At 37.9% G+C, this 72,089-nt stretch overlaps 1 pseudogene; it reads left to right on the top strand.

The window, feature by feature from the left end:
* The first annotated feature begins 8,141 nt into the window (after positions 1-8,141).
* Positions 8,142-56,345, top strand: LOC149142596 (uncharacterized; annotated as a pseudogene).
* Positions 56,346-72,089: the final 15,744 nt, after the last annotated feature.

Raw genomic sequence — 72,089 nt, forward strand, 5'->3', positions numbered from 1 at the left:
CCTTCAATAGCCACTAATTTCCATTTTGTTGTTTTAGGAAAACTGTACCCATTCCAATGATTTTACAGGGTTTATCATCACCCAATCGAACCTGTCCAAAATGTCCTTGAACATAATCATAAAAATGTTTCCGATCAAGTGTGGCATGGAATGAGGCCCCTGAATCTACCACCCAGGTATCAATAATATTTTTTAAAGAAAGAATCAAAGCATCTTGCAACACATCACCTGTTAAATTCTCTTCATGATTAGTTTCTTGTTGTGCATCTCCTTCTTTTCCCTTTAGATACTTAGAGTCTTTCTTCAGGTGTCCTTTCTTCCCACATTTCCAGCACACTATCCCCAATCTAGACTTAGATCTGCCTTTTCTTGACTTACTACAATATCCAGGGCTCTTTCCTCTTTCCATTTTTCTTCCCCTAGTCTCTGCAGTCAAAGGCATTACTTGATGTCTCACTAGAGCTTTTCCGTCGCATTTCCTCGCTAAGGATTGCACCAACAACATCATCAAACTTTAAAGTACTAGATCCAGACACAGAGTTACTAATGGCCATAACTAAACCATTCCAAATTTCTAGCAATGAGCACAGAAATAACAGAGCCCTAACTTCATCATCAAAATTTACTCCTACAAAAATTAACTGACTAGTAACTGTATTAAATTCATTTAAATGATTAGTAACAAATCCACCTTCTGACATATTCATATTAAATAAACGCTTCATAAGGAATACCTTATTTGAGGCCAAGGGTTTTTCATATAGTTTGGCCAATGTTAAACCCTCTGTTGTTGTTTCCTTTGAAATATTAAATGCTACTGACGCCACTAGGCATAGCCGTATTGTTCCAAGTGCTTTTCTGTCAAGAATATCCCATTTTGTGTCTGTCATACTCATCGGCTTCTTTGTCTTTCCACTCAATGGTTGGTACAAATTTCTCTAGTACAAATAATCTCCATATGCATCTTCCATAGCTAGTAGTTTTGGCCATTAAATTTTTCGACCCTAAACCTACCATCTTCCACCATTGCTCCCACTCGAACCAGGAACCCTTCTCACTTACGAGTTTATCAGCCAAAAAAACCTTTGGATCTGATACCAATTATTAGAGAATTATATATTACAGAGCAATGAAATACATAAATTATTGCAGAAATATAAACACAGAAAACACATAAAACAAGAGAGACAAAGATATACGTGGTTCACCCAGTTTGGGCAACGTCCACAAAGAAACAGGCAGTCCTTCTTTTTATATTATGCAGCAAATTGAAGAGATACAACCTACAGCAGATCCACTATAACTCCCTCTTTGCTCTCAATCTCCTCTCTCTTCCTCAATCAGAATATAGATATACACAGACACAATACAATTCCCTCATATATATCGAGGGGTTGCCTTCTAGGGCAAAAAGCCCTAAATTAAACATAACTTCTACTGTCAGATCTCTGCCTAATGAATGGGCCAAATTGAATACGAAATTACAACATTTTACAAGGTAATTTTACATCTATTCTTAGCTTTTGGAGTGTTTCCCCTATCCCCCCGCTAGGGAGGGGCTCCCAAAAGGTCACAGCCACCCACCCCTGACCCCCCCCCTACAGCGAATATTTTACGGCCGGCGTTGCCGCCCCATTTCAAACTGGGGTCCAATGCGGTGATACCTTTGAATACATAAGATAATCAGGCTCCACACCCAACACATTTTCCTTTGATGTCATGCTTGACAAAGAATGAACAAAAATCGTGGAGCAGAGATTTCTCTTCTCAATATTCAAAATAGTTAAATATAATACATAGATAACATCAACAATAAATTACTAGAGTGAAACTCGACTAAACTAAAGTAAAATTGAATTTTCTATGACACCTAGTAGACCGTGACATTAATATCTATACATACTCTCCTAATCTCAATTGTTACAATTAAAGGTATTTAAAATGCCTAATTGCTCACTTTGAAATTCAAATACATTTTTTCCCAATGGATTTGTGAAAATATCTGCAAGTTAATCTTTGGAACCATAAAAAGAAATTACTATGTCCCCATCATTGACAAGCCCACGGATGAAATGAAAACTCATGTCAATGTGCTTGGTCTTTTTGTGATAAAAAGAATTTTTGATAAAGAAATTCCTAAACTATTGTCACAATAAATAGGAGTTGGCTCATTCTCAACATTTGAAATATATTTCAATAATATTATCAAGCACACTACTTGACAAGCTACTGAATTTGATGCTACACATTCTACCTTTGCAGAAGATATTGAAATGATTGAATGTTTCTTTGATGCCCATGAAATTAGATTGGTTCCAAGATGAAAAGCATACCTCGAGGTGCTTTTGTGATCATCTAAACTCCCTACGTAATCATTGTCTATATAACCTGAAAGTGAACAATTTTCAGAACATGTATAGAGAAAAGCATAGTCTATGGTCCCTGCAATATACCTTAAGATCCTTTTTGTACCCTTCCAATGACAAATATTAGGTGATTGCATAAACCTAGATACAAAAAAAGTAGCAAACATGATATCACATCTAGTTGCAGTGAAATATAATAAACTACCATCTAGACTTGTATACAATGTGGGATAAACTAGTGGTGCTACATCTTCTTCACTCAACTTGCCTTGAGAAATTAGTGTATCAGCTAGTTTGCAATTGGTCATTCTAAAGTTTTGGATGATGTTAGTGGCATATTTTTGTTGACCAAAAAAAATGCCATTAGCATATTGTTGAATTTCAATGCCTAAGAAGTATTTCACGACCCCTAGCTCAGTCATATCAAACTCTATTGCATTGATACTTTGAAATCTTCTAACATCATACTTCTTGTATAAAGAAGATCATCTACATAAAGGCATACGATAAGAATTTTACCTTCATGATTTTTGGTATACAAAGTTGGTTCTGTTATCACTCGATTTTCCTTGAAGTTATTGGGAAGAGGAAAGGGTTTCGAGGTAACCACAAACCAATCTTTTCGGTACAGAATCTAGCCAATCTGTACCCAGAGAGGGAAATCTCTTTAAGTTTTAGCTTTTTTTTGAAAGATATTAGGCTAGTTATGAAAGTTTAGGGGTTTTGATTGTATTTGGCGGTGAAATTCAATAGCAAAGGTAGGACTGATTAGTTTAATCCATTGGGCTAATGGAGTCAAAGAAGATGGCTTAACTGGCTTTGGTTTCTTAACAAGGGATGGTTTCACAGGGCAAGATAGTCAAACAAGGAGCAAATAAAGCCTTAAAATAGATGGAATGGATTCAACATGGGTGAAGGGCAGTTAAGAATCCTTCAACACATTCGAAAGAGGGAACTTGAATGATTACTAATAAAGAGCATTTAAGAATTCTTTACTAAATAATCAAAGTGAATAAACTAGGAAACATGAGCAATTAAGAATTCACTGTTTATCCTAATTCAGAGGAAAACATTAAGAATAACAACGATTGAAAACAGATTGTACTTAAGCACTTTCTGAATTATTCTTTTTCATTTATCATTCAGATATGAAACACAAATGACATAATAAACAAGGAAAACTTTAAAACATGAGATATAGAAAACTTATTGATACGGTGCCTGCCTCAAGAAATTTGTGAAAAGTCATTTGGATCAATTCTTTATCCAGCTAGCCATACAAAATTTTGTCCAACAACACTTTATTCCAAAATGATCAGTCTTACAACAATGTCTAGGAATCCACCCTCTATAGTCCAATTGAGGGAGCATTTATACAAAAATTTTACAAAAAATATCTCATAACAGAGTGAGATATATTCTAGCATGATTATGAATGAATTACAAAAAAATAGAGACAAATGGTCTCGTAGATAGGAGAAAAGGTAAACTGATGTTGTGTTGTTCCTATTCTTGTGAATGTGTTGGAGGCAAGCTCTATGATTTGGCTTGTTGTTGTCTTCTTCAGTAACTGTGTGTTGGATGCCCTATTTTCACTGATACTCTTTACCTATTCTGATACACTTCGACCTGTTTAATCTCTATTTATCTTCTTTACCATTACTTGTTGCAGTAAATAACCAAAATTTACATTTTACCTAGGATAATTTTACAAAATGTCTAACATTTCTTCCCACCACTGTGCTTCTGGTATTCTGGTTTTTTGAAGCTTTCTTAGGTTCTCATCAGTTTTTGTGTACCTGAAAAAGGTAGACTGAATTGGAAACAAGTGCTTTATCTCATGCTTGACAAAGAACAAGTCCTCTAGATTGTCATAGAGAACTTTGCCTGTAGGCAATGCTTTTGTTGTTGACGTACTCGTTGATGGACCTTCTTGGTTGCCTACATACTTATTCAATTTCTCCACATAGTCTTTATGACTCATTAGTTTATCATGAATAACTGAAGGACTTGGCAACCCTTTACTCTACAAAATGTCAAATCTCTTCATGAAAGAATTAATTTCTTCTTGCATGTCATGGCATCTTCTTTCTAAGTTTTCCATCAAAGTTCTTTTAGTAAGAACCCTTTTGACTTCCAAATTGTGCCTGTTCTATCTTGAATGCCCAGCTCTTCATCTGGTACTTGTTCCTGGTATTCAAAAACTATATAAGCCTGCTAGCTTCCTCAGACATTTTTCCTAACTCTTCCCTTGCCTTCTGAATTTCTTCTTGAGCTAGCTTCACTAAATTAATTTGTTCAAAAATTATTTGAATTGCTGGCTAAACATCATTTATTGATTGAGTGATGTTGGCCCAAATAATGTTCTTGATTTCTGTCAGAGGTTTATGAAATGTGAGATCCTTTTCTAATGATTTCACTAGGTTTTCTAACCCTTTGATCTCTCTTGTCTTTTCTACAACATTTATCTCTGAGAGATCATACCTCTGTTTCAAGTTGGCATACTGTTCTTGTACCTTTTTAAGCTCTGAAACTTGTAGTTTCACATCCTCCATTGATTTTATTAGTTCTTCTGTGCTCAGATTGACAGTACTATCCTGTGCTACTCCAGCTATTCCTGTTGTTGTTGTGCCTGTGACCATCTCTGCAGTGACCACTGGAATGTTTGGTGCCTGAGCTACTCCAAGGGTTGAAGGGACTATTGTTGAGACCATTGGTATCACATTAGGAGGCTGAGAAGTCGACTCTCGGCGCTTTTCCTTCAATGCTTTTTCAAGTTCTTTCTCAGTCTCATTCAATCTTCCATTAAGTTTTAAGAGCAAATCCATCAGCTCTTCTTCAAATTTTTGCTTTATAATCTCAGCATTCTGTGGATGCCTTGAAGGTGGTAGCTTTAGTTGCTTTCTGAGGGTAGCAATATCTTCATCTTTCTTTTTGATGAAGGCTTCTGTAGCCTTTACATCTTTGGGATCATGATCCAATCCAATAATGATTTCTTCTAAAGACTTTATTCTATTATATTTGGCCTAGGAGGAAGCTTTCTCCAAATGTAGTTGGGCAGTTGTGTTATCCAAAGAATTTTCCAGCCTCTGGGCCATCATAGCCTTGCTAGTCAATGTGGAATAAATCATTTCTGCAATTTGTTTATGTAGCTCAATCTGATCCAAAGGATGAAAATCCTTTGCCATGATTCAAAATTTGTTCTAAGATAATCTGTTGTTGTTTGGGGTTGTTGCACTTTAGGTTTGAAATAGCTCATGATCATCTTACCTTCCTTGATGTCATAGGCTGACATCAATCTGTTATGATTTGAGGGAACCACTTTCAAAAATTGATTTTAGACTTGAAGTCTTAGTGGATCATTTCTGGCTTTTATGTCAATAAATGTCTCTTTGATATCTGAAGTTTCCTTTACTAGTGGTCTGAAAGATGACACCATTGCACTTTGTTGTCTCTCTAACTCCTTTCTCTATGAGCTTGTAGATGTCCCCCCTACTGCAAAAGTTTGATTGTTGTCTACTCCTTCTCTCCTCTGACTATCAGTGATTTCTTCAACAAATTCTTCCTCTGAAAGGGGATTTAGTCTTTTCCTGTTGGTAACAGGTTTTCCTAAAGTTATATTGGCAGGGGTAGCTCTTTCCCTGTCTCTCTTTTTATTTATTTCCTCATTTAGAGGAGTTTGTAGAATCAGAGGCTCTCCCACGTTGCCCTGAGTGGGAGGAGTGTGTATTTGGGCCTATTCTTTGGAAGTCTCAGGATATTTTGACATTTTGTATTGCTCAGTGGCCTGTGTACTGGTCTCTTTTTCCTTGCCTTTGGATGTTCCTGTGGTTGGTGTGTTGATTTCTTGTGAATGTTGTTGAGAGGTTCTAGCTGAGAAGGGACCACTCCCTGACCTCTGTACCTACCCAAAAGAATCCAGGTCAAGTGTTTTCTCAAGATCTCTCATAACATTTTCAGTATTGACCTGTTCACTATCTTTTTCTACTTGCCTTCCACCCATTCATCCATATTTGCGAATTGTTAAATCTCTGGAATCCTATGGTGAATGTATGGTGACAATTTGTTCTTAGTTATTCTATCACATATAAAGCTATTAGGGTCATATGGTACCTACCCAAAACTCTTTTGCAACTTAAGATGATCTTTTAAAATTCTTTCTACTTCTTTCCATGCTTCCCTATTGTTACAGACAAAAGGGCCTAACTGATTCTTGATTCTAAGCTGAGCTTTCTTTTTCGCATTATAAAAATGGACCAAGTTTGACTTTATCATTTGCCGGAAATATTCCAATGAAAAGAGCCTCACTGGAACATACTTTGGTAGCTTAAAAGGGCATATCTCACACCCATAGATCCTGAATTCTGTATGGTTCTTGTATAGGTACAAATCACCTATCCTGTGTTTCTTGGAGAGCTAGAGGATTTTCTTCATATCACCATTGATCCTAGGAGGGGAAACTCTTGTCAATAAGGTGGGTTTTGGGTGAACAAATAGGTCAATGAATTCATTGTAGGAATAAGGGGTTTCAAAAGAGCTATGGAAGACTGCAAACCAGAAGATTACATACCTAGGATTTCCTCTGGTGTCAAGTTTCATGACAGGGAATGGAAAGTTTTCTGACTGGTAATACAACATAATATGATATATGAAAGTGGTATATTTGAAAACTCCTTCATTGTCCAGTCTTAAGAACTACTCATGAATCTTATTAGCAATGTAGGAAGCATAGTCTTATTTGATGGCAGGGGGTTGTCCAGGAGTGAAAATTGACAACAAAACAATGGTAATCTCATCAACATACTCACTAGTGTTGAATCCCATGATCAAAGATGTCATATCAATTATGAGTTGGCCCATACCTGTGAAGAAATTTTGCATGGAAGGAGGTGGGCCATCAGGCTGATGCTTTGGTGACATGAAAGTTTGACAAATACATTTCAGTTATGACTAGGACAATTGAGTGGATTTCTCAAGAAAATATCGCATGAAAATGGGGGTGAGAGCTTGACTAGAGTGGAATTGCAACATTTCGTTGATGGATTGAGCAATTATTAGAAAGAGGATTGTTTGGCTTGGCGACGTAACTGCTCTAAGGTTAGGGTCATAATTGGCCTAGCAATGATGGATTATATAAGGAAAAACATGGACTGAGGGGAGAAAATACATGGGAAGGTTGGATTCCCATAGTCCCAAGACGTCAAATCCATTTAGATAGTTATCCCTACTTTGGCAAAAGACTTTAAGGTGGTTTTTATCAGTGAATAAGTCTTTTATCTGAAAGTCTTTATCTGCAGTAGGAAAATAATCTAAATCTTTATGAGGGGCATTCATGGGTACAACAGACATAGCCACAGGGGTTTCCATTTCTAGTTCTTGTGGATTCATAAAGGAATTTGGTTTTTAGTGAAAAATGGGCAAATTCACAGGTCTGGGAATTTATATGGTGGAATAAAGACTGAAGTTGCAGTGAATTTTGGTCTTTTATGCAGAATTATAGTGTAAAATGTGAATTTGCAGGGTTTTGGTGGAAATTGGATAAATACCTATGTTCGGGGAGTGAACAGTGCAGAAAAAGGTACAGGCAATTGCTGACAAGTTCTGGACTGGTTCGGTTGCAAATTTCTTGGCAAGGTGGCGGTTGGAAATGTTCAACAGTTTACCTCGATGTTCTTTGCATGGGAACACTGATATACAATAAAATACAAAGAAATTGGCATTCACTTGTTTTATTAGCAAAGTCAAGGTTGGCTGGGTTTTTGGAATTTCGAGCGGATGGCATCAATGGAGAATGAACTGACGTTTTGTCACATATGGAAAGAGGTAAGTGGTTTTATCGCACTGCTTTTGGGGACGAGTGGTATTTAGTCTAGGACCAACGATTCCATAGATCGCTTGACGCGTGGCGAAGGTACGGGGGAAAACCACTTAATGATTGCGCGTTAGCACGTGGTCACTGAGGGGTGCACGATATTGATTAAGGTCGTTGGATCTAGAGAGCATGATCGGACGGCTGAAGGGAGGCATGATATGGCGGGGTTTAACAACGGTGGGTCCAACATAATTAAGTATTAATTAATTATATCGGGGGCGATATGATTGGCTGGGAGACTTATTAATTAGTCCAGATGACTAATTAATCCTCATTAAATGATGGCGGCATCAGGCTCTTAATTAGTTACATATTAACTAGTTAATCCCAGTTTAAAACGTATTATAGTTATAATTAACCATCGGGGTGGGATATATAGACTTTTGGGTTTTTTAATATATTTACAATAATACGAGATTGGGTAGTTTTTCTTTTATTTGAGAATTATATAATAAAAGTTAAAAATTAATATGACCAAATGAATGAAAAGAGCGCTAAGTCTAAACATTTCATGTATATATTTAAAACTTAGGCTAAGTGAGAAATGAGGGTTTTATGGGAAATGTTTTAATTTTCCTAAGTAAAATAGGATTTTACTTAGGGAAAAGACTTATGAAAGTAAATAAATGACTTTATGGATGATTTTAAGTATTTAGGCCTTTTAAATTATTGTGTCGAGGGTCCAGTCCCTCTAGAAGTCAGAGAAATGCTCTGAGGCCCTTTAATTTTCAAATGCCTTAGTACATAGGGGGAATTAGTGAAAATTAGGGAAAGATGAGAAGGGGAGTTAATAAATTAACCTTGTATTGCTTGAAATGCTTCCAATGTAATGTCTGCCTTGCACTTGTCATGAAAGTAGAGATTTAACACATTTAGAATCATTATCCATCCCAAGTAATTCTGCAACATCATTTACCTACCCTACCCACTTCAACCTAATATTTTTTTCTTCTTTATTTGGGTGCACTTAAATTGACAACCCATTATCACATTTTTTTTCTTTTACATGTAGAAATCTATCTAAGTTAGATAACCTTATTACACTCAGGGGCTCAAATTAAACTGTTGAGCTCCTTTTATTCACTCTACCTCTCTAATTATCTGCCAAGATTAAATAGTTTGGTCAAATTTTATTCTCTATCTCTAAAACATAAAATTCAAATATGAACTAGCCAAGCTTAAGTTGTTTGATTGTTCATCAATTGTGGCAGAATTACAAATTGCACACAATTTTGTCTATTACATAAGAGTAAAAAGTAGTGGCATTTACACTTGCACACTTTCCTTGGTCTTTCTTTTGGTGGGGTTCATTTTCTTCACTTTTTTGACTATCTTTTATTCTTTTCACCCTTTGATTTTTATTTTAGGGTATACCCTCTTTACATTTTTTAATTTTTTTGTTTTTTTTTTTTAAATATGGAAAACCTTTGCAACAAGTAAAGGTATGAACATATTCATAGCTCATCAAGTCAATCATGAAATATGACACCTATTGGTATAGGAGCATAACAGGTTCATGACTCCTTCTGCAAAAACCACTTTTGATGAGATAGGTGTGGATGTGATTGTACCAAGCTCTTGGAGCTTGCATCAAACCATACAAATATTTCATCAATCTATATACCTTATGCTCCTATCATGGAACTTCAAAATGAGGAGGTTGCTCTAGATAAATTTCTTCCCACAATATACCATTTAGGAAAGCATATTTTACACCAATTTGATATACTTTCCATTTGTGTCGATATTTTGTGGAGAAAATGACTGTGACAATGTCTAACCTTATTATTGGAGCAAAGGTTTCACCATAGTCGACACCACCAAGTTGTTGTGATAATCCTTTGGAAACGAACCTTGCCTTATGTTTCACAATCTTTCCTTTTTCATTTAACTTGGTCTTCTATAACCGTTTTACAACAATTCTAGTTTTTCCCCTTGGGAGATCAAATAATTCCCAAGTTTGGTTCTTCTCTATGGTAGAAATATCTTGGTTAATTGCATCAACCCAATTCTTTTCTTTAATTTCTTCTTTCAAATGGGTTAGTTGATATGAAAGAAAGAAAAATATATTCTACTAATCAGACTCATGCTCTTGCTCATATATTTCTCTAATGCTTCTTGTTTTATGATTGTCTTTTTAAGATGTTGAATGATCAGTGGACTCAGTGCTTGAAGATGTACCATTTTCAGAGTGGTATGGCTCTTCTTGAACTGACAATCTTGTCGATTTGGTGGATAAAAAAACTTATTTGAGTCTTCATCAACATGATCAAAGCAAGATTTATTTTCAAACAATTTAACATCTTTGCTTAAACTAAACTTCTTGATAATTGGATTGCAAAGTATGTAGGCCTTTGAATTCTCAATAGCTGATGAAAATACATATTTCACCCATATCATCAATCTTTTTTCTTAGCTTCTCAGGAACATTTGAAAAGCTACTACTCCAAAAAATTTAAAATGTGATACATTCACCTTCTTACCATCCCATGCTTCTTGAGGTACTGCATCTTGGATACTGGCTGTTGGATATCTATTGAGAACATACACTTCTATCGAAATTGCTTCAACCCAATAGTCATTTGAAGACTTCTCACGAAGCAAACATCTGGCCATGTTCATGATTGATTGATTTTTCCTTTTTCTATTCCATTTTGTTGTGGAGTATATCTTATTATGTTATGCATTATGATTCCTTGTTGTAAGAAAAAAACAAAGTCATTGGAATTATATTCTCCTCCTCTGTCTAACTTGAGGACTTTTAAAGTCTTTCCACTTTTTTGCTTCTACTTTGAATGACTTGAACCTTGAGAATGTATCTGATTTATTTTTCAGAAAATAAACCCATACTTCATGTTATAATCATCAATGAAGGTTAGAAAATAAAGACTACCACCAATGGACTATTGAAATATGTAACTAGGTTCAATCTTCATAAATGTATTTGCGTCACAATGAAATGCATTTATAAAAAGAATAAAGAATATATTTATTATTATTATTATGACTTATTAAAGCATGGGTTTCATGCTTGGATGATCATGTTTTAGGTCAATTTCCCCATTCAGTACTTCTAGGCTTTATTCTGAGTCATTAAAGTCATTGTCCATTTAAATATACCCTTCTTGGGCATTTGAATCATGTAAAAATAATTAATATTGAGTCAAATAAAATATTTGTCACCTCCACACCAACTGAGACTTAAGAATATCAAGTCAGCTTCAAGAAGGACAATTCGACCTCACTAGAAGGTTGTATATACAAAGAAACTTGAATTCATTTGAAGCAACCCACTCTCTCTCTCTCTCTCTCTCTCTCTCTCTCTCTCTCTCTCATAATTTGATATCTAAAAGGAAGAAGTTGGGAAGTACAAAGTCAAAAAAGAGTTGGAAAAAGGATGGAAAAGGGTGCGAAGTTTCAAGGGAAGAAATTGTTGGAAATAATACTGGGGGGGCTGAATCAGTATTATCAAATTCTTTTCAATATGCCTTCCAGATTTATACTTTAATTTATTCTTTAGATATTGATCATTAATTTGTAAGTCAGTGCCATATAATAATGAACAAGAACAAGAAAAATAGATGAGCACACCAAAGAACACCAGATATAAGGTGGAAACCCAATGTGGGTGAAAACCACCTACTGCAATATGTCTCTATCTTCTTTCAATTAGAAACTTCTTTTACAAGGATTTTTTATTGGTGCAGTCCTTTACCAGTACACAGGCTACAACCTGCAGAGAGTTACAACTCTCTCTCATTTTCCAGTCTCTCTTAGAAGGTAGCTACAATCCCCTTGCTCTTTTACTTCTTTAGGGACCACGTTTCATTAATTTTCAAACTGGATCCAAGAATATCAAGTACATAAAAATCACCCAATCTCCTTATACAATCAACCAATGAATCACCCAACTTCTCAGAATGCTGTAAATAGAAAAGTAATACCAGAAATCTAAACCCAGAACTCTGCAGCAATAGATAAAAGATAGCCAACAAATGTTTCAAGATAGGTCTGCAACTTCACCAATAGTGGCATGCGAATACCCGCAGCTCTTCTGTGTCTAAACTACGCATATCCACACCTGGTCGGTCTACTGCTCTGCGTATCTCTGCACCACTTCTTCTATTGCCCTGCATACCTATGCTCAGATCCGCACCTGCACTACCGCCTGATAGCGTACCTCTGCGACTTGTTCTTCTGTTTCCCTGCATACCTCCGCACTGCGCCTTCTCCTGAGCTGCGTATCTCACACTGCGCCTTCTGCTGCGCTGTGTACCCCCACACTGTGCCTTCTACTGTGCTGCGTACCCCCGTACTCATGCCATCGATCGCCTGCAAACCTCTGATTAGGGCCAAATTAAGAGTCCTCCAATGTGCCATAGTCAGTCAGATCCACAGATCTGATCATGCACCCGAGAGATCACAACTTATCAATAGATTTGCCTTAAATTTTCTCCTTGATTAAGATCTAGCCTTTAAAACCAATCACCCAAACTTTCAGATCTTAAGATATTCAAATTTCACAAGTGTCTAGTGTTGGGCTCCAGTATTGCAGCAATAATGCTGCAACTCCTGGGACTCCCTTCTTTACTTTTATCAACCCAGTAGTTCGTAACAAACTTGGAAGCGACGGTGCTGTATGCACAAGTACTAGCTCTTGCTGCAGCTGTCACTTGGTCAGTTGGCACAAGTCCGCTAGGGGCTTAAGCCAACTTATATGGGCTCTTAGAAGAAGCTTTTTAACTGATAGATGGAAGCTAACTCAAAAGAACTGATCTACTTGCAGAAAGAAACTAAAAGCCAAAAAGTAGCAAAAACCCTAGCAAACCCTAATGTTACCAGCTAGTCCTACTAATGCATAGGAGAAGATGCGAACTATTGAAAAAGATGCCATTACTCCTACAAAGGCAAAATGCACATGCCTATGTTGTCCCTATCTGAGGAACATATCTTTTTGTATTTTTGAATAAGTTATTTGAGTTATCATGCAGATGCTTTTAACTGGCTTTTCACTGTGCAAGGGCGAATCAAGGAGGAAAAAGGCTTGGAAAAGGTTGGGAAGGTTCGGCAGGGGTCTAAGCAGTCCCTAAAACCCTTCTGGAGAGTCTCACAAAGTTTGGCTACCAAGAAGCCTCATTTGTGAGCTTCTACAGGAAGTCTGCAGGGGTTCTATAGGATGTTTCAGGAATTTCTACAGGATGTTCAGAATTTCTACAGGATGTTCAGAATTTCTACAGGATGTTCTAAGGTTGGATTTTGGATGATGGGTGAGTGAAAGAGGATTCATGAATGGATAGGGAGGTAGGGTAGGGGTCTGAAATGACTCGGTGACCGAAGGGTGAAGTGATGAGAGGGTGTGGGAAGCTAACTTGTCTTAAGGAAGGCTGAGGCAATGGAAGAGCAAGAAGGTAGGGTTACGTGGGTAGAAAAGTAGTTGTGAGACGAGGGACCTAACTTGGAGAGGGAGTAGTTGGCCTGGACGAAGCTTAGATGGACGAGAGAGTGATGGAGATGCACAACACAGTGGATACTTAACCAAATCAACCACGTCCTGCACACAATCAAAATATTAACCAGTCTATCCTAACTGTCAATGAAACCACTGAACATCAGCGTTATTTCTAAAGAGAACCATGTACAGTACTGAAGCAAAGAAACATTCCAAGAGGTCTGAACGCATGAATAACTCCTACAAATGAAAACATTGCACCAAAGATTGCATGGGTAAGCAAACTAGTGTTTTTGTTGGGCAGCACTGTCTGCAATTCCAGCCCCTAGAAAGAGGTCGAAATGAGAGTGCAGGCAATCCTTTTATGAAGCTTTTATCAATTCTTATCTCATTAATCTATTCTAGACATCTGAAGCAACTCTATTATTCAACAATAACCTATTTTAACCACACAACGAGATCTAGCTCAACAAACTGTGTTTCAAATGCATACAAGGAAAATCATAATGCTGAAAGGAAAGATATCAATACAAAGAAGGAGGCCCTAGGCTCTCAGGTTGGGCCCAACCCCGAGAGCTATGGCTCCTCAAAAAAACTCAGAGCTGATATCAAATCTGACTGCTTCACATTAAAAAATAATAATCATAAGTCAAGGGTCATGCCAATAATGGCTACAAAAGAACAAAACAGAGCTAGCAGCTTGTAGTGCAGAATGTGCAAAAGTTTTTCAAAAAGTCCCTCTCGAAGGCTGAAGCCCTCACATTTATACACCACGAGGCCCTAGCTGGCCTCCTAAATCCATGGGACTTGGCTGACCAAACTGGGAGTGAACAGCTGCTTCCACAAAAGTTGTTTGGCTGCCTTCTAGATCCGGTTTTGGTGGCCTTTGGAGCTCGGAGTTGGGGCTGAAGATCTCGAGGAAGGCTATTTAATGCCATAGACAACCCCCCTATGAATCCTCAACCCAAGCTTGGCTGTCTCCTAGCCCTTGTCTGCTTGGTTTTACTCCACATGTGTCAAAAAATCCTGAAATGAGCACGTGTTAGCCACCTAGGAATAGTGACTACCCTTATTCGTACAAATGACATAAACATACTAAAAAATGATGCAGAAGTTATGAAAAATGAAGGATTGAGCAAAGGTAGTTAGGCCAAATGAGCCCAAAATGTTACCAAATTTGGGGCTCATCATCACCCCCCTACTAAAATGATTGCTCATCCCTGAGCAACTAATCCAGCTCCTCGTCCTTCATCGCTTTCACTGCCACTCTCACATCCTAGGCTTCTAAAGTAGTATCCTCCTCACTGCCATGGAACCCAGCCTTCCTTTCCACCTCTTCCCACTGCTTATGCTCTTCTTTCTCTGTGCTGCCTTCCATCAATCCCAAAAGCAAAGGTGGGCTTAGCTTGAGGCCAATCCAACTGGCTTGGAGGTTCTGTATGGACTTCTTGTAGAGGGGCACCCGTACTAGAGCTTCCCTCATTCGAGTTGGAGTGTGATATTCCCTAATTTTGAGGCTATGGGACAAGGTGTTCCACCGGCGGGTGCAAACATGAACATAATTGTCCCCTAATAATCGCTCCATATCCTCGAAATGTGCTATGGCCTGAGCCTGCTGATCCATGTATTTCAATAAAGCCTGAGAGTCGGTTGCTAAGTGTTGGTGGGTTGATATCAATGCAGTGGGGTCCCCTGGCTCTGCTCTAATCAGCAGTGGTTCATGTAACTCTCGGTTCATGACCTCTTTGACCTCTGCTGCTCTCTTTTCTTCATGGTTGAACCATGAGGAAAATGCCATCAATTGCATATCTCCCATGCCTGTGTTGGGATCCCATGAAGTTACATTAGGAAGGGCCATTGGAGATATAACTCTGATAGCTTGGCCTTGTCCTCTGTTGAACTGCTATTGCATAAATCTGTGAACTGCTAGGGGTCTTAGATTTGGGAGATACCCCTCTGTGCCAATGCATTAATTTGGAATTGCAGCCACTGGTCCCATAGGTATAGGCCATAAGATTTGGCCGGTTGTCTACATTGTAGAGCATCCATGGCCCAACTGGCCATGCAGGCCAGTTGTGCCTCTTTTTGTTGCAACTGCTGTTTGAGAGCTTGTATCTCGATTTGTGCTTGCAATTCCCTTTCCTGTAGATGTTGGTTTAGCTCCCCAAGACCAACTTGCATTCCTTCTCTGCCTTGAGGTTCTGTTGTAGTGTCCTCTGATGTTGTGCCCCTTTCTTTCCTCTGTTCCTGTAGCTGCAGTTTGAGTTTCTCATTCTCTTCCTGTAGAAATACCCGCTGGCAGTTTCCCACGTGTTTTGCCATAGCTAATTCTCTTCTTGCCTCCTTAAGTTGTTCCTCCAAGGGGCCTATATCTGCTACTCCTTTAGATTTAGCTATCCTCATCCATGTGTGGGTTCTCACTCTTTCTTCCTCTAATGCAAAGAAAAGCGGCACCGTGAATTTCTGTGGTATAATTTTTCCAACCTCAAAAAAGTTATAATAAGAGCTCAAGCTTGGCTAGGGACTAGGTTCTGGAATATGCTCTACCTCTTCTTCCCTCTGTGGCTCTACCCCTTCTTGGTGGTGATGTGGCTGCCTCTCCCTCCATCCTCTCGGTCTCCTTGAGCCTGGCTAATGTTTCCTGTAGAACGGCCTCAACATCCTGTAGAGGGGTTTTTGAAGCTAACCTTTCCATTCTCTCCTTCCAGGCAGTTATCTTCGGGCTCCCTCGCTCATAACTGACTGATATTTTTGAGGGGGACCTCTCCCTTGGTGAGGTAGGGGTGTCTTCTATGGTAATTGGGTCGCTGGATGGAGGTTGGGGCCTGCCTGTTTTGATTCTTACACTTCTCCTTGCTTTGAAATACAGAGGGGTCTCCCTCTTTCGTTTTTCCTTTGGCTTGGGAGGGGTACTTAGGGTGGCCAACACAGCTGCTGCCTCCCTAGCAAGGATTTCGGCCGTCTTCCCCCTCTGTTTTCCTTTCTCAGGGCTTCCTGTAGAAAGCCCTGCAGTGGCTGATTTCTGGATTCCTATAGAAGCCATTTTTAATTTTCCTTTAGACACAGATGGCACCGTTTTAGCCTGCTTGGCTAAGGGTGCTTTGTCTTTTGACTTTGCTGAGGCTGCCTTATAGGTGCCTTCACTGACATGGACTTGTTCAGTCCTTTCCACCCTACTCTGTAATCTTTTCTCCCTGGGTGTTAATGTGGGTTTGTCATCCTCTGTTTTGGCAGCCTGGTGTTTCTCTTGTTTCCCCTTGTGCTCTTTCTTTGGTGCTTTGGCCATGGTTTCTTGGCCCTTCCCTTTCTTTTCTGTTTGAATTGGTTCCTTCTCCTCGCTGCTGGAGGAGGTGAGCTCCTCAGCCAAAATTCAGATGTCATCATCCTTAGTCAAATTTCGAAAGGCTTCCCAGGAGAGAGGGACGGTGTACATGTGGATTGCATCCTCCACGAGGAGCTTAATGAGCCCATGATGGGCTACCTGGTCTTGCATTCCCTCTCTTAATTTGGTGGCACATTCAGTCATGGACTGCAGGAGGAAGTAAGGAATGCTCAACTTTTTGTCTGAGGGTAGGTCCATTTGGTGCCTAAGTTCTGTGAGCAGCCGGAAATGGTATCCATACACAATGCTGAATTGCCCCTCGCACGTGATATATTTCATAATTTGGAGGCTGACCTCACTCCAGAGCGGTTGTAGGCTAGCTCTTCGAACTCCGTTCTGTCCTCTGAGAATTGCTCGTCCAGTAGAAAAAACTCCTTCTTAGCCTTCTGGCCCAGTTTTCTCTCCTTCTTATCCCAAGGTACCCCCATCGGGAGATCAGTGACCCTGCTAATGAACTGTGGGGTGAGTCTAAGGGTCAAACCTCTGATATTGACAACGGCCAGCATTTTTGACTTTGGCTGCAAAACTCACAGGAATTCTTTTGCAACCTTGTCATCATAACCTTGAAGTTTGTCACAGAATGACATCCACCGGGCACGAGAGAACAGTTCTACCACCTCAGGGGTTTCCCGTAGCTTCTTTGATTCTGTAGGCTCTTTCCTAATGAACCCACCCAGCATGGTAAAACCTTGTTATGGTCATTTTGGATTTCCTTAGACAGAGCGCAGAGCTACGCCTCTATCATGCACAAAGTTGATAAATTCACGACTGTCTACAAGTGAGCCTTGACAGTGGCTCAATCATGAACCAAACCCTGTAGAAAAACCCCGCATACACACTACGACGACAACTCTCATGCAGAAGTAAGACGACGCTTGAAAATTCATGCACAGACTGTAATTCTACCCTTTTAGGACATCGACTTCACCACCCTTCGAACCAATTGCATGGGAGCACTATGTTCAAGCTTACCTCATTCCAACTTGCCACCTTTGACTTGAATAGTTTAATTTCCTCCGTAGCAGTGAGCTTCCTGTAGCACAGCTTCCTGTAGAAGTCGTGCACGGGTTCTTGAGAGCGCGTCAGTGGTTCTGGGCCTTCTGTGCAACCACCGGACGTTTGAACAGGCCGAGGACTCGGAGTAACAGTCTTCAGGAAATTTCGGATGCTTACTCGACTGCAAAGCGGTTGAGGATAAATGAGTGGAGTGCCATACAGGATCTAGCCGGTGGATTTGAATCCCTGCGGAACTCGTGGCGCGGGGGTGAGCTGTCCCCGCCACCCCGTTGGACGACGTCACGTGCTATCATTCCACTGTAAGTCTGCCTGACCGCCGAATCATTCCCTGCATATCTACCGCCGCCATTTTCTGTTAGATCGCCACTTCTCTCCGACTGGACGCTTCCCACGTGTCCATTTCCTGTCTTGTTTGACACAACCAACGCTTTTCGGATCAGACAAGACCATCGAACTGGTCGTGGTGGCCAGTTGAATGGCTACCCGACTTGCTCAACCCATTCATTTTCATACTCGCACACATTTTAGAGCATTGTTCATGTAATTTGATGAAACAAGGTGAGGCACTTACCTGTGCGGCCGTGACGTTATTTTCATGCTTTAGGAAGAGGGTGACGGACCCGCTTGCTGCTGCTTCATGCACAAGCACGGGAGCTCCTTCTTGCCGACTGCTTCTGGTTACGAGACCGGTTGCCTAGCTACGGATGGTGCATGCGCCAAATTTATGAGTTGCAGGTGCCTTCATGGCGTATGCTCTAGCCGGATCAACTGCTACAGGATTCCTGTAGGATATCGTGTAGCTGTTTCTCCTCCTAGGGTGCATGCCGAAACGGTGGAATTACGGTTACGGTTGCAGGGTGCTTGGATTGCCTTAGCGCATTGGCCTCCGCGTACTTTATTCCATTTGAGAATTGTTTCTTCTGAGAATCCAACGTTCTGGTTTGATTGTGCAGGTATTTCCATTGTATGGCAGCAGGGGTGGTAGAAGGAGGTGACAGCAGTGGGTGATGGAGAAAAACATTGGTTGCATGCCTCCTGATTGGACTTCGGGCTTCACATTCTTCTACAGAGTCGGTCCTGGGTCATCCAAAGATTCTACAGGAATTTTCCTGTAGAAATACAGAACTTCCTATAGAAAGTCCTGTAGCTTCCTGTAGAAGGCTAAACTATGACCAAATCATGCCCAGACCTTGGAAGAGATGGGTGTTTCTGGAGGGAGTGCTGGTGAGGTCACCTGGTAGCATGGTAGGGACCCTTGTCCTTGAGTTGAGAGACCTCCTTTTCTGCATGGAATACCTGCAACCTGCATGAATTGTCAAATCTTGAGCCTGTTTTCCTGTTTCTGCTTCCTTCTTTTCTGTTTTCTTTTTCTTTGTTTGTTTTTTTTTTCTTCTTTTTTTTTTTTTTTTTTTTTTTGAAGACAGCAGGGGTGCCTCAATGAGGTTTTCACCCCTACCATCTGCCTTGAGCGCCTCAGAGAGGTTTTCACCCAAGGGTCTTTTTTTATTCAAAAATTTTCAGAAAGACAGCAGGGGCACCTCAATGAGGTTTTCACCCCTACCATCTGCCTTGGGAGCCTCAGAAAGGTTTTCAACCAAGGATCCTTTTTTTTTTTTTTGCTCAGGGTATGCCCAAAATAGAGGCAGAACCCTTCTCTATGACCAGCACTGATTTTTCCACAGTTTTGATGAATTCTTGCCTCGAAAGAGGTTTCCTGTAGATCTTTAGTCGATGCCCATTGACGAGCATGGGGATGGCTTCCTCATCAATGGTCTGAATAAGAACAGACCCATTGTCATTACACTTCTACACTGCATATGGTTCCAGCCATCTTGTTCTTAGCTTCTCCCTTAAATCCTTCTGTCTGGAATCGTACAAGCGCCCAATCTCCCGGTTGGAATTGCTTTTCATTGAGGTGCTGGTCATGCCATACCTTCCTCTGAAGTTGAACCACTTCTGAGTGGAGAAGGGCCTGCATTCGGTGCTCGTCTAACCCATTCAGCTGCAATAACCTTTCTTGCTAGGCATGGCTGAGATCTAGGTTCAGATGAGCTGCCATCCTTAATGTGTTGTATTCGAACTCAATTGACAGCAAAGCTCTCTTCCCATAGACCAGCCCATAAGGTGTGAAGCCGGTTGTGGTCTTCCAAGTGGTGTTGTAAGCCCAAGTGGCCTCAACCAAGCGATCTGCCCAATCTTTCCTACTGCTACTCACCACCTTAGTCAAGATCCCTTCTAATGCTCTATTGGTGACTTCCACCTGCCCATTTGCTTGAGGATGATAGGGGGTGGAAGTACTATGCTTGATCTTGTGATGAGCGAGTAGGCCTTCAATTAAGTTGGAGGTGAACTGGCTTCCTTGATTGGTGACTAGCTCTCTTAGGTAGCCAAATTTGTAGAAGATGTTTTCTCTTAAAAACTCAGCCACCTTTTCTTCTGTCGCTGCTTTGATTGCCTTGGTTTCTGCCCACTTTGTCAGATAGTCTGTGCACACAATGATGTAAGACCTTTGCCTTGAAGGAGGATTGATAGGACCCACAAAATCCATACCCCACTTCTCAAATGGCTCAAGATTCACTTGAGGTTGGAGAGGCATTTCGTCCGTTGGAGTCGGTTTCCCCATCCTTTGGCATCGGTCACATTGGCTGATATATCTTCTGACATCTTGATGAAGCGTGGGCCAATAGTAGCATGCCTGTAGAATTTTGAAGGCAGTTCTTTTGGCTGCAGAATTTCCTCCACAAGGCCCGTCATGACAGGTTAGGAGGATGTCAAAGACTTCCTCCTCCCTTACACACCGCCTTAAGATCTGATCGGGGCCAAGCTTGAACAGGTTGCCCCCGATCCAAGTGAATGAGGCACTCTTCCTTATGATTCTGCTCTTCTCTTTTGAGCATAGGTGCGGAGGGAACTGTGCTGAGACAAGGTAGTTTGCTATATCAACAAACCATGGAGAGAGTACTGAGATAGCAAACAGATGTTCATCTGGCATCTGGTCATCCACTGTTCCATCCTCACCTGCAGGTAAATCCAATCTAGACAAGAAGTCAGCAACAACATTTTCTTTACCTGGTTTGTCAACGATAGTCAAATCAAACTGCTGCAATGAAAGAAACCATCTAATAATACGAGCATTCACATCAGTATGTACAAATGTTTGATATCCAGTGATGTAGTGTCGGAACTTGTTCAGGGCATGGACCACGGCCAAGAATTCTTTCTCAGTTACAGTATAATTCAGTTCTGCCTTGGATAAGTTTTTGCTGACAAAGTATATGGTATATGGAAGTTTTTGTTCAACTTGTCCTAAGGCTGCCCCTATGGCTTTGTTCGAGGCATCAGTATGGATGTGGAAAGGTAGGGCCCAATTTGGACCTCTCAAGATAGGGGCAGACACCAACTTATCCTTTAATTCATTCAGAGCCCTCTGACAATCGTCAGTCCATTTAAACTCCACATCTTTTGCTAAGAGGCCAAACAATGGCGAGGCTAGCTTGCTGAAGTCTTTAATGAATCTTCTATAATATCCTGCCAAGCCTAAGAAACTTCGAACATCTATTACCTTCTGAGGGGGTGGAACCTTTTTTATGAGAGCAATTTCGTTAGGATCCACCTGTAACCCTTGGCGAGAAATGGTATGTCCTAGCACGGTCCCTTCAGTCATCAAGAATTCACATTTTTCAGGACTAAGGGACAGGTTCATCTCAATGCACTTGGTTAGGACTTTTCCCAGATTGGACAATGCTTCCTGGAAGTTGGACCCATAAGGAGTGAAGTCATCCATATAGATCTCCACCGAATCATGGACCAGCTCAGAAAAGATTCTCAAGACAGCTCTCTGGAAGGTGGCAGGAGCGTTGCATAGCCCAAAGGGAAGAACTCGGTAAGCAAAGGTACCCCAAGGACAAGTGAAGGTGGTCTTATCTTGGTCTTCTGGGCTGATTTGGATCTGATTATACCCGCTAAACCCATCCAAGAAAGAGAAAAACTTCTTCCCTGCCAGTCCATCCAACACTTGATCTATGAAGGGTAGAGGAAAGTGGTCTTTCTTGGTGGCTTTGTTCAGTTCTCGGTAGTCCACACAGATTCTCCACTTCCCATTTTTCTTGGGAACCAACACCATACGGGACACCCACTCGCTATCCGAGATGGGGTAGATGAATCCTGCATCCAACAATTTTTGCAATTCTTCTTTGACAATGTCCTTAAGGGCTGGATTCATTCTCCTTTAAGGTTGCCTGACCAGTTTACAATCTTCTTTGATGTAGATGTGATGGGTACAGACTGAAGGATGGACTCCTTTCATCTCCTTATAGCTCCAAGAAAAAGCATCTAGATGACTGGCCAACGGACTGCACAACTCCTTTTTCTGGGAAGGAGATAGGGAGGAGCTGATTTTTAACGTTCTCTCAGGGCAAAACTCCACATTTTTTACTCTGGGAGTGATTGGATTGGTCACACAAGGGTCCACTAAGGTGCTGACTTGGGTATCCTCCACCAATTTCTCTAAGGACAATGCACTAGGAGGTGGATTCTGAATCAAGGTCTCAATCAAATCATCCTCGGTTTGAGGACCTCCCCTGGTGGTTTCTAGGGTGCACAAGGGTGCAGAGTACACCTCATCCTCTTCTCCTTCTTCCAACCAAAGTGGTAAGTCATGCTCTAATAGGGGTTGGGCAGGAGGGTATAGGACTAACTGCTTGGACATAGGACCATTTTTGATGGTCATGTTTCCTGCTCGGCAGCTTATGTAAGCATCCGCAGTGGCTAACCAAGGCGTTCCCAAAATAAGGGGGTATCCAGTAAGCTTTGCCTTTGGTTGAAGAACCAAGAAGTCTGAAGGGTACTCCCAAGAGTCAACAGAGACCAAGACATCCTCCACAATCCCTTCGGGAGTCACGGTGGAGCGATCTGCTAGCTGCAGGACTGTCGAGGTCTTTCTTAAGGAACCCTGAAGGTTGACTTTGAGCATGGTATCCCTGGTCATCACATTAATGGCAGCCCCTAAATCAATCGAAGTGTGGGGTATGATGGTGCCATTGATGTGGACATCAACTACAGGACTCCCAGGATCCAGATACTTTGGACAGATAACTTGCCCCAACATAAGATCGGATAGTTGTCCTATGACATTGATGGTTGAGGCATCTCTTTTTCGCCTGCCTGGGTGCGTGAAACACTTTTCCTTAACCAATTTGTTGTATATCGGTACGTCTTTGATGGCTTGGAGAAGTGGTATTTTCACACACAACTGCTTGAGTTCTCCCAGAAGCTCATTCTCTTCTGGGTTGGGTTGTGTGGTTGCTGTTAGTCTCTCAGGAAAGGGTGGAATGGCTTTTGGTTCACTTTCCTGTTTGTCTTCCTCGTCCTCTGGGGGAGGAGGTTGGCGATCCGGAAGAGTCTTTCCAGATCGCAGGTTGATCTCCTGGATCTCGACAGCATAGGTAGGGCATGTTGTCTCCCCAGTATATACCTACTAGGCCTGTCGGTTGTTGGGGTTCGAGTTCGGTTGAGCAAGTATTTGGGGTTGTCTTGGAGTAGCAGGAGGTAATGGTTATGGCTGAGCTGGTGGTGGAGGCAAAATGGCAGGAGTAGTGTTGTACTGGGGCCTCCACCTCGATTGAGGTGCATTCCACTGAGGCTCTGGCTAGACATGTGGGTGAAACGAATGAGTAGTGGGTTGAGTATGGTATTGAGGTGGGTAAGACCATGGAGGAGGCACAGACCAGGAAGGATGAGCAGGGGGACCCCAGGAAGGCATAGGAGCAGATTGGTTGGGGCTATAATAATCTTAGGATGTCCCTTGCATACCCTGTTGGTAAGTTCTAGGTCCATGTGGCCTCCTTTGGTTGAGAAAGTAGAGAGGTTCAGTGGGTGCCTCTGTTCCTTGGTACATGGCTTTAAGCCCAAGTAAGGTTGGGCATTGGTTTGTGGGGTGGTCCTCCTCACAAACGAAACATACCTCTACTGAATGCAATGGGCACTCGTTCTTAGGGTGCTTTCTTGTACACCTGGGGCAGAATATGGCCAAAGCCCTCTCAGCTTCCTCTTTCTTTTGCTAGATTCGGAATGTATCAAGTTGCATGGCAATGGTCTGCCTCACCTCACTTTTGAGGTCCTCCAGCTGATTTGCAAACTCATGCTTGGAGAAAGTAGTACTAGCTGAAAGGGGGTTTCCTCTACCTCTTTTCCGGGTTGCCCTATAGTGGTTTCTAAACACAGTCTTTATATCCTCATAAGGTAGTTGGTAAATATCTCCTCCAGCTAGCATGTGAAGGGTATCTAAAAGGTCTTCAGGGACTCCTCGTAGCAGGACCAACTTGAGAGATTCAGGGTCAAGTGTGCACCTGGCCCGTTTATAGCTAAGTTGGAACCTTTCCTCATAATCCTCTAAAGACTCATCGTTTCCCATGGTCATACGAAAGATTTCTCCCTTGGCTTCCTTGGACCTACAGTAGTCTCGGTACTTGGTGTTGAAAGCTTGCTGCATCTGAGCCCAAGTGGTGATACTATTCCCAGGTAAGCCCATGAACCAGCGTAATGCTGCATCCTTGAGGGTAGAGGGAAAGAGTTTCAGTTTTTGCTCATCTTTGGTATAGTCATAGGTTCGACAAAGGACAGCAAACTCGAACAGGAAGGTGTCAGGGTCTTCCGTAGTCAATCCATGGAAGTGAGGTAAAGCGGAGGGGCTTATGTTTTTCATTAGCATGTCTCCATTGGTCTCTCGGATGGGAAAGGAACCTTCTATTCTCTCATCTTCTCTTCTATTGTCAGCCATGGCTTCAGATGGAGTGTTCTCTAACTCTTCTTCTGTTATAGGATCTTCGTATATCTCAGGAGGCTCGCCTATAGGTTATCCTGGATCATTGTCACCAAAGAAGAGAGAAGGGTGACTCAGTGAAGTGGTGGGGGTGTTGGGTAATAATTTTCCTATTTTATCTCGGTTTCTACGAGGCATGAAATGGAAAGACTGTTGATTGCTTTTGTTTTTTTCCTCTGGTACCTACAAAACTAAAATAGATTGAAATAAAACTAACTATCTTGCTGAAATGGAAATGCGGAATTGAAATGAAAGCATGAAAGGACTAATCTATTTTGCTCAAATGAAATTGCAGGAAGTAAATACTAGTCTATGCTTGCAACATTGAAATTCTATTGTACGCTTGCAGAATTGAAAGTCTAATTTATGAAAGCAGGAAAGGTCTACTTTACTTTTGCAGAAATGAAATTGCGGAATAGAAATGAAATAAACTATTTAGCAAAAGGCGAGAGTAGGAAAATAGAAGAAAAGCAACAATCACCAATACTCTGACGCTTCCCCAGCAATGGCACCAAAAATATGGTGGGCTCCAGTATTACAGAAATAATGTTGCAACTCCTGGGACTCCCTTCTTTACTTTTATCAACCCGATAGTTCGTAACAAACTTGGAAGCGACGGTGCTGTATGCACAAGTACTAGCTCTTGTTGCAGTTGTCACTTGGTCACCTGGCACAAGTACGCTAGGGGCTTAAGCCAACTTCTATGGGCTCTTAGAAGAAGCTTTTTAACTGATAGATGGAAGTTAACTCAAAAGAACTGATCTACTTGCAGAAAGAAACTAAAAGCCAAAAAGTAGCAAAAACCCTAGCAAACCCTAATGTTACCAGCTAGTCCTACTGATGCACAGGAGAAGATGCGAACTATTGAAAAAGATGCCATTACTCCTACAAAGGTAAAATGCAGATGCCTATGCTGTCCCTATCTGAAGAACATATCTTTTTGTATTTTTGAATAAGTTATTTGAGTTATCATGCAGATGCTTTTAACTGGCTTTTCACTGTGCAAGGGCAAATCAAGGAGGAAAAAGGCTTGGAAAATGTTGGGAAGGTTCGGCAGGGATCTAAGGAGTCCCTAACACCCTTCTGGAGAGTCTCACAAAGTTTGGCTACCAAGAAACCTCATTTGTGAGCTTCTACAGGAAGTCTGCAGGGGTTCTACAGTATGTTTCAAGAATTTCTACAGGATGTTCAGAATTTCTACATGATGTTCTAAGGTTGGATTCTGGATGATGGGTGAGTGAAAGAGGATTCATGAATGGATAGGGAGGTAGGGTAGGGGTCTGAAATGACTCGGTGACTGAGGGGTGAAGTGATGAGAGGGTGTGGGAAGCTAACTTGTCTTAAGGAAGGCTGAGGCAATGGAAGAGAAAGAAGGTAGGGTTACGTGGGCAGAAAAGTAGTTGTGAGACGAGGGACCTAACTTGGAGAGGGAGTAGTTGGCCTGGACGAAGCTTAGATGGACGAGAGAGTGATGGAGATGCACAGCACAGTGGATACTTAACCAAATCAACCACGGCCTGCACACAATCAAAATATTAAACAGTCTATCCTAACTATCAACGAAACCACTGAATAACAGCATTATTTCTAAAGAGAACCATGTACAGTACTGAAGCAAAGAAACATTCCAAGAGGTTTGAACGCATGAATAACTCCTACAAATGAAAACATTGCACCAAAGATTGCATGGGTAAGCAAACTAGTGTTTTTGTTGGGCAGCACTGTCTGCAATTCCAGCCCCTAGAAAGAGGTGGAAATGAGAGTGCAGGCAACCCTTTTCTGAAGCTTTTATCAATTCTTATCTCGTTAATCTATTCTAGACATCCGAAGCAACTCTATTCTTCAACAATAACCTATTTTAACCACACAACGAGATCTAGCTCAACAAACTGTGTTTCAAATGCATACAAGGAAAATCATAATGCTGAAAGGAAAGATATCAATACAAAGAAGGAGGCCCTAGGCTCTCAGGTTGGGCCCAACCCCGAGAGCTATGGCTCCTCAAAAAAACTCAGAGCTGATATCAAATCTGACTGCTTCCCATTAAAAAATAATAATCATAAGTGAAGGGTCATGCCAATAATGGCTACAAAAGAACAAAACAGAGCTAGCAACTTGTAGTGCAGAATGTGCAAAAGTTTTTCAAAAAGTCCCTCTCGAAGGCTGAAGCGCTCACATTTATACACCACGAGGCCCTAGCTGGCCTCCTAAATCCATGGGACTTGGCTGACCAAACTAGGAGTGAACAATTGCTTCCACAAAATCTCTTTGGCTGCCTTCTAGATCCGGTTTTGGTGGCCTTTCGAGCTCGGAGTTGGGGGTGAAGATCCCGAGGGAGGCTATTTAATGCCATAGACAACCCCCCTATGAATCCTCAACCCAAGCTTGGTTGTCTCCTAGCCCTTGTCTGCTTGGTTTTGCTCCACATGTGTCAAAAAATCCTGAAATGAGCACGTGTTAGCCACCTAGGAATAGTGACTACCCTTATTCGTAGAAATGACATAAACATACTAAAAAATGATGCAGAAGTTATGAAAAATGAAGGATTGAGAAAAGGTAGTTAAGCCAAATGAGCCCAAAATGTTACCAAATTTGGGTCTCATCATCTAGCCAAGTGATGTCTTTTCCTTTTTATAGGCAAGCCCTTATTCAAACCATGGGACAAAACCATCGAAAACCAATACAAGGGATCCAAATAGGGGTTCAAATAATTTAGATCCTAAACCATGGGCCAAAACCATAGGATCGTGAACGATGGGCTAAATACCAAGGGCCAAATATAAGGAACCCCATGTGAGAGCGCTTCTCTGCATTGGAGTGAGTGAACTGGGGGACCGCACCTTATGAACGGATAACCTGCGGGTATGTTCGCACTTCCTGGATGGCGAACCTGCGGGTCCGCACCTTTTGAACGATGCACCTGCGAACCTCTTATTTTCCATCATTTTGAGAGCCTAAAACAGAGTTTTTCCACTTGAGTGAGTTGCCATCAAGTACAACACCTGTACCAGAGAGCCAAACCAGAATCATAATGCCAAAAATCTCCCACTTTGGACTTGATGGCAACCTCAAGATCCTCAATGTCATTCTCCCCCTTTGACATCAAGGGAAAAGGGTTATGCTCCCCCTGAGAACCTGCTTAGGCCTTTTCTTTGCTGATTATGCTCCCCCTGACTAAAGATCAGATCTGCAAAAGAAAAATTTCTTCAAGAAGAACCATAATCCACCATACACCATAAATGACCATGAAAGAGATAGAGACATATTGCAGCACTATTCAGATCAGCATCCATGATCTCCTTCTGTACTTCCTCCAAGATCTTCTACCATAATGCCAACAATGCATTATATGCTCCCCCTGAACCTGTGCCATTCGATCTTCGACCAATCCGCAACCCAGCAAATGTACGCGTATACCCCATATGAAACTTGCGTACAACCAACAATCTCTGAAACAGATGAGATTCAACAACAGGATGATGCATCAACAACCCCCAGCTTTTTCCTGAGGTATTCAAATGTCTCCCTGGGCAATGGTTTGGTGAGTATATCAGCAACTTGTTCCTTAGAAGGAACATACTCCAACTTGACCTTTTGTTCAAGCACTTGTTCCCTGAGAAAGTGATACTTGAGCGGTATGTGCTTGGTCTTTGAATCCATGACTGGTTTCTTTGAAATGCTGATTGCACTTGTATTATCACATAAGATGGAGATAGGAGGAGTACAAATGATCTGAAAATCCTGCAAGGTTTGCATCATCCAAAGGAGTTGAGTGCAGCAAGATGCAGCAGCCACATATTCCGCTTCAGCTGTAGATAAAGCAATCAAACTCTGTTTCTTGTTGAACCAAGATACTAATCTAGAACCCATAAAGAATGCACCACCACTTGTGCTCTTCTTGTCATCCACGCTTCCGGCCCAATCCGCATCTGTATAAGCATGAAGTGTGAGATCTGTATCTCTAGGATACCATAAACCAAAGTTTTGAGTTCCTTGAAGGTACTTGAAAATTCTCTTCACTGCCTGAAGATGAGTTTCCTTTGGATTTTCTTGAAATCTTCCAACTATTCCTACTGCATGCATGATGTCTGGTCGGTTACCTGTCAAATAAAGAAGACTTCCAATCATAGATCTGTAGGTTGGTTGATGTACTGTTGCTGATTCATCATTTGCACTGAGGCTACATCCTGTGACCATGGGGGTACATACTGGTTTTGCATCTTCCATGCCATATTTCTTCAAAATATGCTTGAGATACTTGGTTTCAGACAAGAAGATCCTGCCTTCATTTTGTTGTATTTGCAGTCCAAGAAAATATGTCAGTTCTCCAAGCAAAGACATTTCGAATTCTTTCTGCATCACCAAGGCAAATCTTTGACTCATAGCTTCTTCATTGTTGCCAAAGATAATAGCATCTACATACACAACAAGTATTATTAATTTGTCATTTTCAATTTTTATATAAAGATTGCTATCTGCTGATCCCTTTGAAAAACCTTGTTGATGAAGATATTTTTCCAAGCGGTAGTACTAAGCCCTTGGAGCCTGCTTAAGACCATAGAGAGCCTTTTTTAGTCTGCATACAAGATTTGGATCATTCCCAAGGATGAACCCATCTGGTTGCTCAATGTACACATCTTCTTCTAAGTCTCCATTCAGAAAGGCTGATTTTACGTCCATTTGAAATACTTTGAACTTCTGAAAGCTTGAGAGAGCAAGGAACATTCTGATGGCCTCAAGTCTAGCAACGGGAGCAAAAGTTTCTTCAAAGTCTATTCCTTCTTGTTGAGAATTCCCTTTATAAACAAGTCTGGCCTTATTTCTAATTACTTCCCCATTTTCATTCAACTTATTTTTGAAGATCCATTTTGTCCCTGTGATATTCTTATATTTTGGTCTAGGAACCAACTCCAAAGTGTTGCTCTTTTCGATCTGCTCAAGTTCTTCATCCATTGCCTTGACCCAGCATTCATCTTTGCATGCCTCTCTTACATTTTGCAATTCAGTGTAGGAGAGTAATGCCAAATAGCTTGAGGCTTCTGCAATTGTTCTTCTTGTTTGTACACCTGCCTCTTTCTGCCCCAAAATCTAAGATTTTGGATGATTCTTCTGAACCTACCTAGATGGAGTCTTCTCTTCTATTCTTATCTGTTCCTCTGGTGCCTCTTGAGGTTCTTCTTCATCATCAATCTGATTTGGAGAGTAGTCTTCATCCTCTTCGATATTTTCATAATTCACTTGCCTAGGAATGTATCCTTTTTCATCAACCACTACATCAATGCTATAAAAAATTCTTACAAATCTTTTATTGTAACACTTATATGCTTTGTTGTGGGGAGAATAACCAAGGAGAATTCCTTCATTTGCTGTAGGTTCAAGTTTGCCAAGCTTTTCATCATTATTCTTAATATAGCATTTGCTTCCAAAAATTTTGAAATGCTTTACTGAAGGAGTCTCACCATACCATAGCTCATGAGGAGTTTGAGTGCTGCTCACTCGGACATTTGTTTTATTGAGAATAATAACCGCAGCAAAAGAAACTTCACCCCAGAAGGTTGCGGGAATCCCAGACTCATCAAGCATAGCACGAGCCATTTGTTGGATCGTTCTATTCATCCTTTCCACCACTCCATTTTGCTGAGGAGTCCTAGTTGTAGAGAATTCCCTTCTTATTCCATGTTCTTCACAGAAATCAAAAAATCCATTTGAGGTAAACTCCCCACCTCTGTCGGACCTAAGGCACTTAATTTTGTGATCTGATTCGTTTTCAGCCAAGGCTTTGAAAGATTTGAATTTTTTGAATGCTTCGTCATTGTGTTTCATAAGTCCCAACCAAACCATCCTGGAGAAGTCGTCAATGAATAATATAAATTATTCTTCTCCTCGAGGTGACCTTGTCCTAAATGGACCACATACATCTATATGCACTAGTTCAAGAGGCCTGCTGGCTGATCCTTCCTTCTCAGGGAAGTTAGTTTTGGTTTGCTTACCAAACTGACATGATTTGCATATGGTGTTGTCTGGAATTTTGATATCTGGAAGACCACAAACTGCCTAGTATTTGCATGCTTTCCTTATCTGTGAAAAGCTTAGATGCCCCAATCTCTAGTGCCATAACCAATGTTCATCATCTTTGCTCAAATAGCATTATCGTTGTCCTTCTTCAAATATGTATAGATTATTTGGAGTTCTTCTGCGTTTGATCACCCTTTTTCCTGTATCAAGATCACGAACACTACATCTGTTTGATCGAAATATTACCTTTGTTCCTTGATCACACATCTCACTAACACTTAGTAGATTATGCTTCAAGCCATCAACATACAAAACATTTCTAGCTTTGACCTTTTCTTTCAACTGATTAGTGCCTTTTCCTTTTATGGCTGTAGGGGTATCATTTCCAAAAGAAACTTTCTTTCCCTTTTCCAAAGCAGTATATGATTCAAGTTTTTCTTTATCACTTGTCATATGCTTCGAACATCCGCTGTCGATGTACCATAGATTTTCTTGTCCTTCTGCATAAAATGCTATCCCACATCTTTGTGTTTGTGGTTCCTTTATTTTCCATGTTCTAGTGCTTGAAGCTTGTTCCTTTGTCTGCCAAAACCTGCTCCTGCATTCAGAATCTTCATGACCGAAGTTTTTACAAATAGAACATTCAATTTCATTTTCAAAGGCAGAAAAGTTGTTATAGGTCCTTTTCGTAATACCAGTCATACTTCTTTGTTTTTTAGCTTCTCTAGTCATGATTGTCTTATAAGCAACACATTGAGCTGCTTTGTGACCAAAGTTATGGCAAGAGAAATATTGGACATTGAAGAAACTTCTGCGGTTATCAAATCTACCAGCCAAATGATTTCTATTGTCATCCATTCTTGAAGCAAATTGAGAAGTTTTTACATGTGGCTGGTTGTAGCTTTTATTCACCCTTAAGATGGATTTCCCCTGGTTTACCTGGTAGTCTTTGTTTGTTCTTGATGTAATTCGTCCCTTCCTTACCTGGTGATCTCCATTGGGCTTTTGCTCATTCCTCCTTACTGCATCAAGATAACGCTTTGAGGTGGATGCTTGAGATGTTTCTCCATTATAATTCAGACCTGTCTTGATTAGTGGAGAATGTTGTACATTGATAATCTCATCCAGAGTTTCAGATCCTTTAACAAATTTAAGATTAAGAGCTTTTGTTTTCTCAATTTCTTTTCTAAGGCCAACAATTTCACATTCTAACTTCTCAAGGGATTTTTCTTTTTTATCAAGTTGGAATTGCAGAGTATCAATGATCATATCTTTTTCTTCTAAACATATTTTGAGTCGAGAAATCTCTTCATAAAAACCATCTACATCTATAGCGTCCATGTAATCATCATCTTCAAAGGCCATTAAAAGTTTATAATCATTACCTCGTTCATCTTCGTCACTATTTGATAGGCCATCACTGTCTTCATGAGTGTAGTAACTTTTCTTAGTTGCATTATGTTTCTTGTTCCATCTAACAGGTCCCTTCCCTTTGTCAATATTATCCTTGTGAGGACATTTGGGAGCATAGTGACTGACTCTTCCACAAGAAAAGCATTTGAAAGGTAACTTACTTCAGAAATGACCAGTACCCCGTTGAGGATTTCTGACAAAATTTGATTCTTCTTCTTCTTTTGACCCGTGTCCTGACTCATAATACCCTCCTTTGCCTAAAGCCTTGAAGGCAACTTCTCTCCTGTCTAATGGAACTCCTTTCCTCATTTCATAAGCAATTAGAATTATGTGGAGCTGTGACATTTTAAGGCTTTGTAGATTCTCTTTTTCTTCTATTGCAGAAACGTTAGATTCAAACCTAGGGGACAAAGATCTTAGAACTTTTTCAAACACAGTAGCCTCTTTTATTTCTTCACCCAAATTTTTCATACAATTAACAATCTCATCTACACGAAGAAAATAGTTAGTCACACTTTCATCATTATACATCCTGAGATTTTCATACTGAATTCTGAGGGTTTGAAGTTTTACTCGTTTTACCTAATCATCTCCTTCATAGCTCAGAACAATCTTGTCCCATATCTCTTTTGCGGATTTAAACTGCATTACCTTACCAAATTCTGATTGAGATAGGCATCCTAATAGAGTATTAACCGCCTTTGCATTTGTTTCATATTTCTTCTTATCAACCGGATCTGTAGGAGTTGCTGATGGAAACGTATACCCTGTATCTATGATATCCCAGACTTCTGTACCAAGAGATTGAAGATAGGCAAGAACTCTTACCTTCCAATAAACGAAGTTTGTCCCATCAAAAATCGGTGGCCTGATTGATGTTTCCCTCTCGTATTTGCTCATGATGAAAGATCTTTCTTCAAGCGATCAAGCTTCTTCTGAAGAACCTGCTCTGATACCAATTGTTGGAAATAATACTGAGAGGGGGGGGTGAATCAGTATTATCAAATTCTTTTCAATATGCCTTCCAAAATTATACTTTAATTTATTCTTTAGATATTGATCATTAATTTGTAAGTCAGTGCCATATAATAATGAACAAGAACAAGAAAAATAGATGAGCACACCAAAGAACACCAGATATAAGGTGGAAACCCAATGTGGGTGAAAACCACCTGCTATAATATGTCTCTATCTTCTTTCAATTAGAAATTTCTTTTACAAGGATTTTGTACTGGTGCAGTGATCAGGTGCTCATGTCCTAGGTGTCGTAAAAATGCTCAAAATTAAAAGTGCTCAGAACTGGTTCAAAGCTAAATGACTGCAAAGCTCTCGTCCTCCCGATTCCGGCACCGCAAACGGTTCGAAAAACGGTCACCGTATGAGGAAGATATGGCCAAAAGAATATTTTGCCCAAAACATTAGAAAATTTGAATTTTTTTTTAAAATTAAAAAAAGAATATTCCGTAGAATATTCCCTCTGCAGCAACGTGGCCCATGATGACATCAGTGAACCTTTGGGCGCGTTTTAAAAATTTGTGTGGGAAGGGTCGGGTTTGAACCCGCAACCTTTGCCCTATAACTCCAACAATTTACCAACGCGCCACCAAGCTCTGACTTGAAATCTATGGCAGCGTAATTATATTTGAATTTAAATTTGGTTGAGCGGGAAAAGCAAAGGGGGCCAGCCCCTAAGGGCTAGCCCGTCCTCCATGTGACCTCGGCCCGGGAACCAGGAGCTAAACCCCTAACCGCCGGCACAAAATCCGAGGGAAACCGCCATTATGGTCACATGCGCATTTATGAACTGCAGTTACAGTTGGCGGCAGAATTGGCGGAGCGCCAAATTTGGCGGTCCCGCCATATTTGGCGGGCTTAACTGGCCTCCACTACAGTTAACTGGGGTTTTGTTAGGCCAAACTGGCAGTCAGGAGTAAATGGCCATAACGTTGGCCCAGAAAGTCGGTTTTGGACGAATTTTTTTTTGATTTTGGGTATTTTCGACCTTCTGAAGCCATTGGTGCAGGTCTTACAGCCATCAGAGGTCATTTACATACATTTTGAAGCCGTGAAAGTTCTAGGAGCCACTAGGGGCCAGTATTGGGAAGATTGTACAGGGTTGCAGGTATCCATTGGAGGTGATCCAATAGTCAATCCTGAAGGATTCAAGTCTTTTGAATCCATTTCTACCATCTATTTCTCCTGTAGATGCTTCTATTTAGCTGTATTTTCAATTTGAGCATTTTATAAAAACAAAAACAAGCCCATTTGGGGGCTTTGGACCCAGCAGACGTAGCCCTGGAGGGGGTGAACTGCTTTATCAACTTCTTTTGCATCTGTGGTTGGTTTATTTTGCAAAACAAATTCGTTTTAATGTGTTAAACAGTAAAAGGAAATAATTCTGCTATGCTTATATGGGTCATAAACAACTGAAAATTTCATGTGTTTCCTTTCTGCAAGACATGGAAGTCTTTTAAACATGTTTATTTCTGAATTGAATACCTTGCAAACAAATTTCAAGTAGTTTCAAATTCAGATCAAGTTGGTATCAGAGCTAGGTTGTTGCTTCTTTGTATCAAAATCAGTTAAATAAGCTATAGACAGAGCCTGAACTGAGCCAGGAAGCCTTCGAAATTCTCTTGTTATACAATTGCAAAGTAGATAAATGCTCTTTTCAGTCAATCTCTGGTGTAGTTGTCTTTTGATTGTTTTTGTGCAAAGATCTTCTAATCGTCTTGCAAGTATTGATGCTTACCAGGTTGAAACTTAAAAGAGGGGAAGGACAGTCGACTAGAGAACGAGAGAATCCTCAGTCAAGGAAGGTCAAAGAGCCATCACCTCCACCTTCAATTTCACCCTCAAGAGTCTCAACAGAAGCTTCAAGGATGTCTGAACATGAAGGAGAAATTCCTATAGAGACAGATCGAAGAGAAGAAGAAAGAGTCTTCAGAAAGGCTTTCTTAGATCTCACTGAAATGGTGAGGATATTGTACCAAGAAAGAAATGAGAAATTGGCTGGAGAAGGGTCCAAACATCGACATGAAGGAGAGGGCTCTTCAGGAGGTAAGAAGGATGATGATCATTCCAAGAAAGGACATGGAGGAAATGGTGATCCACCACCCCCATCTTCACCTTCTTCCTCTTCATCTTCGTCTTCTTCTGTTCATAAGCATAGATCCTATGGAAAAAGTCCTTTTTTGAAGCTTGATGTAAAATTCGAATTACCTATGTTTAATGGTGAAGTGAATGCAGAAAAGCTTGAGAACTGGATTAGGCAGTTGGAAGTTTACTTGAGGATCCAACATATGCATGATGATGCCACAAAGATTCAGTTGGCTTCTTTGAGAATGGATGGAGCAGCCTTGGTCTGGTGGGAGGCCAAGACTAAAGAGGAGATCAAGAAATTTGGTAAAGTTACCTTAACATGGCATGAATTCCTGTTAGCCATTAAAAAACAGTTTTATCCTCTTGCTCACATGCAGAAAGCCATTATGAACTGGAAAAATTTCAGACAACTTAAGGGTCAGAGTGTCCAAGACTACACCCAAGAATTCAGGAGAAGAGCTCTCTTATTAGGGGTAGATTTACAGACCCAAGACACCTTGTTGAAATACTTTGGTGGCTTGCATAGCTACCTTAGACACACCATCTTGATGTTTGACCCTACTAGCCTGGACGAGGTTTGTGTCCAAGCTACCCATTTAGAGGCAAGGGGAAAAAACACATTTGAAGAGGGTAGAAACAAGCTCCCCAAGGGGAAAAGCAAAGAGAAAACCTCCAAGTGAAAGAGCAAAAAGAATGCATCTGTCAAGCAGGAGAGTGAGAAAGTGATATGTAAACACTGTTCTAAACCAGGACATGAGGAGAAAAACTGTTGGAAATTACATCCTGAAAAAACACCTCAATCTAACAAATCCAAAGGGAAACAGAAAACTGCTGCTACTACATCTACACCACGAGATTTAGGGGAAGATTCAGGTGATGAAACCAAAATTACAGCCATGGGTTTGAAAAACTTGACGGAAAAAGAAGTTGAAACTCAAGCCAGCACTAGTACCTCAAACTGCCATGTACAAGCTCCTAAGGAGGAAGAAAGAATTGAACTGTTTCATGTGAGGGTGATTTCAAAACATACTAAGATTGACACACTTTTTGATAGTGGGTCACAAGAAAACCTTATATCAGAGGACTTAGTCAAGCAGCTTAAACTTGAGACCATTCCACATCCGAAGCCATATCCACTTGGATGGATTTGCAAGGATGCAAATTTACAAGTTTCAAGAAAGTGCACATTGCGCTTTGCAATTACTGCACATTTTATTGACACAGTTGAACTTGATGTGTTACCTTTTGATATAGCAGGAATTGTTTTGGTAAGTCCTTACTTGTTTGACAGGAAAGCTATCTTTCATCGCTATGAAAACAAATATCATCTGTTCAAAGATGGCAAGGAGTTCATTGTTAGAGCTCATCGCAAGAAGACAAATATAGCGATGGTGAATGCAAGACAGGTAAAAAGGCTGGTCAATTCAAGTAAGAATTTTGTTCTTCTTATGATTAAGCCCAAGGTTGATGTGAATCATGAGTCATTTGAAAATTGTGATCCAAAACTTAAATCAGATCTGTATGATGTAGTTGATGTATATCATGAGATGTTTCAGGAGCCAACAGGTTTGCCTCCTAAGAGGGAGATTCAACATGAAATCCATTTGCATCCAGATTGTCCTCTTCCAAACATAGGTGCATGTCTATTATGGAGAATGCTGAAATAAAGAAGCAAATCAAGGACTTGTTGGACAAAGGTTTCATAAGGCCAAGTACTTCGCCATGTGGGTCACCGATTGTATTGATTCCAAAGAAAGATGGCACTTGGTGTATGTGTGTTGATTTCAGGGCCTTGAACAAGATAACGGTAAAGAATCGTTACCCACTCCCAAGGATAGATGATTTGCTAGATCAGCTGAAAGATGCTCGATATTTCACTAAGCTAGACTTGCGTAGTGGATATCATCAAGTAAGAATTGAAGAAAGTGACATTTGGAAGACAACCTTTAAAACCAAACAATGACTCTTTGAGTGGCTTGTGATGCCATTTGGTTTGTGCAATGCACCTGCAACTTTCATGCGGGTAATGGATGATGTCTTGCGTCCTTTTCTTGATGATTTCGTTATTGTCTACTTAGATGATATCTTAATTTTCAGCAAGTCTAGAGAAGATCATGTCATGCATGTTAGAGAAGTACTTGATGTTTTGAAGAAGAATCAGTTATTTCTTAAAATGTAAAAGTGTGAATTTGGAAAGACTTCTTTGGTTTATTTGGGACACATAGTAGGAGAAGGTGCTTTGAGAATTGATCCTACTAAGATTGAGGCTATTGTGAAGTGGCCTACTCTCAAATCCATCACAGAGGTAAGAAGTTTTTTGGGTGCAGCTCAATATTGGAGGAAGTTTATCTCTAACTTCTCTTCTATAGCAGCTCCTATGCATGCAGTGACAAGTGTGAAGCATGCTTTCCAATGGGGAGGCAAGTAGCAAAAAGCTTTCGAATCTTTGAAAGAGAAGATTAGTTCAGCTCCAGTCCTTGCATTACCGGATTTGAGACAGCCAATTGAGATACAAACTGATGCTAGTGATTATGCTATGGGTGCAGTTCTTCTACAACATGGTAAGCCTATTGCATTTCATTCTGAAACTTTTAATGGTGCTGCTGTAAATTATCCTACATATGATAAGGAGTTGTATGCGTTGGTACAAAGCGTCAAAAAGTGGAAACACTATTTGATGGGCAAAGAAACTGTGATACATACCGACCATCAGCCCTTACAGTACTTGCAATCACAAAGCAAGTTACAACAGTCACGACACTTCAGATGGATGGGCTTCTTGCAACAGTTCCATTTGGTAATAAGGTACAAGAAAGGTACTTTGAATAAGGTTGTTGATATGCTTTCAAGGCCTATTATTGGTGCTGTTACTTTACTTAAGAATGATTCCATTGTACATGATAGTTACATAGAACAATATGCATCTGATGATGACTTTAAAGATGTGTATGCTAACTTGAGTAAAGGGAATCATGTAGAGGAAAATGACTATCACATGCATAACAATTTGCTGTTTCATTTGGGCAAGTTGTGTATACCACAGGGGGAGAGGATAAATGTCATAAGAGAAGCTCATTCTTCTCTTATTGCTGGCCATTTTGGTGTGAGAAAAACAGTTGCACATCTACAGAGGTATTGCTATTGGCCTCGCATGGTAGATTCGGTTTCAAGGTTCATAAGAGGTTGTTCATTATGTGCTACAAGCAAGCCTAGCAATAGGAAGCTTGGTTTGTATACTCATTTGCCGGTACCTTCTAGACCATGGGAGAGCATCTCTATGGATTTTGTAGGAGGTTTGCCAAAATCTAGAAAGCAGCATGATTATTTATATGTAGTAGTTGATCGTTTCAGCAAAATGTGTATACTTATGCCTTGTAAGAAAACTATAACTGCTGAACAAACTGCTGAATTATTTTTTCATCATGTATGGATTCACTTTGGTTTGCCTACTTCCATTATTAGTGACAGGGATTCCAGATTTGTGGGGAATTTTTGGTCCAACCTATGGGAGATAATGGACACAAAGTTGAAGAAAAGTACTGCTTTCCATTCGCAAACAGATGGACAAATCGAAGTTGTGAACAGAACCATTGTGCACCTCTTGAGAGGTTATTGCAGCAAGCATCCCAAGCTTTGGGATGAACATTTGCACTACATATAGCATGCTTACAACCATGCCAAGCACTCTTCCACAAACACCTCACCGTTTGAAGCTTGTTTTGGTTACTTGCCAAAATCACCTCTTGATTTCATACTCGAGAAAGATGTTGCCATTGAGGGACGTAGTGATATTGACAAAGCTCATTCATTCATTGAAAGAATTCAGCAAATACATCAGCAAATTCAAGAACAGCTTGAGAAGAGTCAAGGCAAGTACAAGGAAAGACATGACAAGCATAGAGTCGATCACAAGTTTCAAGAAGGCGATGAGGTATGGCTGTACATTAGTAAGGAAAGGATGCAAGGAGAAGGTAAAACGTTGAAGCCTATTCGTTATGGTCCATTCAAAATCCTCAAGAAGGTTGGAAATAATGCTTTTCAATTAGATTTGCCTTCCTACATGAAAATGTATTCTGTTGTCAATGTGGAGAACTTACGTTTGTATGAACCTCCTTTGATTGATGATCATGAAAGTTCTGTTCAACTGCCATCTATAGAATATTTCTTTCCAGATTTCTTAGATGAGCTGAAAGAAGATACAAACCTTGACAGAAGGACACGCACTTCAAGGAGGGGCAGTGTAGATTATGTTCGGGTTGGTTTCAAAGGCAGCAAACCGAACAAGGCAAAGTGGATGGAGGTGGACAGAGTGAGGGAGTTGTACCCTCACCTCTTTAACAGGTAGTTGAAGGCTTTTGGGGTCCAAAAGCTTCCCAATGGGGAGGCGTGATCAGGTGCTCATGTCCCAGGTGTCGTAAAAATGCTCAAAATTCAAAGTGCTCAGAACTAGTTCAAAGCTGAACGACTGCAAAGTGCTCGTCCTCCTGATTCTGGCACCGCAAACGGTTCGAAAAACGGTCGCCGTATGAGGAAGATATGGCCAAAAGAATATTTTGCCCAAAACATTAGAAAATTTGAATTTTTTTTAAAAAATTAAAAAAAGAATATTCCGTAGAATATTCCTTGGAATATTCTAGGGAATATTCCCTCTACAGCAACCAATCGGAGGCTGCCACATGGCAGGCCCGGAGGGCGCCACGTGGCCCATGATGACATCAGCGAACCTTTGGGCGCGTTTTAAAAATTTGTGTGGGAGGGGCCGGGTTTGAACCCGCAACCTTTGCCCTGTAACTCCAACAATTTACCAACGCGCCACCAAGCTCTGACTTGAAATCTATGGCAGCGGAATTATATTTGAATTTAAATTTTGGTTGAGCGGGAAAAGCAAAGGGGGCCAGCCCCTAAGGGCCAGCCCGCCCTCCATGTGACCTCGGCCCGGGAACCAGGAGCTAAACCCCTAACCGCCGGCACAAAATCCGAGGGAAACCGCCATTATGGTCACATGCGCATTTATGAACTGTGGTGGCACAATTGGCGGAGCGCCAAATTTGGCGGTCCCGCCATATTTGGCGGGCTTAACTGGCCTCCACTACAGTTAACTGGGGTTTTGTTAGGCCAAACTGGCAGTCAGGAGTAAATGGCCATAACTTTGGCCCAGAAAGTCGGTTTTGGACGAATTGTTTTTTGATTTTGGGTATTTTCAACCTTCTGAAGCCATTGGTGCAGGTCTTACAGCCATCAGAGGTCATTTTCATACGTTTTGAAGCCGTGAAAGTTCTAGGAGCCACCAGGGGCCAGTATTGGGAAGACTGTACAGGGTTGCAGGTATCCATTGGAGGTGATCCAATAGTCAATCCTGAAGGATTCAAGTGTTCTGAATCCATTTCTACCATCTATTTCTCCTGTAGATGCTTCTATTCAGCTGTATTTTCAATTTGAGCATTTTATAAAAACAAGGACAAGCCCATTTGGGGGCTTTGGACCCAGCAGACGTAGCCCTGGAGGGGGTGAACTACTTTATAAACTTCTTCTGCATCTGTGGTTGGTTTATTTTACAGAACAAATTCGTTTTAATGTGTTAAACAGTAAAAGGAAATAATTCTGCTATGCTTATATGGGTCACAAACAGCTGAAAATTTCATGTGTTTCCTTTCTGCAAGACATGGAAGTCTTTTAAACATGTTTATTTCTGAATTGAATACCTTGCAAACAAATTTCAAGTAGTTTCAAATTCAGATCATGCAGTCCTTTACCAGTATGCAGGCTGCAACCTGTAGAGAGTTACAACTCTCTCTCGTTTTCCAGTCTCTCCTAGAAGGGAGCTACAACCCCCTTTGCTCTTTTACTTCTTTAGGGACCACGTTTCATTAATTTTCAAACTGGATCCAAGAAGATCAAGTACATGCAAATCACCCAATCTCCTTATACAATCAACCAATGAATCACCCAACTTCTCATAATGCTATAAATAGAAAAGTAATACCAGAAATCTAAACCCAGAACTCTGCAGCAATAGATAAAAGACAGCCAACAAATGATTCAAGGTAGGTCCGCAACTTCACCAATAGTGGCCTGCGAATACCCGCAACTCTTCTGTGTCTAAACTGCGCATATCCACACCCGGCCTGTCTACTGCTCTGCGTATCTCTGCACCACTCGTTCTGTTGCCCTGCGTACCTCTGCTCAGATTTGCACCTGCACTATCCGCCTGACAGCGTACCATCGTGACTTGTTCTTCTATTTCCCTGCGTACCTCCGCACTGCGCCTTCTCCTGAGCTGCGTACCTCGCACTGCACCTTCTGTTGCACTGCGTACCCTCGCACTGCGCCTTCTACTGTGTTGCGTAACCCTGCACTCACGCCGTGGATCGCCTGTGAACCTCTGATTAGGGCCAAATTAATAGTCCTCCAATGTGCCACAGTCAGTCAGATCCACAGATCTGATCATGCGCCTGAGAGATCACAACTTATCAATAGATTCGCCTTAAATTTTCTCCTTGATTAAGATCTAGCCTTTAAAACCAATCACCCAAACTTTTAGATCTTAAGATATTTAAATTTCACAAGTGTCTAGCCAAGAGATCTCTTTTCCTTTTTATAGGCAACCCTTATTCAAACCATGGGACAAAACCATCGAAAAACAATACAAGGAATCCAAACAGGGGTTCAAATAATTTAGATCCTAAACCATGGGCCAAAACCATAGGATCATGAACGACGGGCTAAATACCAAGGGCCAAACATAAGAAACCCCACGTGAGCGCGCTTCTCTACGTTGGAGTGAGTGAACTGGGGGACCGCACCTTATGAACGGATAACCTGCGGGTATGTCTGCACTTCCTGGACGGCGAACGTGCGGGTTCGCACCTTTTGAACGATGCACCTACGAACCTCTTATTTTCCATCATTTTGAGAGCCTGAAATAGAGTTTTGCCACTTTAGTGAGTTGCCATCAAGTACAACACCTGTACCAGAGAACAAAACCAAAATCATAATGCCAACAGAAATAAGACATAAAGATCGAAATTTTGAGCCATCTATCTCTCACTCTAGTGGAGTATCTAGGGAGATCAAATTTTTTCTTTGTCTAGTCGAAGTTGTTGTTTTTGTTGTTGTTTCTAGTTGTTGGGTCAAAGTTTCTACTGCAAGTTGTTGCTGCTATGTCGAAGCTACTATTGAAGGGTATTCATATGCAAGGAGGAAGTGAGGGCTAATTTGGTGTGGAGGAAGTATTTTTCTAGGTTAAGAGTCTTGGATTATCTCATGAAACTATTGAAGGAAGAATTGTTGAATATGTTTTCCCCTTGATGGGGTTTTACCCTAGTTGTATGTCTACATTTGGTGTTGTTGTGTTATTTCTTTTGTAATTGCTTGATGAAATTAAAGTAAAATAAGAACATCAAGATAAAATAATCATAAGTAATTATATATATAAGAAAATATTTTTCCTTTCTGATTTTCTAACATGGTATCAAAGTTAAGGTGAAGGAAAAAAAGGCATTTTAAGGATCTATTGAAAGGAGTCTAGTAAATCTCAAAAGGCTTGAATAAGGGATCATATAAGAAGCTCTTATAAGGGAAGAGGATTACTACCTTCAAGGACAATGTCTACCACAATAAAAAATGAGAACAAATTGGAAGGAGCATCAAATTACAGGGCATGGAAGAAGATAAATGACCTCATTCTTGAAAATAACAAAGTCTTGGATTTCGTCAAAGGAAAAGTGAAGAAATCTACTGAAGAATCTAGTGACGCAGATAGAGTGAAGTTCAGAGAGTCATAAATATTGACTATGAGACTAATGCTAGAAAGCATAAAGGAAAATATTGTCCCATATATTTTTAATATAAAGCATGCTCAATAAATGTATGAAGCCTTATCAAAATTGTTCACTATCAAGAACATTGGTTTAGTAGCAAGTCTAAAGAATGAATTAAAGACTACAAAAATGACAAAGGTGACACTATGGCTTCCTTCTTTGTAATCATATCTAGTATTAGATATGAACTACAAGCCATATATGAAATTGTATCTGAAAAAGAGTTAGTAATTACTACATTATTGGGATTGCCACCTACTTGGAGTTCTTTTGCTTCATGTCTCAAAAGCTAGAAAGAAGCTCCTACCTTCGAGAAATTATGGAATTATGGAGACCAAGAAGAAATTAGAATCTCATTAGTATCCAACAATGAAGAAGAAAAGGTTTCAAATCCATACTCTACTTCTCACAATAAAGGAAACTTCAAGAAGTCCAAAGAGCTAAGAAAGAAGTATGATATGTCCAAAATAGAATGCTACCAATGTCACAAAATGGGTCACTATAGAAGTGAGTGTCCCAACAATCTGAAGAATAAGAAAAGGAACAAAGACCAATATAATTTTGTTGAAGAAGTATATTCAAAGAAGAAGAAACCCAAAGAACTCGATATAAGGGACTTACACTACTAAGTCCTTTGATCTAAGCTTTAGTTGTTTCATTTTTTATTTCTAGTACTTGTAGGTTTAACATATTTTGGAAAAACATTTTTGATTTGTTTTTATGAGGTTATATCCCTCAAGCTTGGAGGGATCCCTCACCAACCCCCAAAGATAAGCATCATATTACAATTTTCACTTTTAGTTTGCCTTACTTATCTAGTTTTGCTTGCATTAAATACTAATCACATTTCTATTCATATTTTCCTTATTTAAGAAAATTTTACTGAATACTAAGGATTATGGAAAAAGGCCTCACAAGATAAAGCATTAGAATTACAAGGTTCATTAAGAAAGAAATTTATGTCTTGAATTTTTTTCTCTCTTCTTGATATTCATACTTGATCAAATGGTACTAACATCATTATATCTACCTCTCCTAAATCATAAATATTCTTGATTGGGTGATTCATCATTAGATAAATCTACCCTCCTAATATCTTTGATTACTCTTGTGGAACCCTAGAAAGATTCTTTGTGAAAACCATAACTTAATAATATGTCAATGATAATGTGTCAAACCCTAACCTACTTAGGGTTATTGTTGAAATCTAGAGAAAACGTTTGATTCTTTGGTAATGTAATGTTTGGGGTTTTTGTATAGTTTTGAAAAATGCTAACATGTTAGGGTTGAATGGTGATGTCTAAAATCCTAAACCTTTGAATTATTTATAATTTAATGTTCAGTATGTTTTGTATTGAAAACCTATATATTTAGGGTTTTGTAGGGTGTATAAGAAAGACCCTTATTTTAAATAGTGTCCTAGAAATGAAATCCTTAGTATATGTGTGTTTCTCTGACTGAAACCCTATTCTGATCAAGTTTGTTATAACTTTAATATATTGATATTTATTTCATTGGGTTTTACTAACACATGTTATGATATGATTGTGCATGATGATGGAGTCCTAGATATGAGTTGACCTAATTATTGATGGTCATGAGTCCTACGGTTTTGAACTAAGCCCTAGTCAAAGTTTGATTCTATATGATGATAGTATTTATGAATTCTAGGGTTTTGTAACTAAACCTTAGTAGAAGTTAATTTCTATAATATGTGATGAAAAGTGTGATAATCTCATATTCATGAAAGATTGTTGAAATCTGAATTTGAGCTATGGTTGGTTTCAATTGTTGGAGCTTAATGGATCATGTATTAAATCTAGGATCTCGCACTAAATCCTAGTGGAAATATAACATATGAGTTCTAAAGTTGTTAGATGCATTGTAGAACTACATTTGTTTGAATTTATCCTAGGGTTTGAAAAATTTTGTAGTAGCGTATGTCATACCTCTGAATAAATATTTAAGCCTTAGATATAATGAAGGTTGTTATCTCGATTAAGGTACTCGAATTCTTGATGATGAAATCTAGGGTTTATGTCAAAACCCTCGCATATAATTTAAGTATAAAAGTATGAGTTTCCTGTTGTGAACCTAACAAAGTTTAGGTACCTAAAGTCTAATGTCAAATGCTCCCATTATTATATTATGATATAGTTAACTTCATTCTTTTTCTGTAAACTTGGTTATATTTGTTATGTAAGTTGTACATGTACATAATCTTCAAGATAGTGAAGATGCTCGTAAGTAAAGCTGATACGATAAGCATGATGAAGAAAGTTATATGAATGATGATGGTCATAAGAAGGATGGAAGCTATGAAAGATTTTGTGATGTCCTAGAAAAGAATTTGATCTCCCTAAATTAAGAGGGAGCTTGGATGAAAGAAATATCCCCAGTTGAGAGGGAGGACATATCATAGTCATGATGAAAACTTGAAAGAAGAAATTGGAGAATGTGTTTTGAGGAGTTGTCGAGATAAGAAAAGTAAGATTTGTTTGTAGAATATGTTTTTGTATGTGAAGTAGGAAATGAAGATGTATAATTAAGGAATATTCTAGAAAATCATACTATGATAAATTGATAAGAAACATGAGTTGTCTAGAAGATCTCGGAGGTTTGTGTTCACTTACGTACATTTGAAAGTTTGATACTCATTGTGGTTGTGCTTATATAGGTGAATCTATAAGAGGTTTGATAGCATGTTGGTTACACAAGAGATATTTGATATCAATCTATTTGATCAGGGAGGATTTTTTACTAATCGAAATAATCGAGAGTGTTGAGGCTCTGTGTGTAAGAGACATTGCCTGGGAGGACATATGGCCAGCACTTTGTGTTGATGTCTAGATAACGAGGTAGGGAGGGTGTCATTGTTCGTAGATCTCTAACCTCATATACGCACCTAGATCCCTTGGTTGATGGTTAGCAAGTAAGCCTGATGGTACCTAGAAATGTTGAAAGCTTTAGTCCATCTTAATCCCACCTAGATAGATTGCCTTGATTAGGAATCTAGTCCATGGCATCATGAGTGCCTAAACTCTTGGATGACCTTGGATAGATTTCATTGGTCAAGAATCTAGTCCATGGCATTGCAGTGCCTAAATTCTTCATGGTTCATGTGTTTTGATATCTTCCTTGTACTTATGGATACCTCCCTAGTTAAGAGGGAGTGTTGAAATATGTAACTAGGCTCGATCTTCATAAATGTATTTGAATCACAATGAAATTTATTTATCAAAAGAATAAAGAAAATAATTTTATTATTGTTATTTTGAATTATTAAAGCATGTGTTTCATGCTTGGGTCATCATGTTTTAGGTCAAAGTCCCCATTGAGGACTTCTAGGATTTATTATGAGTCATTAGAGCCATTTTCCATTTAAAGAGACCCTTCTCGAGCTTTTGAGTTATGTAGAGAGAATAAATATTGAGTCAAATATTAAGTTATTTTTCATGTCCACACCAAGTCGGCCTCAAGAAGATCAAGTTGGTTTAAAGAAGGATAATTCGACCTCACTGGAAGGCTATATATACAAGGCGGTTCAAGTTCATTTGGAAAAATTCACTCACTCTCTCTCTCTCTCTCATAATTTGATATCTAGAAGGAAGAAAATGGGATGTACGATGTTGGAAAAGAGATGGAAAAGGGTGTGAAGTTTGGAGGGAAGAAAGAAGACATCAAGATCGAAATTTTGGGCCATCTATCTCTCACTCAAGTGGAGTATCTAGAGATATCAAAGTTTTTCTTTGTCTAGTTGAAGTTGTTTTTGTTGTTGTTACTTCTAGTTGTTGGGTCGAAGCTGCTACTGTAAGTTGTTGTTGCTAGGTCGAAGTTTCTATTGAAGGGTATTAATTTGAAAGGAGGAAGTGAGGGATGAATTGGTTTGGAGGAAGTCTTTGTCCAAGTCAAGAGTCTTGGATTATCTCGTGAAACTATTGAAGGAAGAATTGTTGACTGGGTTTTCCCCTAGATTCGGGTTTTCCCCTGGCTTTCTGCCTACATTTGGTGTCTTTGTGTTATGGTTTGGTAATTTCTTGGTGAATTAAAAGTAAAATAAGAACATATAGATAAAAAATCACAAGTAATTATCTATATAACAAAATATTTTTTCCCTTCTGTTTTTCTAACGTGGACTATGTTCGCATTGGGCCACATATATCTGTATGGACTAGCTCTAAAGGTTCTTTTAGTCTTGAGGAAGATGTGGAAAACTATCTCTTTTATGATTTGCTAGAACAAAAATTTCACAATTACAATATTTTTCATTCATAACAAGGAGACCAATTACCATTGAATGTTTTTGAAGCAGACTTAGACTCTTGAATATTATGTGGCCATACCTAGAATTCTACCAAGATTCATCTATTCCTGAAAAATTGTGGGTAAAAGAGTGTGAGATATTTTGAATTCTAACATTTAAAGGAAACATCATATTCTTGGTTTTTTCAACCTTTTCTACCAGTCTTCTGTTGGGCAGTTTGTCATAGATATAACATGTGTTCCCTTGGAATATTATATCATAACCATGTTCCATTAATTGACCTATGCTAATGAGGTTATGCTTCAGATGTGGAACATAATAAACATCAGGTATGTATTTTTGCCGATTTTGTAAATAGTAAGAACAAGGACAAAATCTTTCCTTCAACTTTAATACAAGAACGATCCCCAAGAGTAATTTTTGATGTTATGGAAGCATCAAGATATGAAATCATATTTTTGTTAACTATCATATGATTGTTTCAGTTGTTGTCCAACAGCCAAAGGTCCTCGCTATGACTGATTTAGAAAGATGGCAGGAAAGAAACATTGTCTTAGAGGATTCTCCTTCATTTTTGGGGATATGGACACCGCCTCTTTTTCTATCTAATTGTTTCTTTCTCCAACCATGTTCATAATGTGTGAATTTCTTGCAGTAATAGCATTCAATTTTAGATTTACTCCATCTTCTGCTTCTCTGTGTTTGGTTTTGTGGAGGTCTTCATTGCTCTGTTGCATGATGATGTTATGATCAACCTCTACCTCGACCTGTGACTCACTTGTTATCACCTCTATATCCTCTGCCTCTGCCTCTGCCAAGAGAGAGTTGTGCTTTGAAATCTTGTTCCATGGAGTCTTCTACCAAGTTGAGTCTTGTTTCGTGTGCTATAAGTGTTCCAGTCAATTATTCTACTCAGAAAGTTGCAAAATCTTTGAATTCTAGAATGGTTGTTACAATCATGTCATATTTCTTGGGCAGACTTCAAAGGACATTTTCAACAATCTGATGATCTATAATGGTTTCTCCAATGAGTTTGATATGATTGACTATTCCCATGACTCTAATCATGAACTGATCCACATTATCTGTATGAGTCATCTTCAGGGTTTCGAACTGAGCTCTCAATGTCTGCAATTTAACATTCTTCAATGTGTCGTTACCTTGATATGCAATTTTCAAAATATCTCAAGCTTCTTTTGTTGTTGATGCGATAGTTATCTTGTCAAAGATAGATTCATCGAGTGAGTTTTGTGTCCAACATTTGGCTTTTTGCTCCTTCTTTCTTAGTTCTGCAACAATGTTCCTCTCATTATTATTCATGGCTGCTAATTGTTCTTAGGTAGGGTATCCCAACATTCTTGGGCTTGAATAAATGTCTTCATTCTTAAAGATCAAAACTCTTAATTTTTACCAAACAAAATTAGAGTTTATGACAAAGAGTTAAAAAAGGTAATTTATTTTAAAACTGAATATACACTTCTATTTTCAAAACTCTTTTAAAAAACTTTTTGATTTAAAAAAAAATATCTCTTTGAAAAAAATGCACACACTTATATTTCCTCTTAAAAAAGAATTTACCTTTTTCTAAAGTATTTTTTTTTTGTTTTTCTTTTTTAACTTTAAAAAAAACTTGCCTTTTCCTAAACATAAAATAAAAATAAAAATAAAAACACTTTTCAAATCAAATTAACAAATTATGTTTCTTGTCTTTTCAAGAAAGACCTTTCCCAACTCGAAGGGATTAAGTAACTCATTTTAAAATCCTTTTTTTTTTTTTTTTTTAATTTTCGCTTGTCATTTCTTGAAGAAAGAAAGTCTTGGAAGACTTTTGTACCTTTTTAATATTGAAAGAAATAATGCATCTAACCTTCCCACGAGGTTCTTTAAGCTTTGTGGTATTGGAGAAGAAGAAGAATATTAATAAATTATTTTAACGTCCACGAGGCTAAAGATATCCTATGGGACAGATTGTTGTTCATTTTCTTGATGTATTCGACCCCTTTTCTATGAAGCTTCACAATAAGTGCTCCCAACTTCTCGACAAACCCCTTGCTAAATAGATTATCCCAAAAGCTATCTGCCAACATATCTGCATAACTTTCCCTATTGTATTTGAAGGCCTCACATTCTAAAATGAAATGTTTTTTTGTTTCCACTTTTCTGAAACAACAAAAAATGCATACGCTTTCCTCCCACACTTCCTTTGGCCTTTTCCAGTGCCCTGTTTCACAATGTAGTTGATGAGAATTAGTCCTTAACCGAGCAATAAGAATTTTGGCTCTCCAAGATATCTTGACCTCTTTGTATGCTTTTGGTTGATGATTATGAGTGGGATTAAACACTTCAATATAGTAATTTTTCATTCTTCCTAACTCCTTATTCCAAGTACGTTTGTGGAACTTTTCCATAACAAAAGCTTTTATCTCTTTGTTGTTTATGGGGCACGTGTTCAAGCAAATACCCCATTTAGTAAACCATTTTTTATTTTGCTGCATCCAAGTTTTTTTTCTCTTGCATAATCTATAATTAAAGACAACTTTAGGCCATCTACCCACTTCCATTTACTCATTTTTTTTTAAATACCTTATGACTCACACCATAGCAATTGCTTCAATAGGAGTAGTCCCTGTTTCACTTAACAAGATATCATAAGGAACTGCACTTTTAATCTTAAATTTGTTTGTAATCAAACGCTTCTAAATTTTCTCAATTTGTTTCCACTGCATGTCAGAGGTATTGCTAGCCCATAGTTCACAACCATAGAGAATCACCAGAATCACTAGAAGCCCAAAAAGAGTTTGAGTGGTCTTCCAGTCCCATAACTCTACCTCTCTACACCTATTTCAAAAAGCATAAAATTCTTTCTAACCCCCAAAATTTCTTTTCTTTCTACAACCATTCCAGCTTAGATTTTTGTTGAAGTCAATCCTGAGGTATTTGTAATCCTCAATTTATTCCAGAATGTTGCCTTCAAAGTAGAACTTATGTTGGTTATGTTTTCTTTTCTTAGAGAAAACCACTACTTTCATTTTGCTGATATTGACTTACATCCCCACACTTCTACAAAAATGCTCAAGGGATAGTAAGTGCTCTTGCAAACCAAGAGCTGATTTAGCAATCAGAATAAGGTCATTTGCATACAAAAGAAGCCTTATAACAAACTTGCACAAATAGATACCATCACCCCCTTGCAAATTTAACCACTCCTTAAGATGTCGATATATAAACCAAAAAGTGTAGGAGATAGTGGGCAACCTTGCTTGACCCCTATGTCGCTTCTAAAAATTTCATAAATGCCTATTGAAGTTCTAATTTTGACTTTCACATCTTCATACAGCCTATGCACAACTACTCTCAAATGTTTAGGAACCCCAAGTTCCTCCATGCTCTACCAAAGTTTATCCCTAGGAATCGAGTCAAATGCTTTTCTGAAATCAACAAAACAACAAAAGACTTCTTCCTTTTTCTCTCAAACTATTTCAATGATGTGCTTTAAGGTTATGCAATGATCAACTGTGGAATGTTTAGGTCTAAAACCTGCTTTCCCTTTAGCACACTTGTCTCTTTCTTCTGCCCACTTGCTAATTTTGTTTTCTAGCATGATTCCAAATAGCTTTGCAAACAAATGGTTTATCATGATGGTTCTATAATTGGAGGGATTATTGACATCACTCCTCTTGAAAATAGGTATTGCCAGTGGGGAGCCCTCGTTGTATGATGTTGTTGAAGATTTTTTGTAATGTGAGGTGCAAGAATCTTTGAGACCCACATTAGATATTCTACTTGGATTTCAGCTAAGTCTTTTGCTTTTCCAACACCCAACTTCTTGATACCCATATCTACCTCTTGTACCATGAAGACTTCAGTATCAGTGTTGACCAAAGGGGGAGGGTCAACCTTGAGAACCTTCTCATAGAGTTATCTTGCATAGTCAAACCATTTAGAAGCTGTAATATTATTTCCAATTTGTATCTTTTTCGGTTGGAGCTCCTTCCAAAATAATTTGGGATTATTTTTCCCAAGGAAGATTAGTTCTTCCCTTTTGAAACCATGAAATCAACCTTTTTCTTGCTTAATAATTGTTTGTACAATTTGAGCTTTATGTTATCCTTGTTTGACTCTTTCCACATTCTCCTTGCCTTTTTGCATTCCTCGTCAAACCAAGCATTAACCGGAAAGCAATTTGTTTCAGACTTCTTAATTTGTGTTCTTTTGCACCTTGCAAGTGCACATTGAATTAAATGTGTTAATTCATGACTATGAAGGTTGTGAATTGTAATTTTCTCCTTCTCAAAGAGCCTCTCTAATGTCATTTTGAAGGTATTACAATTTTTTGGGGTCAAAATAATTCTGCCCTGTGGGATATTTTGTTAGACATGATGAATTTTTCACTCTAATTTTTTTTTTCTAATCCAAGAGAAACATAAATAAATTGGCTTGTGATCTGATTTCAAATCTCACAGCTAACCTCCAACCAAAAATTCTTCCATTTTCTCACACAAACCATGCGAGCAAATTACATAATCTACCACACTTGCTCCATTGTAAGTATTGCAAGTGAAATTACCGAACTTTGCCCATCTAGTCAAGCCACTACAAATGACTAAATCAAAGGCCCCACACAGAGTAAGCAATTGTTCAACAAAGAGATTGCAGCCCTTGTCCTCTGAAATTCTTTCCCACTAATGATTACTTTCTTCTGTAAACCAAATAGGATCACAATCATCTTTACAACAAAAAATGATAGCTTGCTCACTTGCACTCCTAGCATTGAAATCACCCACTATAAGGACTTCACCTAGCTGCGAGTATGTTGCAATATCTTCTTTTAAAGCTGCAAATGGATATTTGTGGTCAAGTCCTCTACCGTTGTAGATTTTTGAACCCTGTGGCGCAAAAGAGCATGTTGCAATTCTGATGTGGTTTCCATTTTCTAATATTTTAAACCAAGTGAATTGCTTATTTGAGTCTTCTTTTTCTAACTGAATAAGACGACCCTCTTTCTCCCTTACTAAAACCATGATACCCATGTGCCTTTTCCCATTCCTTGCTGCCTTGTTCCACACTGCCATATTCTAGTATCCTTCAAACAAAAGTGTCTTGCACCCTTCATGCTCATGTGTTTCTATGAGGCAAATTATGTCTCTATTTTCCGCAATAGGCCCTAACCCAGATCCTTGTCTCCATGGGTAAGCTCTGCAATTCCAACAAACTAATCTTAAGGAAACCAGGGTATGACTTGATTGTTATTTATTTTGACATGCAAGACTCGCATTTGAGTCTGTGTCCCTGTTCTCCCATACTGACCTTGCTTTCTGATTTCCTGTTGAAGAGTTTGTTGCCTCTTCTTTATTACCATCTTGCTGCTCTATTCTAGAAGGAGATCTAAATTGCGCTATCACAGTTTTTCCTTTATAAATCCATGCTCTCTTTCCTTCATCTCTTGCTACCCTAACCTTTAAAGTTTCCTCCCTTCTTTCCTCCTGTTGTTTTATAGTTAAATCTTCTTCTAAGAAAAAATAGAACCCCTCAAGAGATGTTTCTTGCTTAGAATAATATATTTATCACGCAAGCAAGGCATAGTGACTTTTATGTGCCTGGCTCTCTCCCCGTTAAACTTACCCACCCTCCATGCTTGGCATATTTGTCCTTGCCATAGCAACTTCTTTTTCAAGAAGTCTCTTGCAAGGTCAAGAGTACATTCATTTTTCCCATAGTCTTTCACCCCTTTAATAATTATGTTTGCTGCCCTATTTTGTCTTTCCTTGCCTTCACTATCTTGCATGTTGTCAACAAGGATATTTGTTTTTCCTTCCTTATTAGCAGACTTGCTAATAACTTGAGCTCAAGTTTTGGAAACTTTGGTGGAATCTCATGGTTGTTAATTTGGGCAATCATTTTCCCTTTATCTTGGGATGATTTCACATTCACCAACTTTGTACTTTCCACTACAGATTTCTTTATGTTTTGCACATCCGCCTTCATGTGTTGCCATTCTGTTTTCCCTATCAGGAGAGCTTCTTGTAGCAATGCCACTTGTTCTTTTAAAATTTTATTGCTTTCTGATAACACTTTGTTCTCAGTCATTATTATAAGAATTTTATGATCTCTTTCATTCTTTTGAGCTTCTAAAACCTCCAACCTTTGTTTTTCATTTAACAATTATTTCACATAAAGATCGGATGACCAGGTGAGAAGTATGGATGTGGGAGTATATAAGGTAGAATCATCAATGACGTTTCCTTTGGACTTCTTGTTGCCACATGCTTGTGGAGGAGACTTGTTTGAGTGCTTTTTGCAAATGGCTGGATTACTTTTATTTTGAAACCGTTTCTTCCTTGTTTATTCCCATTTTAGATGGACTATTCTTCGTTTTAAAATGCCTCGATATTGTTTGGCATTGACCCAAACCCACTTCCTAGCTTTGGCGGATAAGGCAATTTTCACTTGTCCTAAATCATTTGTCTCCACATGTTCTGAAATTTCTGATTCCTTTGTCATGTTTGAATGCATTTGCTATTGCTAGCTTGCAACTCGATACTTTTGTTGCATAAAAACTCCTTGCTCTCACACTGGTCATTGTTCATTCTTCACTGCTCGCTGCTTTCACTGCTGCCCACAGTGCTCTACTCATACCGTTGCCCACACTGCTCTGCGCATAAATGCCCCATCGTTAAAACCAGATTAAGAGCTCTTTGCCTCCAAACAAATCTACCTGAGAGTAGCTCCAGGACAGTATACTCGACCTCTAGATAGGTTCCTCCTTTGGCAATAGAGTGCTCGGCCTCCACGAGATAGTTATTGGCCACACCCTTCTTCCACCAAAATTATGGTTCCCCTCAGTACAATAATTAGGCCTCAAGATACATTCGATCACCCAGATTTATGAATTATGTTATGGCGGCTGAGAATGCCACAATTTTAGCGCCTGTGATCCCACCAATCCAGCTTTTAGAAAAGATAATAAGCCCCAGAAATACAATGCATATTCGGCTCCTTGATACTGGTGTATTAGACAGAACTTCTTTTGTATTGGATCACCATTTAACGTGCACCCTTTATAAAATGGCTTTGCCCCTGGCTTGTTCTTTCACTCTAGGCCGTCAGCGCACTTTACGATGCCGCATCCTTATCTCCATTGCTGATTCGCCATGGATATGGACGCTGTCAATTATTTAACCGCACTCATGTCGAATATTGGACGAATCACCAAGCGAGATAAACACAAAGTTGCAATGCAGTTTTCTTTATTTTTAGGAGTTAGCCACGATTAGCGAGTTGGAGCAGTTAATCAGTGCGTTGGTCAAAATTTTCTTAAAAGCTTTTCCAGTGTCTTCACGAGCCTCCTAACTTTTCTGAGTTAACAACTTCAAACAACATGTTACTCTCTATCGAATCTTATTCTACGATGTGGGGTTTTGATACCATGACAAAAAAATATCGAATCTTATGCTATGATCTGGGACTTTGATAGCATGGAAAAAAATAGAAAAATTTTGGAGAAAAAATTGCTTTCTTAATATTCAAAATAACTAAATAAAATCCATAAATAACGGACTCCATATGACAAATACCAGACGCACAAATACACAACAAAATAGCGTAAATATAGGAAATAGTAACAGAAGAGCGTGAATATAGGCATTGAATTGACAAGAAACCCTCTTGAATTGACATAATTAGGAAGAGGCCCAATATATAGGCTGTGGTATGGGCCAATACAATTGTGAAAAAATAGAAGAGAGCCATTGCCAGGCACTTCCAAAACGTATGAACGATGGTCTCAGTGTTTGAAAAGGAAACTCCATTGGCCATGTAGATGGAGACCTCCTTGTATATCACCACTACAATCTGTAACATCGAAAATTAAAAAAATATATTCTTCGTCCCGCGCTATTGAACGCTCATCAATTACAAAGGTTATTATCTGCAGCATTTGAGTGTCTCGACTGGCTTAGAGACCATATATCCATAGACCATAGATAATATTCATTTTAAAATGGACTGCTGGCACAGGATACACAATCCAGCAATCTTTGGTATGCCTTTTATTATTGCAGCAGGAAGCATTTTATGTCCAAAGAATCTCGTTACTAACTGCAAAGTATTGCACATGTACAATCTGATTAAGAAGAAAGTGATGCAACTACGTCCACCAATTTCCAGAGTTCAACTAATACACCAAGCAAACAGCTGTCTAAACAAGGATGCCTAGTCCTATAAAATTGTACTAAAAGGAGAATAAAACAGCATTATATACTCTGTCATGAACTCCAGGTTATGTAGGTATTTACGATTCCATTGCTGGTTATTGGAGAATGGCAGCAAATCCATTTCCCCATGCAAAATTTCGGTCCGATTCATGAGTGTGGTGTAATGGTTTGTTCTACTATGTTACAGAGATGCAATATGTATTTGTTAGACTTTATCCCAAAAATGGTGTTTGGACTGAACTTGATGCAACCATGCCATGCTCTATTTCAACTCTATCTCTTGCTGAGAGAAATGGCCGCTTAATCGTGATTGGAAGAGCGGTTAACAACCTTAATAAATCTATTGAAAATATATATATCTGAGTATATACATGGATAGCGGTATCATTGCATCGACCGAGCTTCAACAGATGTCTTCGAGTGTGTTCATACTTCGTGGCTCCTATTAAATCTTATTCTCCATTAATATGTTCTATAGTACAGGATTGGTTGTACATTTCTACACATCTAATCCCACGTACAATTGCTTTCAATTCATATAATTCCTTATCCAAAACTCCTCCGACTGATCCTAGTTTTCTAGGAAACAAGAAATTTTTTTTGTTAGGTTAATAAACCTGCAATATAGATGGCATATATAGACTTAGGAGTTAGAGTCATGAAAGGAGGTCCAATGTTTCTTCAATCTGATATCTTCCTTATGGAAAACTCTTCCGACTGATCCTACTTTTCTAGGAAACAAGAACTTTCTTTTGTTCGATTAATACGCCATATAGATGGCATATATAGACTTACGAGTTAGAGTCATGAAAGGAGGTCCAATGTTTATTCAAATTGATATCTTCCCTGGTCATTTTGTTGAATTGAAACACGTACTTTCATTCAACTTTTCTGAATTTTTTACCCTATGATAATTATGTGATTTATTGGATGGTACTTCTATTCTTTCTCCATTACAATTCATACAATTATGTGGGTCACAGAATGCATTGAAAATAGGGTGACCCATAAACTTATACCTATGAAATTATGCTGATGCAAAGCATATTCCCTCATGAAAATATATTGTGAATTGTTGGGGAAGGGATCATACAACATCACATCATGGCATTATTGGTATTGTGAAATGTTGGGAAAGGAACTCATACAACATCACATCATGGCATTATTGGTATTGTGAAATGTTGGGGAAGGAGCTCATACAACATCACATCATGGCATTATTGTTCCATGAGAAGCGACCAAAAGCAGAAAAGTCTGTAATAATGTATACAATGACATCGTCCACCTCAAGAAATTCAAAGTGGTGGAAATTTCAGATATTGTCATCTTGTTGATAGTTTTAGCATACCATTGCAAACATGGCACCATTGTGGACTTTGGACAATTACTTCCAAAACCCATCTCGATAAACCCTAAAAGTTAAGAGATACAACCATAAAAATCCTTTACACGAATGCTATGCAAATTCTAGTTGCTGATCTAGATTATGAGAGGAAGGAGGTTAAATAACATGATTATGAGAGGGAGGTTAAATAACGTGAGAAAACATAGGAAGAGCTATATAACACTCAACTTTTTATTAATTTAATGGAAAAAGTTTTACATCTAGGATTTAGGATGTCTCTCTAAATTACATAATTCAATATTATGGGTAAATACTATGGATGGATACAATTTAATACCATGGGTAAATACTATGGATGGATTCAACTTTGGGTAAATACTATGGATGGATTCAACTTTCCACTTACGTCATTTTAAGTAATACCAACATAGATTCATTTGCCTAGAGAAATCAAATTTCATCAAGTGCAAAATTGTCTAAAGTGCAAAATTCAATGTGTAATTTTTCATTGTTTAAATTGTATTTTTGAATGTTATATAAAATATACCATGGGTATGATTGTTAACACTGACAAAACAAAAGTTATGATTATCAAATCCAAGAAGGACACTTATGCTAATTTTATGTATGACAATAGTAACTTGGAGGAAGTGTCTTCCTACAAGTACCTAGGAATTGATATTCATTACAAGCTCAACTGGAATTATAGCATTGAGAAAATGACTAATGGGGGATAGAAAACTTATTTTGGTCTTGAAAATAATTGTAGAACGGAAAACCTCCTAATGTGGGATAGAAAGAAGTTCCTCCTTGAAACTTTAGTCATTCCGGTTATCTTATATGGATCTGAGGTTTGGGGTTGTAGCATCTTTAAAGAATCCTTGATAAAGATTAAGAAAATCCATAAGCATTTTATAATGTATAACCTCAAAATTAAAAGCAACACACCCTATCCTATTCTCCTTATAGAAGTTGATATTTCCCCTATCGAGAGCCTAGCTATGAATAGGCTTCTATTGTACAAGCACAAACTCAATAACATAGGAGACCATAGACTTCGTAAGCTAGCTTTAAAGTCCAGCCAAAACCACCTAAGGCTCAAACGAGGTTGGTAAGACACTGAGACATGGTTAAACCATTGCGAAATCGACGAGAATGTTGCATTGCAAAACATTAATAACATTAAAAATATTGTTACTTCTAAGTTCAAAGAAAAAATGTGGTGTGAGAAAGATTTAGCAGCTAAAAGAAAATTAAGATATTATAAGGAGGTCATCAACACCACCCTAGAAGATCAAAAGTATCTTTGTGTTTTAACTAGCTCAAAGAAAAAAATTAATATAGCCAAGATTAGAACAGACTCTCGTGAGTTCCATAGTGAAACGGGTCGTTGGGCAGTTCCTAAAACACCATGGATGGAAAGGTTCTCCCATCTCTGTGAGAATACGAACATTGAGAATGAAAATCACTTCCTCTTAGAGTGCCCTACATACAACCACATTAGATCTTAGTTTCAAAATCTTTGTTGCAATACTGACCTTCCTAGCATTTTACAATGTCAAAATTAGAGTCAGCTCGGGAGGCTTCTCTCCAATCTTTTTAAGCATAGGAATAAAATCCTAAATCAAACTAAATAATTCGTTTCTTTAGGTCCAATAGACAGAAGTTTGGTCTCAGTGGACATTAATCATCATCATCATCATCATATAGAACCAAATAAACATTTTAACCATATATAGATATAGATATAGATATAGATATAGATATAGATATATATATATATATATATATATATATATATATATATATATATATATATATATATATATATATAGGTGATATATACATAATTTTTTTAAATGATATATAATATAAACATAAATGACATTAGAACGTTAGATTCTTATTACAATATTTTATTTGATAACCACATTAAATATTATTTTATATACAACATTAAAATATATTATTTTAAAATATATGAACTTGATATCAACATAAATTAGTTAACATAGATCTTCAAATAGTTAGTTTAAATCTCACGTTGAAATTTTTTTGAAAAGTATAAAGTTTAAACATCCTACAATATTTTTTTACTTATAATTACGTTAGAGCATTATCATTTTTTTAGTATAGTTCTATTTAGAGCATAATTTATTTTATTTTAAAGGGTCGATGTCAACTCAACGAACAGACTTACACAACCCCTCATATCACACACCCGGTCATTATACCATGTTGTAGAATGAACCTCTTGGCTCAAAAACTATTTTGCATCCACTATATTTTTCATAATTCTCTAGAGAGTCATTTATATAAAACCAGTGTAGATCCATCTTAAATTTTTTCATCATATATAAATAATTTTTTTTAAATCATATATAATATATAGTTAATTTACATTAAAATATTTTACATCACATGTATCAAGACACTTTACCACACAAATTAAAATGGTTTTTTATTATTAACATATTTTTAAGTATATTTCAATATTAATTATTATTAAAATATTTTATTAATAACTAACATTAAATATTTTTATATTAAAATGTTTTAGTTAACAAAAAAAATTATCTCTCTCTCTCTCTCTCTCTCTCTCTCTCTCTCTATATATATATATATATATATATATATATATATATATATATGATAAATTAGCTAACATATAACATAAATCTTCAAATAGTTTATTTAAATCTCTCTTTGAAATATTTTTGAAAAGTATAAGATTTAAACATCTTAATCATACATTTTTTTATTATAGTTGACATTATTTTCTATTTAGAACATAATTTTTATTTCTAATTTTTAATTTAAATAGGAATGAATGGACGGACAAACTTACGCATCTCCCTCATACTGTGTTGTAGAATGAGCATCTCGGCTCAATAAGTATCTCGACTCAATAACAACAGTAATTGAAGGCTCAAAGAGGAGTTATTTTCTTATCCCATATACAAAATTCCACTTATTTCTAAGTAACTTAGATCCATCTTAAAGCCCAAAGTGGGATCAAACCTCTCTAGATACAACCTTCTTTTTTTAGTGCAAAAGTTAGGAAAAGTTTGCACCTCGAGAGATTTAATCCCTCTAGAAGCTTGATAGATCAGGAGTTAAGATGGACCTAGGCTAGTTTAATTATTAACGATTAATAATTTTAATTATCGATTTTAATTTTTATTATTATTTTTTTTAAATTCATGTAAATGTTTCAATTAATAATTATAATTAATATTTTTTAATGTAATTTGACATAGTCAAAATGTTTAGATAAGATAACATAATAGAATATTACAACGTCTCTTCCATACTATGATGGGGAAGTGTCTTTGGACCCAAAAATGTAAAATCACATCATAAGAAGTTTTTTTTGAATATATTTATAAATATTTTGATTGTGAAATGAGAGATGGGTTTTTGGCATCTAGTGTTGATGATCCATGGTATTGCAACAAAACCTATTTACAAGTTAGTTGTATCCATGGTAAAGTGAGGGTAAATATATATGGTCATAACTCTTGTTATATCTCAAAAGTAATTATAATTTTTTTTCTTTTATACTTAATTAGAAAAATGTTATAAAATTAAATTCAAATAAAATATTTTGATTGTGAAATGATAGATGGTTTTTAGACATGTGGTATTGATGAGCCATGGTACTGGGTCATGTTATTCTAACAATCAATATTTACATGACAATAATATCTATGGTAAGGTCGGCATGAATATCCATGTTCAAAAATATTGTTATATTGTAAGTTTATTGTAAGTGTTAAAGCTTTTGTGTGCTTATTAATTAAATTTAAATATGGTTATAAAATCATTATTTTAATTTATTAACTTATAACTACTAATATCTTATATATTTTAATGTGATAAGTATATTATGATTTTCTTTTATCGGAAATTTTATTGGTAATTTTATTAATAGGATTAAAATTAAAATTGAACATTACATCTCCCTCATACTCGGTTCTATATTATTTTAAAAATGTTGACAAACTTTCTTACATGGGTCTCTACACATCATTATATTCAAACCCATAGTATGTTTTCCACCCTCCATTAATTATGAAAACCCATAATATGTTTTCCACCTTCCATTTATCTTTTTTTTCTATATTTTTCTATATGCGGTTCCACTTGAGCTTATGATAGAAACCAATTCCATGATATTTGAATGAAGGTTCTTCTTACAAAGTATTCTTTTCTTATAGGATGGTATAGAAGTTGACCTTTTTGGATATATATGGGTCTTCATCGTATCATAATAGAAATATTTAAGGAGTATTAGTTGCTTGTCAAGGTCATAGGGTCTCCTTTCCATAAGAAAAATATTATTAGCATATAGAATAAGAATGATTACTATACCAATAAGAACTGGATGAACACAACTCACTTCTGCAAAAAAATCTTCTAACTTGTCAATGCACATCGCATTATAGAAATACGATAACATAAAGAAGAAGAATGGAAACTATAGTAGCAAGAATTAGGTATACATGTCTTGCTCCTTCCAAACAATATTCTAACTTGTCAATGTACATGCCAAAAAGAGTTGTGAAGAAGGCACAACCTTTCCTATCTCATATATTATAGTAAATTTATTCCCATCATCCCTCAATGTTCCTAAATTTGGTGGAATATTCTAATAAAACATTGAAACATCAACCCTTAATTCAAAGGAATACTTTTCACTCTTCTAATATATTATTCATAGGCACAATGTAAAAATCATTTATAAAGTCAAGAAAACATGAAGATTGGATTTATTATTGCATCACTTCTCTACATTGATTCTAAGCGTAATAAGGTGTTTTTGAATAATGAATAGTTCATGAGCCACCTTCGCAAATATGTGCAAATCATTTCACTCCATTGTGATTCCTTCTCTAAAAGGTGTAATAATAACACATTATTAAAAAAATGTAATCCTTGGTAGGTGGGGTCCCCTAGAATAACCTCATGGTTTAATGTTTTCATATAAGAATTTAGTGTTACAAGGAGTAATATATTGGAAACATTTGATAAGCATCATCACTATGTGAAAATGATAGCTACAAGGCGATGTAGAAATAGTATTGGAAATTTTTTTGTTGGACATGTATTATAGAAATATTTCATGAGCAATATCATTTATTTTAGGTTTTCGTATGGCAAAGATAATGGGTGAAGAAAAAATAAATTGCCTTCCCAAGCAACTATACTCTTGAATAGATCCAAGACAAAATGGTTCCTAATGGCATATTTATGAGCATGAAATTAATATACAATAGAAAGTTCAAATGCATAAAATATCAATCCTTTGTATAAATTTTTGAATACATCAATAACATCAAGTTGAAGTTTCAAAGGTTTTGGTTAGTTATCAAATATCATATTATTTTGTGATATTTGATAATAAGGTTGTAAGCATTAGAAACGTGGTCAAAAAAATATATCATAAGCTCAAGCATCAATGGAGTAATAGATGGTTCAAATGTGGAATTCATGGTATATTACAAAACCTGAAGTACATGCACATATATGAACAAAACATTGTGAATCACATAAGAAATGTGGTACATCGTTTCCATGTTAGATTGCATAGTTGTAAGTGATGTATGGCAAACAAGGTGGTGAGTTTGTGATGTTTATGTTGAAATCACATGTGTTTAATGCATTGCATCCATGGGATCACTTCAAGACACTCAACGATGCGAAGGTAGTTGGAAAGTAGGCTACCAACCTACCTCAGTTTGGATTGCCAACTTTGGAGCTCCTATTGTGGATTCTAGCTTGAAAATATGGATTGAAACCTTAGCTAAATACTTTGGATTGTTACGAGGGAACCATTGGTAATTGTTACTATCCTTCACCACCATCATATAATTGATTGGTTTTAACTATGTGGAAATTGTTTGGCTTCAAAAAAAGATAGATACATGGCTTCTTTCAGCAAGTTTGGTCTTTGTTTGAGTCTGTTCAATGTGTTGGTGATGGGTTAACCCCATTTTAATTATATCTTCCGTTGTTATCATTTCCATGTATTGTATTCTACCATGCATGTTAAAGAAAATGACTCACTTTTCAAGATAGGGACATGGAAAATGGTTATTGTTCAGTCTACAAAATTATTATTTTAAATGTATAAGTGCCTCATACATATTGCTCTTCAACATTATCATAGCTTTGTAATGGGTTAATTGAGTAAATAATCTATTGTTTTAACATTTTTCTATCATGCTTCTAGCGTTAATGGTGCCACCTGGGCCCAACCCATTTTCCCAAGATGATAGTTTAATGCTAAAAACATAAGGTTGTGTTTACAATTGCCATTAAAATACCTCTAAGTGCCCCAAAAATAAAACCCAATCTAAGATAGAGTTTAACCCTTCAATGGCTAAAAAATGATGCTGGGTTTTGACCCATACTTAATTAGTTAGTGAATTGTTTCACAAGTCATTCTTATTACACCACATTATAGTATATCATGTTTCTCTTATGTTGATATTTTAAATGAAGAAATCCTTTACCCCACCATATACCTTACTCACACCAAGTACTCACAACCATTCTTCTTGGGGAATCATTTATTGGTAAAAGATATATTTTGTCCTCACATGAGTTTTTTCTCTAACATATATACTCTCCATGCTGAAAAGGTTCCAAAAGCTAGAATTTTTTGTCGTTCAACACAAGCCATCTACCCTAGTTTCTAAGTCAAAGCAATAAAAAGAATTGATCCTCCCTCACATTGAAAGCTAAACAATTTTAAAAGACTTTTAGATGACATGGACATTTAAAGCACTGATATTTTTGACATAGTAATATCATCGTCTCTACATAATGATTTACCCAATCCATATACCATAAGTTACATTTTCCACCTACTCATGCTAATATGACATCCTCTAGCTCACACAAATGAGTTTTATTTTCGAATAACAAGTTCAAAAGAAAGGTTTGACATTCATATTTATTTTTCACAAATGAAACCATGTATTTCTCAAGACACACAACACAACATTTGTTTTATGTCTACCCCTATCTGTGTGAAAATTTGCACAAGCTATGTAATTTCCTCAATACATGAGGTCAAAATGCACTTTGTTCTATCCAAAATAGTGAAACTGAGGTATGCATTCAACTATTTCATATGAAAATCAACAAGGAGACCCTATAATTGTCCTAAAAAGGTTGCAAATTACTCTACATTTATATGTTCTGATATAGTGTAATCATTTATAATGCATGAATGTGATTTTAAATTCCCATCATATGTAAAATGTAACATTCAATGGTGTGTCCCATGCACACTTTTCTACATATATGAGTAGATGAATGGCCTAGCCATACTTCACATATGTTAGTAAATGTTGAGGCATTTGAATGTTAAAGGGGGTCATTCAATTTTGTGACAATCACTTCATTTCATTATAGATTATTACAATAATGGTAAAAATTGAACAAAAAATCTTGCAATTTTAACTTTTCATTGCATACCCATCAAAACAAGAGTGTTGTCCCAATTATCGCCATGGGTGTTATAAATGCCTCCTCCCACATTTACCCAAATTCACAAGCTCGTGACGGTAAACATTAGACAAGTGTCACTATGACATGGCCCAACCTCCAAGTTACAATTATGGAAGCAGGGCCAACATATTGACACTTACAAACATCCTACAGGGACTGCATATCACTCAAGAGATGAACAAAAACCCCAAGTGATCCATCCCTGAGATATAATGTTTTTTCTCTAACCTAACATCCCAACCATATGTATAACAAGACAAGAGTGTAGTTATGAGGCCCCAACCACATGCACATGCCTACTTTCATACAATTATGACCTAAATCCTCTAGTTCAGTGACAACAGTTCTGATATCTGAGCCACTTTTTCATGCTAGCCTCTAGACCACTTACCAAAACTGCCTGTAACTTTTCAAAATCATAGTTAGCATGACGACAATGCCAAACATTCAAAATTGAAGCAAAACTTGACCTACAAATTTCTAATCCATAAGAAATGTTTCATCAAACATATTTCAAACATGTAAGTTATAGGTCATGAATGGATATTTGATCATAAAATGATAGTATTCATATTAGAATCAATAAGAAGGCTCTAAGCCCTCTCTAGCTTGTTGCAATAACATGTGTTAGTCCATGCATTAATCAACTATACAATAAATTATCAAAACATGTCAAGAGCCATAGATAGATTACATCATACAACCAAAATATAACTAACAAATAACCAACACAGAAACCATGGAAATCCTCCATAATGTTAGCATCATAACCAGTAGAAGCACTCATAAATCACAATAGGAAAATAAATCTTATTAACATATGAAAATTCAATCCAAGTTAGGGACTTCCACGTATCACCCAACCATAGATTGGGCTAAACCAAATCTCTCCTTTAGCCAATCACCCTTGTTCCATATTCCAAGCATGAATGTGGGATATCATGAAATAAACCAAGAAAAAATCAACCAGGGCTTCTAGAAGTCAAACCACCTCAACCCTCAACTATACTTATTCCATATCTACAATCTGTAAATTACTAACATCAACCAAATCAGTCTCTACCCAAGTTTTCCAAGGCTCTAGGAACTAGTAACACAACCCACAACCTTCTAGGGCTCCAAAGCATTTGTTCTAATTGTGGCTCGAGGGACTAGTAACTCAACCCAATAAGGGCTCTAGAGTGTTTGTCCCAACATACGACTTTAGGAACTAGTAACTCAACCCAAGATGTTTCAGGTATTTCAGAGAAATTTTTCCAACCCACATCCATTGGAAACATAAGCTTGAATCAGAAAAACAAGTGGAAAACCCACAACACCATGGCTATATATCAAAAGGCAAGATAAGGTTGAAACCACTTTCAATCCAAGTGAATCTCCATGTCAATGACAACACATAATGAGGGAACCACATGCATATACCATGCATCCAAAACCAACAAGGAAATCGCACATATAACTTGTTACCTACAAAGAAATCCAATTGTAGTTGTTGATCCAATTGTTTCCTCGCACTCCCTTTTTCCATTTTCCTTCGTTCTCCAAAATGCAAGTGAATGTTAGAGTGGTCCAAGCATGCTCTAATAACACTCTTAGTGTGTAAGAGTGTATGAGATAGTGAATGAAAGGAAAGCTCAACTCAAAACTATCAAAAGGCTAAAAAGTTATTCTATTATGCATTTTTATCAGTGATATCTCTATTCTCTTCATTTTCTGTCATTTTCATAAATAAAATTCCAATTATTTCCTCCTTGCCTTTACCAATGTGCTTTCCAATTTCGATAGACATAAATAAACTGCAAGTGATCCCCACTATGAACTTCACCCACCATTTAACTTGGAATATGTGTGCCATGAACTTGGTCATATTTTATTTACATGGAAAATCAACCAGGGGTTGTTACAACCCCTCCCCATTGGGGGAACGTTGTCCTCGATGTTCAATGACACCTGTGACTAACAAATTGTTGAAAATAAAGCATATTGCCTATGGAGCTTTATAAGATATCTCAATGAAATATTTACAATGACCAGGGCTAAAAATATGGAAAACATATCATTTACTAGAAATTTATAACATAAAACATTACAGTATTTACAATAACAACGATATATACTTATGCACATTTTCTTCAATGAACAAACAAACATATTGTTTATGGAGATTTCATTAGGGGAATTTTGAGGTCTAAAATGGGCCTCCTAAGGATATTATAAGATAACATTAGATTACATCATTAAATTTTAGAGGGAAAAAAGAAAAAAACTACTTTTTGAACTCGTATTTTCAAATTATATCCCTATTGTTTTACTCAAATTTCGAGTGGGAACACTCGTCGGATGTATAATTTGATTACTCATCCAAGGAGTACTCATGTTGCATACTTTCGATGGACCCTGCTACACTAAAAATGAGGAATACATGAAAAATGTGATTGCAATCACGTTTTTTCATGTATTTCTCATTTTTCGTGTAGAAGGGTCAAACAAAAGTATGCAACATGGGTACTCCTTGAATGATGAATCAAATTTTTTATGAAACGAGTAATCTCACTTGAAATTTGAGTAAACCCTTAGGGAGATAAGTTGAAAATACAAGTTGAAAAAATATTTTATTATTTTATTATTTTTTAATCTTTTTACTTTTTTAGCCCAAAAATGGTGAATTATCCCCCACGGTTGACATCATCATCTTGGATCCTATTGCTTCTTATAAATTTTATTTTGGTTGTACATTTTTCTTAGGAGGCCTATTTTAGACCTCAAAAATTTTCTAATGATAAGTCCATATTGATACATGTACATTTTCTTTAACTGGAAAATAGAAGGATACTATTCTTGCATCAATAACAAGGGAGTCCAAAGTCTCACACCTCCACCCTCAAAGTAGTACTAGAATTCACCACCTTCCTAGGAAGTCCATAATCCATTGCGAAAGTCAAACATATATCCAATGTCCAATGTTATGACCCTTGCGTTGTTTGTTCCCCTAGTAAACAATTACCTACTCATTGTTCCACGACACACTCCTAATGTTATTCAAATTACATGAGTAACAAATTCATGCCCCGACCTTCCCTTCTCTACTACACAATCCCTTAGGAAATCTGGTCACCCCCTCTGATGCAGTCACTCGCCTTCCAAGTTCTCTAACATCCCCTTCTCTACTACATAGTCCCTCAAGAGATACATCCCTTGGTAGGGTATCCTCGCATCGAAAGGTGCAAAAAATAAGGCATATCCTAAATATAAACCATCATACCGCCTGTTGTAGCTCATTCTGTAACAATTGAAATATCAAAGGTCGTCAAGAAAGTTCTAGCACAAGATTAAATTTTTCAAACTTTCATGGCACTTGACAATATTTTTTGACAAGTGCACAAAGCGAAGACATTTTTTTTATAATAGAAGTCAAACCACGAATCAATGGCCATAATTTTCATATATTTAACTATTCTCCAGAGGGGAAGAAATGTCAGTCAAAGATGGATGTTACTTGCCATTTAGGTTTTGTAATAGATTGTAACGAACAAGAGAGTAATGCTTCATTACAAAAGAGTAAATAGAAGGATTTATGTTCAACATTTCCTAGAAAAAGGAAGGAGTTAGCCAGGCACAAATGCATAGATCTAATTTTATCAAAGGTACAAAGTTGCATTAAATTTTAGAGGGAAAAAAGAAAAAACTACTTTGTTTCATCTTCTATAGATATTTAAAGATGGGGAAACATGTTACAACTTGTTTGCAAACATTCAGTAGTGAAACATGGATCCCGTACAATTATTCCAAATGGTGTTAAAACGAAGGAAAATAACATTAGATTACGTCATTAAATTTAAGAGGGAAAAAAGAAGAAACTACTTTTTGAACTCATATTTTCAGCTTATCTCCCTATGGGTTTACTCAAATTGTGAGCGGGAACACTCGTTTGATAGATAATTTGATTACTCATCCAAGAAGTACTCATGTTGCATACTTTTGATGGACCCTGCTACACTAAAAATGAGAAATACATGAAAAATGTGATTGCAATCATGTTTTTTCATGTATTTCTCATTTTTCGTGTAGAAGGGTCCAACAAAAGTATGCAACATGGGTACTCCTTGAATGATGAATCAAAGTTTTTACCCGACAAGTAATCTCACTCGAAATTTGAGTAAACCCTTAGGGAGATAATTTGAAAAAATATTTTATTATTTTATTATTTTTTAATCTTTTTACTTTTTTAGCGCAAAAATGGTGAATCATCCCCCATGGTTGACATCATCATCTTGGATCCTATTGGTTCTTATAAATTTTATTTTGGCTGTACATTTTTCTTAGGAGGCCTATTTGAGACCTCAAAAATTTTCTAATGATAAGTCCATATTGATACATGTACATTTTCTTTAACTGGCAAATAGAAGGATACCATTCTTGCATCAATAACAAGGGAGTCTAGAGTCTCACACCTCCACCCTCAAAGTAATACTAGAATTCACCACCTTCCTAAGAAGTCTAAAATCCATTGCGAAAGTCAAATCTATATCCAATGTCCAATGTTATGATGCTTGCACTGTTTGTTCCCTTAGTGAACAATTACCTGCGCATTATTCCACGACACACTCTTAATGTTCTTCAAATTCCATCTGTAAATGCTAATGACCAGAACAAATTCATTCCCCGGCCTTCCCTTCTCTACTACATAATCCCCTAGGAAATCTAGTCACCCCCTCCTATGCAGTCACTCACCTTCCAAGTTCTCTGACATCCCCTTCTCTACTACACAGTCCCTCAAGGGATACATCCCTTGGCAGGGTTTCCTTGCATCGAAAGGTGCAAAAAATAAGGCATATTCCTAAATATAAACCATCGTATCACCTGTCGTATCTCATTCTGTAACAACTAAAATATCAAAGATCTTCAAGAAAGTTCTAGCACAAGATTAAATTTTCAAACTTTCATGGCACTTGATAATATTTTTTGACAAGTCCACAAAGCGAAGACAATTTTTTTTATAATAGAAGTCAAACCACGAGTCAATGGCCATAATTTTCATATATTTAACTATTTTCCAGAGGGGAAGAAGTGTCAGTCCAAGATGGATGTTACTTGCCATTTAGGCTTTGTAATAGATTGTAACGAACAAGAGAGTCATGCTTCATTACAGAAAAGTAAATAGAAGGATTTATGTTCAACATTTCCTAGAAAAAGGAAGGAGTTAGCCAGGCACAAATGCATAGATCTAATTTTATCAAAGGTACAAAGTTGCATAGTTAATGATGAAAGTAGCCCCAATGGAAAGAGTGATGATCATTCCTATGACGTGGATATTGAGCCCAACTCTAAAAATATGAGGAGAAGGAAAAGAGAGCATGGGTCTGTTGTAGATGAAAATTCTTTACATCAAACAAAACCAAGGTGGACTTACCTTTACAACATGAATATTTTTCTATTTAATGTCTTGGTACCATTGATCCTTGGCCTATGTATCACGATAGTCTCCATATATGGCATATAGGATATTTGTCTATAGAAATTCTGCAAATTCTCTACAAATCTCACTCTAAGGCCATATAGAAAATCTAACTGTAGATTAACCTGATAATGCAATATACCAAAGAAAAATACTATAACCTACTTCTACTATCACTTTGCGGAAGCTAAAATATTGAGCAAGATCGAGCTGAACACATATAACTAGAAGAAGAAGAATCAATGCATAATACATTGAAAATACTTTGGGGAAAGCCTCAGCTAAAAACCCCACTATCTGTATTATCATACAAGGTGTAAATACATCAGAATTATACAAAGCCTTAGCTCTCATAGCTAGCCACCTCTCAGTACAATCGTCCTGGATGCTCACAGGAAAACCTGGCTTCTCACAAGCCTTCTCCCTTGCCCTCCAAGCTCCTATTTCCTTGTGTAGTTCCTCGGGGATGATCTCCTTCACTCAGTGGAACACAGCTCTCACACACTACTCTAACACACTGTCAAAACAACGAAATCCTCAAGGAACCTTACCTTGACTGCATGCATGAGTTTCCTTTATAGGAAAACACATGCAATTGATAGTACATTGTCCTCGTCTTTAATCTCAATTGGGTCTTTCTCTGAATAGAAATGCATGAGTTCGCGATGAGGGAATCTTCAGTCATCTATAGTACACTAGTTATGTGCATGCATGCATCAATTGACCGATAACTCACAATTAGTTCCTCAAATAGTTTGGAACTAATTTCACTGGACTTAACTTAGTAAACGAAGTTAACTAATTGCAACTCAAATATAACTCAATATTATCTCCTTAATTAAGGGATAATATCCTTAATTTAAAGGATAATTGTTGCATGACTAGAAAAAGACTTCTAACTTGAATTTCCACAACTAACTAATCCATAATAAATTAATTAATTAATTCCAAGAAGCTGGTGAGACTAAATTCAATTTTAACTCACGATTTTAATTCAAGGACAAATTAATATTGGAATTTCTGGATTCTATTTTTATCATTTCTTGTTGCTATTTTCAACACTCCCTCTCAACAAGAAAGTAATTCAACTCGATCCCGATCATGAACCTTTGGAATTTTATGCATGCAACACTTCTTTCTAGTGTTGTTTCTCTGGAAACTCAAGAAACAATAAGACATCCAACCTGAATCAGTATGATGCATCTGTCATCAAAGTCTCTAACTACTATTGCCTCTATCAACTGAAAACTTTGTGCTTCTACGGACTCTGCCTTCTGCACTGTTGTCAATCCTTCTTTGCGCTCTACAGTACCTGACTGCTCTAGCCTCTGTCACTTTAATCTTTGACTGCATCAATCCCACTGATTCCTCCCACTACTATGAACTTTGGGATCTTGTAGCAAGGTACGATCCATCAGATAAAACCTCTCAATGGACCCTGCCTAATTTCAGCCTTCTTGAGACTATCACTTCACATCGCTCCACCTCACACCTAGAGTTATGGCTGCATGTGATCACTCTGGCCACTTCTCCAATTGTGGTTCCTGCACAATTTTTTGAGACTTCTTTTGGGGCTGCATTTTGAGATGTAATTTACTCTTCCTCTCAACCACCAAGTCTCTAACATTTTCCTTGCTCCTCAAGGCTTTACATGCATCTTGAACTTCAATAACATACAGGTTATTAACTCGTGAACCGATCTATTTCACCTATCTCGTGGTGATGTGTCTAAGGAATGCCTTTCCTTTAATGAAGACAACATCGTAGCCTTCATCCTCCATCATCATGACCAATACAAAGTTTTTCTTCAGTCCAAGCACATACTTCACATCTGTCAAGGTGATAGGAGCTCCATGCTCCCTCTCAAAAGAAACTGTTCCCACTCCTGAAACACTATACCTTTCGTCGTCACCCATCACGATGCGCATCTTGAGGTTTTTCTCCTCCAAGGCACTAAATAAACTTTTATCGTCGATCATGTGGAATGAGGTTCCACTGTCAAGATACCAAACACAACCCATCATCGATGACA

The sequence above is a fragment of the Pinus tabuliformis genome, chromosome X (assembly GCF_031772625.1).
Source record: "Pinus tabuliformis cultivar Carrire ecotype Pingquan chromosome X, CPIR1, whole genome shotgun sequence".
NCBI classification, from domain to species: domain Eukaryota; kingdom Viridiplantae; phylum Streptophyta; class Pinopsida; order Pinales; family Pinaceae; genus Pinus; species Pinus tabuliformis.